This window comes from Cynocephalus volans, chromosome Y (genome assembly GCF_027409185.1).
Source record: "Cynocephalus volans isolate mCynVol1 chromosome Y, mCynVol1.pri, whole genome shotgun sequence".
NCBI lineage: Eukaryota > Metazoa > Chordata > Mammalia > Dermoptera > Cynocephalidae > Cynocephalus > Cynocephalus volans.
The window spans coordinates 9088406-9160494 of record NC_084479.1 but is presented as its reverse complement, the minus strand read 5'-3'; the positions used below and the strand labels follow the sequence as shown (position 1 = coordinate 9160494).

Genomic DNA, 72089 nt, shown 5'->3' with positions numbered 1-72089 from the left:
GATTGCTAAGATCTGTGGAAGAAGAAAATGGAAAACTGTGCTAGTTTTGCTGTTGCACCTCAGACTTTATCACAGGTATGAATGTATGTATGTATAGGAAAAAACATAGTATATGTAGGATTTGGTACAATATGAAGCTTTAGGCATCCACTAAGGATAAGGGGGAACCACTTACTATACTTTGTTCTTGTGCACATCATAATAATCAGCCATAGTGAAAGCCTAGGGTTTTCTCAGTTTTTTTCTGAGCATACATCCTGGCCCAGGCATGCATGTTACCATCTTGATTCTCTGACAAATGTGGGGCCCTTCCAGAGTCCCTGTTCTTCTATGTATCTTTTCTCTAGCCTCTTTTTTCCCCTTGCTTTTTAGTCTATCTGCTGCTTGCCTGTGTCATTTCTTCCCCCAGAGGTTGAGGCTGTTACTTAAGCAAATACCACCAACAGTCACTAGAGAAAGTTTTGAGGCCTTCTCTCAGGGAGTCTCTAGACAGGTCAAACCCCACCACCACAGCTCTTTAAGAGCAAGGTTTGTATTACCCACTCTGGCACTAGCAGGCCACATCAGGATTGAGAGCTGCTTTCCAAAGGGTTGTCTTCAAGTTGGGTATTAAGAGATGGTAGGCAGATAAAGTAAAATGCCACAACTCTCTGTTACTGAAATATAGCAGCTTGTTTCCAAATTTCTAAGTTTAGTTAGATTTCAGAGTTCCAGGAAAGTTGATTTTTGGGGACAGTTCTTGCTAGCTTTATCATTACTGTAGTGGAAGAATAAATTTTTGGAAGTTCATATCTCACCATTTTCCGTGATATCCTTCCTTTTAGTCTGATCTCTTCCGCTGAGCTCTTGTGGCCCCAGCTTGGCTGTAAGGAAAACCTTGTCTTATAGGAAAACCTTTCTTAGGCTTCCGGTCAAGATGGTGGAATAGACGGTCACCGGCATCACTCTCTCCTAAAAATCAATCAATTTACAGCTATAAAAAACAACAGCCATGCTGGGGCCACTAGAGCTCAGAGGAAGAGGAGGAGAGACCTATGGAGTGCATGAAGGCGGGAGAAGCCACAATGAGAGAGAGAGAACTGCTGCCACCAACCTTAATCCTGGCTACTTCAAGGCTGAGGAGCTGAGGAGCTCACAGAGCAAGAGCTGGCAGAAGCCACAGCTGTGCCCTTCTAATGAAGTTGCTTGGAGGTGACAGGGGAGAAGAGGGTCTTGGTGGTCCTTAGGTCTGTACCACTAACAGGGTTCCTGTGGACTCACATAGGAATGTGGAGCCACAGCAACTGAGGAAGGGCAACTCAGAGGCTATTGAGTCATTGCAAGGGACTAGTGTGCACGGCCCATCATATGGGAAATGTTTGGAGTGCAGGTGTTGGGGTAGAAAGGCCACTGGGGGAACATTGGGTCATAGTATGGACAGATGATCTGGCTTCCAATCAGCACAGGCCCACTCTGTGTAGACTGGTCAGGAATATAGAAGTGGAGGCGGTACAGTTTGCTGAAAAGACTCAGGTCCAGACCTGAGTTTCTACACAATCCAAGTGTACCAGATCTCGCAAGACTTAGAAGTGCCTACAGGGGCCGACCCCGTGGCTCACTCGGGAGAGTGCAGCGCTGGGAGTGCAGCAGCGCTCCAACCACGGGTTCGGATCCAAAAAGGGATGGCCGGTTCGCTCACTGGCTGAGCGCAGTCACAAAAAAGGACAAAAAAAAAAAAAAAAAAATGAAGTGCCTACAGAGTCAACCATTAAAACCTGAGCTGAACAAAGAGCCTTCCCCATGGATTCAGCAGCAAAGCAATAATTTAGCTCAACCACAGGGCTCAAGTGCTGGTCCCCACAGGAAGTTCCCCTTCTCTAGAAGTAAACAAAGGACAACAAATTAGTTCCAGTGCAGTGGTTAAGTAGTGAAAACAGCATATAATCCAACACAGAACTGAAAAAAAACAAAACACTCACAGACAAGAGAGAAAGTTTGATATTAACTAGTAAAGGTCTCACTTCACCAAAGAACACCTGTAAAACCTAGAAGGACCAGGCGACCCCTGGACCCCTGTAGTGCTCTATCCTGTGAGTGACGCCAATTATCTAGCTCCACGACCACACCAGTTGTCGGGCTCTTTTACCTACGGGTAATCCTGCCAACTGGGCCGATTGTTGAGCTAGGGCTGGGTCTGGAGTTCCCAGATCCCTTAAGCCCATTCACAGACTGGGTCACAAGCCCTTCATATGCCAGGTGGGGTCACCAGACCCCTACATGAAGGTCTATGAGCTAGGTAACCGGCCAAAAGGTCCTTGGAAGCCAAAGGTTGGAAAGCATGGCTGTGCCAGGTGGACGCCTGAGGCAGATGCCCCGCCTGCCTGCTTCACTAAAACTCCTCTTCTCTCTCCCTCCCTCCCTCCCTCCCTCCATTCCTCTCTCTCTCTCTCTCTCTCAAGAACACAAGAATAGCAACAAAACTAAAAAGATACATTGGTGCGCATGCGCACTAACTGTGCACACATGCACACACACAGTTTCCTTTCAATGGATGTGCTAAACCACACCCAACTGGAGTCGAGGTGAGGGCCCTGACCAAACTATTCTATTTTCCCAACACCTCCCAAGCCAGGGGTGGGAGAGGGCCAGGGCCCTCAGCCATGCCCCCAGACACCTACAACCAGCCCAGTGACCACCACCAAGCAGCTGTGGGAAGTGCCCAAGGCCCCCAAACCAGGATGGTGGGGGACTGAGTGCCTCGACCACAACCCCAACACCCATGAGTAGCCCAGTGACAGCCGCTGAATTGCTGCAGAAAGCATCCTGGGCTCCAGAGCTGGGTGGCAGGGGGCTGTGGGCCTCAGCCGTGCCCCCGCTGACATCTGCAACCAGCCTAGTGATGACCACCAATCCACCACTGGAAGCCCCCTTGTCTCCTGAGCCAGGGTGGTGGGGGACCGAGGGCTTCAGCCATACCCTTCTTACATCTGCATTCAACCCAGCAATGACCAAACCACCACTAGCAGCACCCTAGTTTCCCCTGCAGGAATGAGTGGTTGCCACAGGCCTCAACCACACCTCCCCCTTACTTCTTCTCCCCATCCCATGCAACTGCTCCACAACAACATATTAGAATGTAAAAACAGGTAGAGCCAGGGACTGAATTCTTCTCCCACAACCAGGCTTGCCATCACGGCCATGGGGTCATGAGGTGTGGTGCCAGGTACTGACCCCTCCTCCTACAACCAGTCAAGGAACACACCAAAAGCACCACTTCCATCTTTTAGCCATTGCAATAGCTATGGCTGCCGCAAAAGCAGCTGGACATCACAGCCACTGTGTCGATGGCCCAACAACCACTTAAGCACATTGAGACAAGGAGAGTCACCAACAGAGACCAAACAAAAGAAGAGGATGTTTCTCTTCATAAAGCACATTGCAGAGTGATAGAAGAAGCATCTACTCTATGATAATAGTAGGGGACCTTAACACACCTGTCTCAGCACTAGACAGATCCTCTAGGCAACACATCAAGTACCATTACTCTTTCAGAAGGAGAGGAGAAATTTAGGGTTAGCAGAAGTGGAAAGTGGGAGGGAGAGGTGGAGAGGTAGATGGGGAGAGAGTGGATAAGGGGCATAAAGAATAAGTACAATTTGTAGTAGTATATATGCTAATAATATTGATTTGATCAACATATGTCAATGTTGAACCCCCAAAATATGTATAATAAATTTTGATTCAATAAAAAAGTTTTTTAAAACGTAATGCAATTACCAAAAAAGAAAAAGAAAAGAAAAACCTTGCTTAAATGACATAGTTCCTAGTCAGTGAAGTTTGTCTTTCATTTAATATATGATTGTGTTATTGACAGTACAACTGACAGACTGTAGTTAATGGACAGTATTTTCTTATGTAAAGTAAGTTTTAACCTAATGTCCCAAATAAACATTCTTGTGCCCTTTCTCTGCCCCTTCCCAGTTCCTTTTTCCTTGGTCCTAATATGTTTATAAGGTAACTTTCAGATAATATAATGGATGCAACATGATTTAAAACATGAAGTATTATACAAATTTAACATATTGTTCAAAGCATTGAGCATAAACTATGTTAAATTTTTCCCTAATGGAACACTTACAGAGATAAAAAATGTAAGTTGGCCTTTAAGATTCAGACACTGAGTTTATATTTTTATCAGTCTATATTTCCTAGGTGAATTTATGTTGGTACTTTATAAACTATGTAAACTATGTACTTTTTAAACTATTTAAACTTTATGGCTAATGGAAAATACTTATCAAGTGACCAGTCCATCTCCCTATGCTACCAAAATAATTTTACTAATATTTATTTCCTTGAACCTTGATTTGAATCCTATGTAACAATTCCATATGTCCTGAGAGGATCCCCCTCTAGTATACTTCTCCCCCTTTAATTTGCCATGAGTAATATTTACTTGCTAAGATGACACTATTCAGGGTTTTAGATGTGGTAGAATGTAGAATTTGTGGAGAATCTAGGAGTTGTGCCATTAGTTTCAAAGAGATTCTATTTTTTAAGAATTGGAGTATGAACCACATTAAGTGTGTTAGTGTATTTATTGTGGAAAGAATAATGTGCCCCCCCCGTATATGTCTTGATATCTGAAAACTTTGACTATATTATCCTTCATAGCAAAAAAGTTACTTTGCAGATGTCATTGAGTAAGATCTTAAGTTTGGGAGGTTATCCTGAATTATTCCGTGGTACTGTGCAATCAAAAATGTCTTTTTAAGAGGAAAGCAGGAAGATCAGAATCAGAAAAGGAGATGTCCTTGGATGTATTCAGTTTTTATTTGTCAATTAAGTATTGTAAAATTTAAAAAAATAAGTAAAAAGAAATCATAGCAAAAAGAAAAAAAAAAGGGAAAGGAAATAGGGTGAAAATGAGATTTGGAGATGCTGAGCTGCTGACTTGGAAGATGGAGGAAAGAAAAGTAAACCAAGGAATGCAGGCAAAGAAAACAGATTGTTTAGCCTTCAGAAGGCATAGGTCCTGCTGACTCATCTTGAACTTCTGACCTCCAGAACTGTAAAATAATAAATTTGTATTTTTAATCTACTGGATTTGTGGTAATTTGTTGCAATAGTAGGAGACTAATATGGTGCACGTTAGTAAAATGTCCTTATTCACATATTATAACTTTTGTTGTGGGTCAGCAGTTTATATTCATTATATCTAAAATTATTACAACTCTGGAAAGTAGGTACTTTCCATCTGAGTTTGCAAATAAGGAAACTGAGAGGCTGACTTTCTCTTGATGACACAGGAGGTGGTAGTGGTATATTCAAAGGTTGGACTCTCTGCTCCAAAGCCATTATTCATTCCATGTATCTGCTCACTCAACACATTTATTAAGGACAGAAAAAATTGTTGGTAAGTAAATGAGTAATAGTTTTGGGTAAATAAAAATAAATTATTAAGAGTAGCGTTGGGGGATTAGGAGGTGTTAGAAATCTCTTGTAATCTAGAGACTAGATGAGTTTTGAGCCTTTATTTGTTTAGTTTCCTTCATTTAGGCCCCAAATTAACTTTTAAGAATATTTAGGAGGTGTGCTGCATTGTAACTCCTTGAAAGGTACCTACGAGTGTAATTTGGATAAATTAAGAGTAATTTGGATAAGTTGAATAAAATAAACTGCCAACTGTTTAAAGTGTCAAGTCTAGAGAGACCCATTTTAACTTATGTTAAATAAAGTCCGCACAGCATGGTTGTGATAATCTTTTAACTGTTAACGATCCTTTTCTCATAAGGGATCTGTCGTCAGAGACTTGGGGGTGGGCTGTGAAATTATGAATATATATTTGATCTTTTCCCCCTTTTCTAACATAGAGGTCCTAAAACCCTTCTAGATAAGAGGTGCTAGGAGAATCATTTGTTTTGTTTAGTTAACTTTTTTTTTTTTTTGGTGACTGCTGGTAAGGATTTTCAAACCTTTAACCTTGGTGTCATGCTCTAACCAACTGAGCTAACTGGCCAATCCCTGTTTTATTCTATATTTGGTCTTTGACCCCAGTTCCTAACATAGAACTCCCTATACTTTTGTGATTTCCTGAGTGATAACATCTGACAGAGAGCACCTAAGTTCCTTTGAATTTCCTAGGTTATAGGAGCGTCTCTTAGTTTAGTGATGTGCCTCATAGTAGACTCCTGGATAGTCTTAGGAAGAAGGAGGTTGGTGGTCGGTGTAACCAGCCTTGTAGTTAGAGGTTTGAAACTTTCAGTCTCATCCTATGACCTCTGTGAAGGGGAGAAGGACTGAAATCTGAGTAGATCATCAGTGGCTAATGATTTAATCCATCATACCTATGTTAGGAAGCCTCCATAAAAAACAAAAGGGTGGGGGTTTAGAGAGCTTCCTTATAGCTGAACATGTGGAAATCCCTGGAAGTTCCTAGAGCATGAAACCTCTGTGCCCCTTCCCTTGTATACCTTGCCCTATGTAGGTTTTCCATCTGGCTGTTCACTAGTATCCTTTATAACATCCTTTTTTTTTTTTTTTCTTTTCTTTCTTTTGGCAGCTGGCTGTTAGAGGGATTGAACCCTTGGTCTTGGTGTTATCAGCACCACACTCTCCCAAGTGAACTAACTGGCCAGTCCTTATAATACCTTTCATAATAAACCAGAAAGTGTACGTAAATGTTTCCCTGAGTTTTGTAAGCTGCTTTGGTAAATTAATTGAATGCATGGAGGGAGTTGTGGGCACTTCAGTTATAACCAGTTGTTCAGACACACAGGCTATATATAACCTGTGCTTGCAATTGGCATCTGAATTCAGAGCAGTCTTGTGGGACTGAGACCTTCACTTGTGGGATATTTTCCTATCTCTAGTTAAATAGTGGCCTGAATTGAATTGATGTCTGCTGATTTGTTTGTTGGGGAGAAATTCCCACACATTTTGATGACCAGAGATAAAGTATTCTATATTAATATTTAGAGTAGTAGAAAACATTTTGTTTTTTCTGTTTCTTACAATAATGTTGATATATGTGAAAGTGTCCTGGGTAAGTAGCACAAGTAAACAGAGAATGTTCAATGTTTCAAAGGCTCATCTTGATGGTTATACTTGGAGATGGGGAAATAAGGCCTCATAAAATTGAAACAGAGATATTCCATTTAGGTATTTCAAAAAAGTAGAGGACTATTGTATATCTACGAATCTGTGGCTTGAAGATGCTAATTGTGTTACCCAGCCCTTGCTACATGCAAAATAGATCAGGCCCAAGCGTGTTTCAATGGGTTTGGGTATTAATATCTTTGGATTTCTTGATTCTTTTGTTGCCAAGATTGCTGTTCAGATTCATACAGGTATCTCTCCATTCACAAATAATAACTGAATTAGAGTTTTAGAGCTAGATACAATTTTTTACCTCTTCCAGTTTTATTAATAAAATAGTAACGGGGGTTAAATGTGAAATATAAAGTAGTTGTGTTTGTTTTAAAATACAAATAATGTATGTGGTCTAATATGGATGTTAACTGTTTCAGAACCTACTAGCAGTAAAAAACTATGAAGGTAAATAAGACTGTATTATAATTTGCCTTTTTCCATTCTGTTTTGTTCATTCCTAGCTTCTTTACATTTCTTTGTTCCTAAGTTTAGCACTGGTTACTGCTCTTCTCTTCTTATTTACGTATTAGTGCCTCTGTGTATGCTTTTGTGTATCACAGCAATCACTCTAGGTCCTCTGCTGCCAACAAGTAGTATTTGCAATAACTCCTAGAATATCTTGCCTGTGTTTTATGCCCTGTTATTGCTCTGTTCTGGGAAGAACACACTCTTTGGAATATTATAGATATTGATGATAATTCATTCTCATTTTCTCATGAATTTAGTTTCTCTCTGTTCGTGCTACTTGAAATTAGCTTGCCACTAAGGCTGTTTGTTTATCATACTTATCTATAAGATATTTTTTGGTATTAAGTGAGGAAGTAGATCAAATGTTGTTGCAGATGGCTTCATCTGGGTAAGGGTGATAAAGGCCAAGAAAAATGCTTTCTATCAGTTCTCTCTTACCACCCATTGGAGTGTAGTAATTGATATACCAATTACTTAACCAAATTTGACGAAGGAAATGGAACTTCTCTCAGTTCTCTTACCCAAGAAGGGCATTTTCCCCGAAAGATGGATCTGCCTGATCATAGACGTGGACCTCTCTTAGCAGATCATGTCTTTACTTCTACTCATTCTATATGTCTATTCTTATTATACTCAGGGCAGCAGTTCTCAAGCTTCAGGTACTTTAAACTTACTCCGGACTCCAATGTGGAATCTGAAGCCCTGTCAGCGAGCTTTTTCTAATGTGTGACATTAAAATCCAGTGGTCTGTTTTATGCTGTAAGTAGATTTTATAGCTTTTAATCATTTTGTAATACATTGATTATTTGGAAAGTATTGGTTCACTCAGTTGTGTAGATCTTCCAAATGTTGTACTATATTAGAAAATCACATTGTAACATAATCTACCAATCTCATCAGAAAAGTCTTTAAGTTTGGGGAAGCTGCCAGGTCTGGTGCAGATTGAAATTTTCCAAAATTCTACTTTTCATTTGAAAGCTTGAATTTTCTAATTGTTACAAACACTGTCTTTGTTTATCCTATCAGACTTTTCTTTTCTTTCTTTTTTCTTTTTTTTTTTTTTTTTTTTTGGTGGCTGGCTGTAAGAGGGTCTCAACCCTTGACCATGGTGTTATCAACACTGCCCTCTAACCAACTGAGGCAACTTTTATTCACTTCTTACAAAATGTCTGCCAGATACCCTAATTGGAATACCATAGTAACAAGAACTATGGAGGGTCAGAGTTAATATTTGCAAACTAATAAATTTGCCATAGTTTGTGGATGTTGACAGAGAGTAAATAGATGGTTTTTTAGAATAATCTACCAGAATGTCCACACTTGCAGCTCTTTCTTGAGCCTGAATTCCTACAGGGTGATGTGAAGAGAACCAGATGATAGCTGTGTAACAGAAGACAGAATCATAAACCTAGAGAACCTGAGGCTTTTATATTGGGCAGTGTGATAGGCTGAATAGTGGCTGACCAATGACGACCATGCTTTAAGCCCTGGGATTTGTGAATTATCATATTGACAAAAGGGACTTGCTTAGCTGTAATTAAGTTAAGGGTTTTGAGAAAAGAATATCCTGAGTTATCTGGATGGGCCTAATGAAATACCAGGGATCCTTATAAATGAAAGAGGAAGGATTTAGAATCTGAAAGATGCATAAGACTCTGTTTAGTATTACTGGCTTGAAGAGGGAGGAAGCAGGGAGCTAAGAGAATTCAAGTAACCTCTAAAAGTTGGAGAAGGACAGGGAACAGATTGTCCCAAAGATCTTATAGAAGGAATGTAAGGTAAACTACTAAACCTGTGATAATTTGTTGCAGCAGCAATAGGAAATTTAACATGCAGTAGACAAAGCTGCTACTTGCTTTTGAGTTAGATACTAATTTTCTAATTCTAATAGAATTTTAATTCCATTTTCTGCTGTACAGGCATTCTTGAAATGGAACAAATCCTAGAGGTGATTATAGCAGTTAAAGCCTCTGCTCATAAGAGAAGCAGATGCACTGTCTTGGCTTTTGGTCAATTTTTCATTGAGTATACAACTGTGTTGACCATAGTGTTAATCTTACTTGCTGAGGCTGGGACCAAATCTGTTCAGTTTATCTCTAGGGTATGTCATCCTAAGAAAGGGAATTAGAGAGACATGTCCCCTAATATGATGTTTGTTCAGGAGTAATCTAGTATGTACAGCTATGGCAAGCCACAGATGCACCTGAAGAGGGGAGAGTAAAGGGAAGCTTTTACTGACAAAAAAGAGAAATTCACATGAGCTGCTTGGAAACAATTCAGTGATTCTGGAGGCTCAGAGTCTAAGTTGGTGTCAGTTCATTGGTGATGTTGTTATTGGGCAAACACTCTTTCCTGAGCATATCTAAATTCCTGCAGTCCTAAAAAAGGAATTCCTTGTGCAGTTATTTTAGAAAGTCCTTGAGTTACTTCTTATCTTATACATGCAAGTGTGAGCTCTCCTCCTTCATGCCTTCCCAGCCCCAGTTTGTTTCACCAAAGTGATTTCTTCCTGATGTCTGCAACTTTCACAGTTACTATCTATAGGACATCAAATCTGAGTAAGAGCCCAGCCTGCAGGATTGACCTCTAACTGGCTGAACAAGTCTTGTAAACCATATGAGTCTACCTCAGAGAGCCAGGCAGCTTTTATTCTTAAACTCTGTATTGACCTTTCCACTTGGTCTGATGCATTAATCCAGGTACAACAAAATGTATTAGTAAATGGCCCACAAAAGGAAAGTCTAGGACAATTTTATCATCAGTAACAATTCTGGCTAGAGTTGAAGCTTATCTTAATGCCATTCATTGATTATTTCAGCTAACATCTCAGATGGATTTCATACTACCTTTTGTAAGTGAATGACTGCTATTGCAGGGTTAATCCCCTGTAATATTAGTATAAATGAGGGGTCACATGTCCCTCTGTTGGGGGCTCCACCAACTAACCAAAGATAGGAGAGCAAAATGAGAACATATGGTTGTTGGAGTTGTATAATAATTTACTAGTTTTTTTTTTTTTTTTTTTTAAATACATTTCAAGATCTGTGATAAAGTTCTGTAAGACAGAATTCACAAGGTTTTCCAGAGTGAGTCATGTTCATGTCTGGCTTCGATCCAGGAGGCACATGTGGTGCCTCTGGAAAATAAGTCTTTATGAGTGTTGGGATGTCCCAACTTTGATCTGCAGTAGTGTTCTCAAGTGGGCTTAAGATTACACAGTGCTTATAACATGGCTGCCTGGCTGGCTGGTAGGCCTTAGAGTTTCCTGTTAAATAATTGAACCTAGTCCTTTGAGAAGGGCTTGCCTGAGATCACTCATTCCAGTTTGTCCTGTCTGTGATAGCACCTGCATGACATTCATCTATTCTGGAATATAGACTACTAAGTGGTGATATAGGGAGAAACATTCAGTGATGTTGATACAGGTTTTATTCGGGAGGTTCAGGACCTGGGACAAACCTTGTTGATTCCATTTGAATGGCAAATCATTTGAACTGCCTGGCTAAGGAGAAGGATTTACCAGTCTTGAATTGAAGAGGCTTGCAACAATTTGGGAAGACGTACCATGGCATAATTTTGTGTGTGTGTGTGAGGAAGAGTACAGGGGCAGTTTTGAAAGACACAGGATCATTAATGTTTCTCTCTCTCTCTCTCCCTCCCTCCCTTTCATACCTTATAGTATTATCATTTTGCGTCCCCAGTGCCTAGGCTCTTGTACAACCACAAAATCTGTATTTCTTTAAGTTACAACCGTGCCTTTTATCTAATTATCCCCTACACACAGCAAACATTTTGTCCAGAAAGGTGAAATGCTAGAGTGATGGAGAAGTATTTAGAATTCTTACAGCTATCCATTATGTCCTCTTCTATTCTTGTTCATGGGCCGCCATAAGGAGATTCTGTGGGCAATGTAGTCAAGTGCGTCAGCATTGTCCTTGTGATTTAGTGCTATGTTGGTCCTACAAGAGCATCCAGGTAGCTGAACCAAAGTTTCAGTCTCCTAAGCCCCATTTTGCATCTAGATAGTGTGCTAACTGGACTGGCCTGGGTTTCCTGTTGGGAGAAACTACGAAGCATCATGCCTAAGAATAGTCAGGTTTTATATTTGTGCATTTCTGTTGCTTATAACAAAATAAATGGAACTGGGTGATTTATAAAGAAAACAAAATTTATTGCTTACAGTTTCTGAGGCTAGGAAATCCAAGTCCAAGGAACACAGCTGGTGAAGGTCTTGGTGGTGGTGGTAGTGATGGCTGGGTATCACATTGGGAAGACGTTGGAGCAGAGAGAGCAGGAGAGAGACAGATTCTACTCCCTATTCTTTTAAAGCCCTCAGAACCACGCCCCTGACCATCATTATTGATGTATCCTATAATCTGATCACCTCTTCAAGGCTCTACCTTTTAATTACCAAAATAGGATTTCCCACCCTCTTAACAGTCAGAGTGGGGCTAAGTTTCTAATGCATAAAACTTGGGAGACACAATTCAATAATTCCACAGCAAGGCAGAATGCTGAATTTCCAAAATGGGCTCATATAATCCTGCACCTTTTTGTCCTGGCCATTACCCAGGGAGAGACTGGGTAGTGTTCTCTTCTCTGGGGATAATTGCATTCAGTGGTCCAACTCTTCTTTTTAAGGTGGTAGATATGAGTCCAGAGACTTAGGAAGGCTGCATGGATCTTGTCAGTTTTGACAAGAGCCCTGAAGCAAGCAAATTGCAACATTTCACAAGGGTATGTTTTGATACATCAGGAGACTGCTCTCCTTTGCTTCCAGTTATCACAGAGACTTGTCACAAAGGGATCATTTTGATTGTGGGTCCCTAGAATGCTTCATTTATGGTTCTTCCCTGTAGGGAGAACCGTACTGTCACTTACAGAATGTGTAAGCAAAAGGTCATTACGCTTTGATTACTACTATACATTCAGATAAAGAAGCAACAGTGATAGTATCTGAGTCTGCCAAAAGGGCTTCACCCTTATTGTCACATTAGTTTCTTTGCTCTGTTATGAACCCTATCCAAACCCCATCAGCTGTATTCAGAAACCCCTTTGTCTAACAGAACTAGATGGGACAGTGACTTGGGGATCTAATTCTAACAGAGCTGAGAAAGTTTGAGGCCCTGCATTCTCCACGTTCCCCTGGATGCCAGGACAGTTATGTATGGCCTTTTGGTTTCACCTGCGGACAGGGAGATCTTGGCCCTAAGCTTAATTATCCTTCTTAAAGTGGCTGAAGTCAGGGAATGGAGGGAGAAATCAGTGGATATGAAAGGAGAGAGTGAGTCTACATCAGTAAACAAGACATTATTTCTTTTTTGCTTTTTAGTAGCATGGACACTTAGCCAGGCTATTTACAACATTGCCTTAGCTTTCACTTCTGCTTGAAGACCAGATCTGAAGGCCAGGCAAAAAGAAAAGCTGAGTCCTGTGTGGGAGCTTTTAATAGCCCATATTTCCCTACGTGTCTCCTTTCCCACTCTTCTTCTCCAGCTTTTCTGTATGTCTTTGGTTCTTCCCCTTTTGTTGTGTCTTACCTGACATTCCAGCTGTCAGTATACATGTATCTTTAATGCTTTTATGTGACACTTTCCTGAAAGCTGCCCCAGCCCTGGGACAGTTCTGCATATAGCAAAAAAACAACCCCGAAAACCCGTGCATAAGCCCCCAGGCAGATTGAAACCCTAGTACTACAGTTCTTTGAGAATTAGGTCCTTGTTACTCCCTCTTAACTAGAAACCTGCATCAGTAAAGTGGGTTGCTATGCTCATGGCCACTGTTGTCCTAGGGTGTGGGAGTATGGTACATGGGCAGTTTAAAATCTCATTGTGCTTTCTTACCAAAAATCAATTCCTTTTTATTCACTAATCATTCCCTGTGTTGTAAGTTTTTAGAAGATTCTAGAAGTTTGCAGAAGTTGATTCTGACAGATTTCCCTGCTTGGAGTTTACTACCATACTGTTATGTGGTGGTGTCTCATAATGATTAATCTTCATTTTAATATCGGTATACTCTGCTATTAGGTCACCACCTTGTGAAACTTATAAGTTTGTGACACAACCATATTTATTCTGGGTTCTAAAAAGCAATGCTATTTTTAACATTTAACAAACCACTATGAAAAGAAAAAAAAAGCTGTCAAACCATGGTGTGCCTTGATTGTAAGATATAGAAGTATGAAAGTGAATTTATGTTTTAGCACAGTGTGATGAAAAACTGTATTTTTTTGTACTATATGGTTTTCTTCATTTGATTACATTTAATTTATCCCCCCTCCCTTTTTTCCTTCCCTTTCTCTCTAGTTTATGTTTGAAAATGGAAGAAGCTGGAATTAGTGGGCTAGAGCTGAAAGCAGATATGTTATCTGACTCTCAGTCAAATGATATCCATCAACATCAGTACTCAAATTGTAGTGGCACAAGTAACAAGCATTCATTGGAAGACGATGAAGGCAGTGACTTTATAACAAAGAACAGGAATTTGTTGAGCCCAGCATACTGCACACAAGAATCAAAAGAGGAAATTCCTGAGCGAGAAGCCCGAACAGATCCCCCTCATGGTAACCAAGATTCAGAGTCCAACAGGAACAAAGAAAAAATCTTAGGAAATAATCTCCCCTCAGTAGTTACATGTTTCACATACTGCTCATTTTACTTATATTTCCTGTAGCACAGGTGTTTATAGAACATGGCTGGTTTTGTGGTAGACATTGCTTGGCTAATACACTTATTTCTTTGGTTGAGTCAGACTGCTAGTCTGCTTTTATATGTAAAGGGTGAAAATAGCAGAGTAGGAAGCTTAGTTGTAGGAAACTATTACCTCTCTCTATGTAAACAAGAACTAGTTTTTCTGAGAAGATTTGGTGCCAGTTTGACAGAAGTAGTGTTTGATTTGCCTTGTTAGTTATCTTTGAAAGTAGTCTGGCCAATAATTATTGCAAAAATTATGTATTAGCTCAGTTTATTTGAATATTGTTTACTAAAATTTGGAGAACATATAATGATACCTGTAGTTTAGAAAGAGTTAATAAGACTGGTATTCAGGAAATGTTTTCTACTTTCTGACCTGTTAGTTTGACAAGTAAACTAAGTATGTGATATGTTAAATGTTCTTAGTGAAATCCCAAATCCCTTTTATTTTCCCTTACTGGTTGCCCCTTAGTTTTTTTTATCCTGGTTATAACCTAACATCTACATTGTTTATGGGTGATTTCTATATATGACCATAACTTGGAATTCTCCTTCTTAAGCCCATATTCTACTACCCTGGAAGACTTAAAAAATGTATTGGAATATGAAAAGTAATTATAATTCCTTGCAAGTGAGGCAAATATCTTCAAAATCAGTAACCCTAATTGTATGTGTAAAGTATAGATTGACTTTTAAATAGTAAAAATATGGGTTCTAGTCAAGATGGCAGAATAGATGGTCCCCAGCCTCACTCTCTCCCACAAATCAACCAATTTACAACTATAAAAATGTATCAACAGCCAAGCTGGAGCTGCTGGAGATCAGAGGAAGAGGAGAAGAGACCTATGGAGTTCATGAAGGTGGAGAAGCCGTGATGAGAGAAAGAAAAAACTCCTCGGAGCATTTCGGGCCGTGACTCCTTTAAGGCTGGAACAGCTGAGCACATGGAGCAGGAGCCGGCAGAAGCTGCAACTGTGCCCTTTGGATGGAGCTGCTTGGAGGCGACGGGGGAGAAGACAGTCTTGGTGGCCCCTAGGACAGCAAGACCACTAAGAGGGTTCCCATGGACCAACGCAGGAGCAATGAGCCAGAACAGCTGAAAAAGGGGAGCCATTCAGAGCCCGGTGAGTCATCACAGGAGACTGGTGCAGGGCCCATACCATTGGAAGTGTTTGGAGCACAGGTGGTGGGAGAGATGGGCCCAACCGGGAGAACACTGGGACACAGCAAGGACAGCCGATCTGCCCCCCAATCAGCACAGGACCAGTCAGAGGAGAATGGTCAGGAATGCAGAATTTCATGGGGTACAGTTTGATGAAAAAATTCAGGCCCAGATCAGAGTTTCTACTCAACCAGGTGCACCCAGTCTCTGAGAGCCGGAAGTAGCTGTAAGATCAATTATTAAACCTTGAGCTGCACAAAAAGTCTTCCCTAGAGAAACAGGAGCAAAGCAGCAATTTAGCTCAACAGCACAGCTCAAGTACTGGTTCCCACAGGAAATTCCCCATTTTAGAACTAAGCAAAGGACAAAAAATTAGTTCTAGCTCATGCACACCACCTTGGGGCCCGCCAGGGGACCTGAAACATGGAGCCAGGGACCAGACACCCTGTCCACAATCAGACACAGTGCCAGCACCTTGGGGCCTACCTGGGGTCCTGAGGCTTGGAGCCAGGGACTGGACCCCCTGCCCACAACCACACACACTGCCAGTGCCACAGAACATTCCCAAAACATCACCTCCATGCAGGAGGCCCACCACAGCCACCACAGTAAACACAGCTGCTGCAATAGCGGCTAGACATTACAACCACCACACAAATGGGACTCTAGCCACTGGAATGCATTGACACAGGAGAGTCACCAGCAGAGACCAAAGAAGAGAAGAGGATGTCTCTCTCCACAAAGCCCATTCCAGAGTGACAGAAGAAGCATCTGCTCTATGATGATATTGGGGGACCTGAACACACCTTTCAGCAGTGGTCAGATCATCTAGGCAACAAATCAACAGAGTAACCATTACTTTTCCAGGGGGAGAGAAGAAATCTAGGGTTATCAGTGGTGGGAGGGGGAAGGAAGAGGGGGATAAAGAGTGATTGGACAAGGGGCATAAAGAGTAAGTACAATTTGTAACAATACACATACTAGTAATATTGATTTGATCAACATGTCAACAGTTGAATCCCCAAAATATGTATAATCAATTATGATTCAGTAAAATTAAAATAAAAAAATAAAAAACAAGATCTTCAAGGGCAAAATAAATAAATAATAATAAATAAAATAGTAAAAATATGTACTTTAAACGGTTTGATTAAAAATTTTTATGAAATTTCAGGTTACATGTCTGTTGTTTCTTATACATCAGTAACAACATTTCATCTTTTTATTTGGCTTTGAAATGAAAGAGAAAAGATTTTAATACTATGCATAGAAAAGTATTATTGAAAGTCAATTTGCTTCCCCTTACCCCAAAATGCTGTAAAGTATACCAAATATTAGAGTTTTCTAAAGATTATTTTTTATAAACCATTTTATATACAAGAGTGAACATCTTAAAAAATCAAAATTTACCTAACCTCAGTTAACAAATAGAACATTATGTTTTGAAGAACCATTTGCCCCCTCTTGTCACAGTCACTTGCTACTTCCTGTCAGAGTTATTAAAGTTCTCTTTTAAAACACCTTTCACCAAGAGAAGAGCTTTTTTGATTCCTTTTCTTTTTATTAAACATGGTTAGTATCCAGAATATGCACAGCAGATTATCAGAAAACTATCATAACTGGCTTAAATTGCTCATAGGAAAAGTTAATGTCACAGTTGTTTGTATCTTAGACAGTGAGTAACAGCTAAACATCTGAACTTCTTGTATATTTGCACTTAACTATGAGGAAGCTTTTAAAAATATTCCCTACATTTGGTAAAATATCTCATTTGAAATGTTATTGTTTTAATAGTTGTTAGGCAAGAGAAGTTCTTAAACTTTCAGTGAGTCTTTCATTAAATTTAAGTGCCAGGGGGCTGTCCGGTTAGCTCAGTTGGTTAGAGAATGGCCTTAGAATACTAAGGTCAAGGATCGGGATCCACATACTGGCCAGCTGTCAAAAAAAGTTTAAGTGTCAAATAGCAAGCACTGTTAGTTGGTAAGTGAAGAAATATGGGGGGATGCAGAAACAGAAAAACAATCCTAACATTTGTCTGGAACAACAAAAGACCTGAACAGCCAAAGCAATCCTGAACAAGAGAAATAAAGCCAGAGGCATAACACAACCTGACTTCAAATTATACTACAAAGCTGTAGTAACCACAACAGCATGGTACTGGCATAAAAACAGACACTCGGAGCAAAGGAACAGAATAGAGAACCCAGAAATTAACCGATGTACTCACAGCCAACTTATATTTGAATAGGGCAATAGGAGCATATATTAGCGAAAGGACTGCCTCTTCAATTAGTGGTACTGGCAAAACTGGACATCTGTAAGTAGAAGAATAAAACTAGACCTATACCTCTTGTCATAACCAAAATCAACTCAAAATGGATTAAAGGCTTCAGTATAAGACTTGAAACTATAAAACTACTGATGGAAGATATAGGAGAAACACTTCAGGAAGTAGTGAGCCAAGACTGATTAAGAGCCCAAAAGCACAAGCTACAAAAGAAAAAATAAATAAATGGGATTATATCAAATGAAAAAGCTGCACAGCAAAACAATCAACAGAGCGAAACCACAGCCTGTAGAATGAGAGAAAATATCTGCAAACTATATGTATCTGAAAAAGAGTTAATATCCAGAATATTCAGGGAACTCAAGCAACTACCTGGTAAAAAACCAAATAACTCAATTGTAAAATGGGCAAAGGAACTGAAGTAGACATTTTTCAAAGGAACACATACAAATGGCCATCATGTACTTAATAAAATGCTCAACCATGGAAATGCAAATTAAAACTACATTGAGATATCAGCCACTTAGACTGGCTATAATCAAAAACTGAGATTTACATGTGCTGACCAAGATGCAGAGAAAGGAAATCACTCACTGTGTTGTTGGGTCTGGAAGTTAGTACAGCTGCTATGGAAAACATATGGAGGTTTCTCAAACAACTACAGATAGGTCTTCCATATGATCCAGCAATCCCTCTTCTGGGTAGATACCCAGAGGAATGGAAATGAACATATTGACGGGATACCCATGATCATTGCAGCTCTGTTTACCGTAGTCAAGATATAGAAGCAACCTAAATGTCCATCGACAGATGACTGGATAAGGAAAATATGGTATATATACACCATGGAATACTACTCTGCTGTAAAACGAATGAAACTTTGCCATTCACAGCGATGTGAAGGAGCTTAGAGAAAAATATGTTAGTTGAAAAAAGCCAGACATAGAGGGAAAAATACTGCATGTCCTTACTCATAAGTGGGAGCTGAGAGGAATAAGGAAGGAAAGAAAGACCACAGTGGTGCATTGGACTTGCAGAGGGAGAGAGCATAACAAGGGCTGCCAGGATTGGAGTAGGGGAGGGAAAAGGAGGTCGCGGGTGATTGGGCAAGAAACATGGGAATAATTGCAATGTGTGGTGAGGGGGGCATGCTGACAGTATTGATCTGATCACATCTTGGGCACAGGTGGTGAGAGTCAGCTTTATACCTCATTAATATGGGATAATAAAAAAAAAAAAAAAGCAACCAAAAAAGAAATATGGAGGGCTGGGAAAAGTGCTTGCTAAATCAAAATTTAAAGATAGAGTCCCTAATTTAGTAGGTAAATCTGTTTCTAATTATAGCCTTGACTTATTTTTCTCTGATGCCTGGACATGTGAAGTTTTATGTGGAATTTACATATTGAATTAATTTCAACCTTCTGGTACATTCCCACTCTCTTTTTTTTCCTATTAATCATCAGGAAAAGAAGTTCTATTATTGATGCAAGCCCTAAATACTCTTTCAACTCCAGAGGAGAAGCTGGCAGCTCTTTGTAAGAAGTATGCTGATCTTGTAAGTATTTAATCAAGAAAGCAAGGCTCATATAAAATATAGCAAATGTGTGTGTGCTTGATAAGATTTTTAAATGTAATTTGTACATAGCTTTCAATGTAAAATTATATTCTAAAGTTGAAGAAAAGAATCTGATTTCTTGGTACTTAACGACTGTTTGTGTGACTTCATTTTATACAATATATAAAATATTGTAATACTTTTGTGATGTGGGGTAGATTGCCTAAAACTCAATCAACATTAGGATTTCTAGGTTAGCATTTTCATTCCTATGTTTAGATGCTTACCAGGTGGGACGTAGTGGTTTCTGTATAAAAGTTTTCTCAAAGGAATTCTAGGCAGGAAAGCATTCACCATGGTAATTGAAATGTGAGTTAGGTAAAATTGTCTCGTAAACAATACTGTGTCTCAGGAAATATTTAATTAGCATCTACTGTATGCCTGGCATTGTTTCTATCTTTCAATCAAATTCATCTTATACAGGAGTTTGTTGTGGCCTGTGTTATTTCAAGTAGCTTCATTGTTTCTCTGGGAATATAGAAACACTTAAACTCAACACTGAACATGGAAACCCTGCCAGCCTTTTTAAAGTGAAGAATGGGACAATTCTTGAAATTTGTGAAGAATGATTGTGTGAAATTTTTAGAACAGGTTCTAAAGTAATTTTTAAAATTCTTGTGTTTTGTGAAATATTTGTGCGAATTATCACTGACAGTTTTTGTAACATTCCAAATCATGTTAAAGCAGCTATTCCAGGGCCGAGCCCGTGGCACACTAGGGAGAGTGCGGCACTGGGAGCTCAGCAGCGCTCCCGCTGCGGGTTCGGATCCTATATAGGAATGGCCCTTGCGCTGAGTACCGGTCACGAAAAAGACGAAAAAAAAAAAAAGCAGCTATTCCATATCATGAACACTACTATGTTTTGTTAATGATTATAAGAATACAGTCGTAACAGTTACAGTTACTATTCCCTCAAGTGGGTTCATGTACCCCTTTTAGCTGGCATGAGCAGCCTGGCTCATTTTCATACTGTGAGAAACAGGAATATCTGAACATCACTGCAAATGTCTATGGAAGGGTTAGAGATGAAAGAGCAAATTTACTAGAATAGTGTAGTGTAGTGGTCTAGGGCAGTCCTCAAATCTCATACATATTATCTGAGGATCTTGTCAAGTGGCAGATTCTGATTTAGTAAATCTGAAAAGACAGCTTAAAGTTGGCTGGTGGTAGGGATGGGGAGATGACTAAAATACTGTTTTTAACAAGTTTCTAAGTGGTACCAAGGCTGTTGGTCCAGGCCTCCAGTAAGACTTTGAGAAACACAAATCTAGTGGTAATTATTTACTTAAAATTTTGTTGTAGGAGAGGATGGTATGGTTGTAAGAATTGCTGCATTCATTTTATGAAGTGATACATTAAAAACTTGCCTAGTCTAAGTGGCCTATCTTTGAGTTATATGTATTCTTATGGATATTTGTAGTTCCTGTAAATACTTGGGTTTAAAAAACAAGTTTAAACCTTTGTTTCTTGAAAAAAAAATCTCATTTCCTAAAAAGGAGAGTATGTAGCAGTGAGATCTCCTTGATAACATCACTGTCAAAGAAACTTTTTGCAAGGAGTTCAGAAAATTTCCCTGTTGCTATCATCATCTTTAGCCATTTTTGGTAATATGGTATTCAACATTGTCTTACATTAACAGTTTATTTGGGTATAAATGTTAGTTCTATAGATCATGGAATATTCTGCACTGTAGTATTGTATTTTTGGTAGTTCATTTTAGAAAGACTGTGTAATTGTTATCCCTGATCATTACTTTTATCAGGTAACATAGATTTATTAAAAGACTATTGAGTTTCTAAGCAACAAGTTTTTACCAAATGTTGTAGATACATATGACATTATATCCTTAGATGACCTTTAAATAGTATGTGTAGAGTGTACAATATATAAGTGGAAAGTGTCTTGTTGTTTGCTCTTTTACTTTAATATTTTCTCATGTGTTTCTGCACCTACCAGTTATCTTAATTTCTTTTGTCCTTTTTCACTTTGGGATTCTCCTTTGCATTTTTTAGTAAAGCAAAGAGAAAATGATTGTATTTCTTTAACTCAAAATCTGTGTTTCAAAAACTCAGTTTTCTCGACTTATGGTTTTCCAAAAGAGAAAAAATAAGAATAGACAGTCCCTTTAGTTTCCACAACCCATTTTCTCCCAGTTGCCTAGTGCCTCTTCTTCCAGGGCAGATGGTTGAATAGTAGTGTGTCCCTTGTAGTATTATAACCTTCTATGAAGCACATTCAGGAGCAGCACTGTGAGGTCCCTTCCCTGTTGGGAACACTGTTTTATGTTCCAGATGAGCTTAAATCTTGCAGAATCCCTGGTGGACTTGACTGGAATCCCTCACAGTCTACTCCAGTGGAGGAACATGTGACCTGTCTTTGATTATTATCGACTCCTACTCTTAATCACAGCTGCCAGTACCAGTTGTCTATAAGAAATATATTTCTAATGCTCAGCCTCTGAAACTCTGTACTAAGGCACAGCAGATTTGTACGCTCTCATTTTCCCCATTCTTCCTCAGCATCATCATCATCAACCATTCCTCTGTCACAGTAGTACCTGATACGTAGCACTAGGGGATTAGGATTTGGGAAATGGAAGCTGTCTGAGTGGTTGTCAGTGTCTTTCCCCTAATCACATTCTTCCCAACCCCCCAAAAAACACAGACAATTTATGGTTGTCTTTGATACTGCTACCCCACAAGGTGCAAGTTCCAAAATTCTCTTCCATGATTAATACCTCAGCTTCTTGTATTTGCTGAACACTGGCTCTCATCTGAGGACCTCACTTTCAATTTTTTCCCCTTCCTATATCTCAAGGCTAGGAGGTGAGCCTTTCTGTTATCCTCTCTTCTTTCCTTAAATCTGTTTCATAGTGTTTAAGGCATGTTTAGTAACGCTGCCTTTTTCTTTTCATAAATGTCATGGACTATCTTTCCAGTTCATTACTGGAACACTGCGCTGAATGTCTCTGTCCCAGCTTTTGCTCTTAATGAAGATGATTCTTCACTATGAACAGCCCATACAAAATTACGATATGGCTTCTTGTTTCTTTCTTTTTTTAAAAAATTGTGGTAAAATATGTAAAACATAAATTTACCATTTTAACTTTTTTATTGCTGTTTAATGTTTTTTTTTTTTAGGAATTATCGTACAGCAACTATACCATTGTTCATTCTCAGAGCAGTTCACATAGGATATTAGAACCTATCTCTGCATTCTCACCAGCACGCGTTTTCTGTTTTTCGGGTAATAGCCATCCTAATAGGTATGAAGTGGTATCTCTTGTGGTTTTGTTTATATTTCCCTATTGATTAGTGATAATAAACATCTTCTATATACTTATTGGCCATTTCTATATCTTCTTTGGAGAAATGACTAATCAAAGTTGTTTGCTATTTTTGAATTGGATTTTTCATTGTTGAGTTTTAAGAATTTTTTATATATTCTCAATATTAATTCCTTATCAGATGTTATTTATAAATATTTTCTCTCATTCTGTGAGTTGCCTTTTCATGTTCTTAACAGTATTCTTTTTTTTGTCTTTTTCTTTACTGGCACTCATCCAGTGAGTGTACCGGCCATTCCTATATAGGATCCAAACCCACAGTGGGACCGTCGCCGCGCTCCCAGCGCCACACTCTCCCGAGTGTGCCACAGGCTTGGCCCTTAACAGTATTCTTTATGCACAAAAGTTTCTGATTTTCATTAAGTCTGATTTATGTAGGTTTTTTTTTTTTTTGCTGCTTACGCTTTTTATGTTACATCCAAGGAGTCATTGTCCAATTCAATGTCATAAAATTTTCCCCGTAAGTATTCTTTTAAGAGTTTGTAGTTTTAGCTATTATGTTTAGGCCTTTGATTCATTTTAGTTAATTTTTGTGTATGGTAATAGATAACGGTCCAACTCTTTTTGTTTTGGTGGCAGTTGGCCAGTATGGGGATCTGAACCCTTGACTTCAGTGTTATAACATCAGTCTCTAACAAGCTGAGCTAACTGGCCATCCCCAGTATCTAACTGGATTTAAATTGAAAGTGTATTGCAAGATCTGAACTTTATTTTTTACATGTGTTAACCTAGTTTTGCTGACATCATTTGTTGAAGACTCTTCTTTCCCATGGAATGGTGTTGGCATCCTTGTTGAAAATCATCTGAACTCATACATGAGAGTTTGTTTCTATGCTATATTTTAGAACATTTTTATATCTATCTGTCTTTATTCAGGTACCACAGTGTTTTGATTACTGTAGCCTTGTAGTAAGTTTTGAAATCAGGAAGTGTGAGACCTCTACCTTGGTAAACCTTTTTCAAGATTGTTTGGCTAGTTGGTCTCTTGAGATTCCATGTGATTTTAGGATGGATTTTTCTACTTCTGCAAAAAATGCCTTTGGGATTTTGATGGGGATTGCATTGAGTACTCTGTAGATTGCTTTGGGTAGTATTACAATCTGAGCAATATTTTTGACAGCTGTCTTTAATTTTTACATGGGTTGTCTCATAAATCATTTAGAAAACATAAGTAGAGTTGCAAAGCATAGTTAATACAGTACCAGCTTTTATAATTGCCCATGTACAAGGGGTCTTCAAAAAGTTCATGAAGGGATTCATATTGTCTTTAAATTCTATTTTTCCATGAACTATTTGAAATATCCTCATATTTATCCTTAATGGAGATACTCATTTCTTCATCTGGCTTTGAGTTACTGTCTAGTATTCTTTCAACATGAGGGATTCTCTTTAGCATTTCTTTCATGGCATGTCTTTTGATAATGACTTACCTCAGATTTTATTTGGGAATGTCTTAATTTTTTCCTTATTTTTGAAGGAGAGTTTTGCCACATGCAAGATTCTCAGTTGAGGTTTTGTTTTGTTTTGTTTTTCCTCTCAGCACTTTGAATGCTACTGACTTCTGATCTCCAAGATTTCTGCTGAGAAATTAGCTGATAATTTTATTGAGGATCCTTTATTGAGTTGTTTCCCTTTTGCTGCTTTTAACATTTTCTTCATTTTTGGCATTTTCCAGTTTGATTACAATATATCTCAGTGCAGGTCTCTGAGTATATTCTACTTTGTGTTTGTTGAACTTCTTGGACTTGTGTATTTAGATCATGCATCAAATTTGGGAAGCTTTTGGCCATTATTTGTTCAAATAATCTGTGTCCCTTTCTCTGTTTTTTATTCTAGGACCCCAGAATGCCTCTGTGTCCACTTAATGGTTTCACACAGATCCTTTGGGCTCTATTCATTTTGTTTTTCAATCTTTTTTCATTCTGTTCCTTACACTTGGTAATTTCAATTGTTTTGTCTTCAAGGTTGCTGATTGTTTCTTTTGCCTTCTTGAATCCCTGTAGTGAATTTTTCATTTCAGTTTTTTTTTTTTTTATTGTTTATGAATATTCGTGGGATACAAAGTCGATGTTACTACTTGTGCCCAAGATGTAATGGCCAGATCCATACTGGCAGCATGTCCATTACCATGAATTGCAATTATACCCCATGTTTTCCTCCCTGTTATCACCAACCTACAACCCCATCCTCCTTTGCCTGACTCCACTTTGCATCCCTCGGTGTGCTGTCTTCCTCTGCAAATCCAACACACCACTGTGGTCTTTCTTTCCTTCCCTCTTTCTCTCTTAGCTCACACTTATGAACGAGTACATGTGGTATTTATAAGTCCCTGTGTGCTTTGCTTCTTTTGCTCAACGTAAGTTTCTCTAAGCTCATCCATGTTGTTGCAATGGGATAATTTCATTCTTCTTTATGGCAGAGTTGTATTCCATGGTATATATATATAAACCACAGATCCCTTATCCAGTCATCCATCAATGGATATTTTGGTTGGTTCCATACCTTGGCTATTGTGGACTGAGCTGTGATCAACATGGGAGTGCAGGTATCCCTTCAACATGATTTCCTTTCCTCTGGGTATATACACAGAAGTGGGATTGCTGGATAGTATGAAAGATCTATCTGTACTTGTTTGAGAAATCTCCATACTGTTTTCCATAGTGGATGTACTAATTTACAGTCCCACCAACAGTGTGGGAGTGATCCCTTCTTTCCACACCCTCACTAGCAATTGTTATTGTCTGTCTTTTTGATTATAGCCAGTCTAACTGGTGTTTTAATTTGAATTTCTGTGATGACTAGTGATGTCGAGGATTTTTTCATGTACCTGTTGGCTACTTGTATGTCTTCCTTTGAAAAATGCCTATTCCGGGCTGAGCCTGTGGCGCACTCGGGTGAGTGCAGCGCTGGGAGCGCAGCGACGCTCCCGCCTTGGGTTTGGGTTCGGATCCTATATAGGAATGGCCGGTGCACTCACTGGCTGAGTACTGGTCATGAAAAAGGCCAAAAAAAAAGAAAAAAGAAAAATGTCTATTCAGCTCCTTTGCTCCTTTTTTAATTGGGTTATTTGATTTTTTTTACTGTGTAATTGCTTGAGTTCCTTGTACATTATGTATATTAACTCCTTGACAGATGCATGGTTAGCAAAAATTTTCTCCCATTCTGTAGGTTGTCTTTTTACTCTGTTGTTTCCTTTGCTGTGCAGAAACTTTTTAGTTTGATATAATCCCATTTGTTTGTATTTTTCTTTTGTTGCTTGTGCTTGCAGGCTCTCATCTCAGTTTTGTATGTTTTAGCTGCAGAATACTTTTTTGGTTTCTTTTTGTTTTCTGCCTCTTTATTGATATTTTCATTTTGTTCATACATTGTTTTGCTGACTTTGTTAATGTCTTCTTATAGCTCCTGGAGCATTATTAGTACAGTTGTTTTGAAAACTGTCTAGTAGGTCTACCATCTGTTTTTCCTCACAGACAGTTTCTGGTGACTTTTTTTTTTCCTTTGAACAGAACATACTTTCCTGTTTCTCCCTTCACTCCATGATTTTTTAACCGAAAACTGGACATTTGAATCTGCTTTTTCTTTTCTTTTTTCTTTCTTTCTTTTTTTTTTTTTTTTTGTAGCTGGCTAGTATGGTGATCCTGACCTCAGCGTTATTAACATCATGCTCTAACCAACTGAGCTAACTAGCCAGCCCTGAATGTTTTGATATGGTAACTGACAATCTGATTCTTCACCTCCCTCCTTTTCTTTTAACTTTTGTAAGATATTTGTCTCTTTGTTGGGATTCAGCTTGATGTGTAAACTGAGGTGAGGTCTTTTGTCTTTTGTGGGCCCCTGTGCTTTTCCCTGGGTGCACATCGTGACTTTCTAACTTCCCTGTATAAGTAGCTATTTTTGAATATCCTTGTCCTTAAAAGTATGGCTACCCAAAGGGGAAAAAGGGAAAAAATGAAGGGGAAAAATAATAATAAAATAGGTTTAGTTTCTTTAAATGTCTAGATGCTACTTCCGCCCTGAGGGAGTTGCAGCAGTACTGGTCCACCTCTGTATCCACACCGTTTTGATCATATGTAGCCATCATTTATCATCACAGATTCCTGATATTCTGAAATCTAAGTTCTTGTTGCCCAGCTGGAGCCTATAAGCTGCTCCAGGAATGTGCATATAGATGGCTGCCATTGGGTTGTGGGTTGGGTTGGGGGTATCTCCTGCAATACTATTAACTTAAATGAACTGAAATTAACTAAAACTTATAGCTAAGTCTTCCCTAGTAAGTGCAAACCTTCAGAGTTCCAAAAATAATTCCATTAGACAAATTCTGCTAGTGCAATTATTGCCTAGGTAGGGAGATGAATTCCTGATTCGTTTTACTCTGCCATCTTCCTTGATGTTACTTTGATCTCTTGTTTCCCAACTGCCTTGCCATTGTACCACTGACTGCCACTCAGTGCACTATATGATCTCCACAGTCAAAATTGAGTGTTATAACCCATGAGTACTCCAGTGTTCGTGGTGGAGAATTCTCACTGCATTTTGTTTTCTTCATGTATTGTAATAATGAATACATGGAGTCTACGTTCTCCCTGCCTGTACCACCTTTTCTTCTTTCTTTATGTCTATTTTTTAAATTTAGATTTCATACATTATCATAATCAGTCTCTGGAAATAGTCCTTTTTCCTATTCTTTATTCACTCCACTTGCCTGGCCAAATTAACTCCAGGTATCCAAAAATACAGCATAGCAGATGAAAATGTAACCAAGTCTTCAGAGCTGTTTGGTTATCTTAATATCTTCTCCACAGTTATTTATATCATTGTAAAACCACCACACCGTATCACCTCTTTCATGTGAGTGACCATGCCTCTTATTTCTTAGAGGAAAGAGAAGCCATCAGCTTGTTAGCATCTTGCCATAAAGTGTAATTGGATCTGCACCCATCTCCCGGTATCCTTTTGTTTGCGTTTTTATCATTAATGTTAATTAGCCCAATATGTAGTGTTTAGCAAAGTTTTGTGTAATTAATATATCACCATTAGTGCAAGACAGTAATCACTTATTAGCTGCTGCACTAGTAATTTGTCATTACTACTGCTGTTAAAGAGTACAGTTAAAATAGCCATGATACTGTTTTTAGTTGTGTTCCTTTGGAGTGACAGGAAAGACGTGGAGTTAATAGAGAATTTGTGCAGTATGTGTTGTCAGTTTAAATGTGCTGCCCTTCATAGTCATTATCATAAAAGTAAAATTACCAAAGTAAATTATTTTTTCCTGAAGGAATTTTTTAAAAGGTGTTTATTTAATAGCTATAAGTGTATTGCCTGTAAGCATACTTGATAGGGTGCTTGAGATGTCACTGTTGCTCTTGAAATGTTTAACTGAAAAATATTTTATTGTTCATTAATCTTCATAAATTCTATACTCAAGTATCAACTAGACTGCCATTTTATATGTTAGTGTAAAATAGAATTCTGTCTTCTAAATCTAAAGCTGACTTAACTTGCAAAGAATCCCAAATGCTGCTTGTTATATTCTAATTTTGATGGCTGTTTTAATGAAATAGTTTTTGTGTGTTCTTGTAGAAAAGAAAAACTGGATGGTATTTATTCCTAAGAAGTTTTTGAGTCAGAGTTTTGATTTAAAGATCAGTTTTTTATTTCAACAGGAAAATTAAGATTAAAATTATCTTTCTGGGCTGGCCCCCTGGCTTGCTCAGGAGAGGGCGGCGCTTGTAGCGCCAAGGCTGCGGGTTCGGATCCTATCTAGGGATGGCCAGTGCACTCACTGGCTGAGCGTGGTGCAGACTACACCGTGCTGAGAGTTGCGATCCCCTTACCAGTCAAAAAAAAAAAAAAGATTATTTTTCTTTCTACACTAAATTATTGTATACTTTCCTGTTACATCTGGAAAAGAGAGGAGTACAAAAGTTTCCATGGTTGTAATTGCAGTTCTTCTGGCTATAATATCAGTTCTTACATCTGTAATTCAAAGGTTCTTAACTGCATTTCCTAAAACTAAAGTGCTTGTTAATTTTAGCTGGAGGACAGCAGGAATGTTCAGAAGCAAACAAAGATTCTGCAGAAGAAGCAAGCCCAGATTGTGAAAGAGAAAGTTCTCTTGCAGAATGAACACAGCAAGGCTATTTTGGCAAGAAGCAAACTAGAATCTATTTGCAGGGAGCTTCAGCATCTCAATAAGACATTAAAGGTTAGTTGGCTCTGTTTTTTATATTTCGGGAAGTACTTAAACATTGATTTTATGGATTACCTTGTACCTATTTGGAATAAGTACTTGTCTGTACTTGCTTAAATAGGAATTGCATGTAATGGCTGGTGGTTGATGACTCCTCAGTACACTTGTGCGGATAGAAAAGGATCCTAAGCAAAGGACTTTATGGGGTTCTTGGAGACAAAGATACTATTTTGTTTTTTATTTTGCTTGAGCTAATGCTATGTGGAAAGTCATTGTAAATTTAAGGCTCACTCTTTCTGTGTTTTAGTTTCCTACTCAAGGACGAGCTCCTTCCTTAATGTACCTTATGCTTGATAACAGACAATCTAGATGTTGTTAATATTTATGTCCTCAGCTCTTCTGCTTAGGAAGCTCAGATTGCCAGATTTTCTGCTGACCACTGATGTAGTTGATTACCGTGTCCTGCTCTGGTAAGAAATGAAAAGCTTAGCTGAAACGAAGAAAGTTGTAGCAATAGACTTGAGTCATCATGAGATTAAGAGGGAAAAATGGACTGCAAGCTCTTCTATGGATGTTAATTGTCTGGACTGCTGCTCATCCTAAGCTGTTCAGTTGCTAAATACTTATTAAAAAGTTCTTACAGTTAGGCTAATTATAAAGGCAGAGGGAGCAGGTAACAAAATTTGTGATCAATACGGGAAGAAGGAAAAGGAGCAGAGACTCTAAAATAATCTGCCATGTATTGGGAAAATTGTTTTCCCTTGTGGTGGTAATTTTAGGAAGGTATGTAGTTGCAGGATGATTTTGATTGTGTAGGATCTCCAATGATTACCTCATTATAGCAAACTCTCCAGGACCTAGAATGTAAGAATATAGGACTGTTCATGAAGTGAATTCTTACCTGATGTTAGGCTTTTCTTTTTCTTTCTTTTTTTCTTTTGAAACCTTGATTTAGATATAGTAAAAGTGGATGATATTGTTTTTCATAGCAAGTCTTTTGACACTTGTATCCTAGTAAGAGTTCAAAAGTAACCTTTGTAACTCCATTTGTCCCTTGTCTCTTAGGAAATGGAAGATCTGGCTGAGAAAGTAAACTGTGAGGTCTTCAGGCCAATCTAGCATGATACCTGCCAGTGAGGAAGATATTTGGGAAGAAACTGTGTACCTTACTTATATTTAGTATAGGGAATATCTAGATGGTCAGATAACACTTATTTTATAAAGAGCAGTTGGCATTTCTCTGATTATCTACTTAGGAATAGCTACTTGCTTTTAAATGAGTGTTCTCTGGTCATTAATAAGAGGGAAAAAATATAGTTAAGAAGAAACCCTTTAGGGCAGCAAAAGTAAACTCATAGTAGCAGCTCTTTTTTTGAGAGTTTTATCTTCAGGTCTGTACTATTAACATAAATTATTTTGGATACTAAGGAAGAAAACATGCAACAGTCAAGGAAGGAGGAAGAAACTCATAAAGAAGCAACTGAACATTTCCAAATTACTTTAAATGAAATTCAAGCACAGCTGGAACAACATGACATACACAACACCAAACTCCGACAAGAAAACATTGAATTGGGAGAGAAACTGAAGAAGCTCATTGAACAGTATGCACTGAGGGAGGAGGTAACAATGTTTGGTTTTCTTAGACAGCTTGTCAGTGTTAGCAAAATCCTGTCAACATTCACTAAGGAAGTAGTTATTGTCCCGGACAATAACTAACTTTTGTATATGCCAAGTGAAAGGCATTTGTTAGGAAAGGAGCAGGAACCGCATGAAAAAAACTAATTGGGGTCATCACTTTGCCCCAGGAGTTAGTGGATTTGATTAACTAAAGTAATTTCTAGGAGACATGTTAAGCACTACTTGTCTGTCATGTAATACTGGAAAATTACCATTTTAGCATATTTTCTTTTATCCAGACAAATACTCTATATCTCAGATTTACGTACCATTGCATTATATCTGCTATGGGCATTATGATAATTGAGAGAAAAAAAGAACCTACATATAACCCATCACCTACTTGTATTGGTGGCCTCACACCCAGTGAAGTAAAAGGTTTACCAGAAGGATCCAGAACTGCTAAACCTGGGTTATTTTACAAGGTAGTCTGGTACTTAGGTAGTGCCTGGATTAAAAGCTAATAGGAATAACCTGCTTAAGTTTTACTTTTAAGGTCAAATGCATAGGGGTAATAGGCTTTGTATTTTCAAAGGGTATATTCCCTGTCTTTGTTATGCTTTAAGCTAGTAAAATGTGCTTTTAATGTGTGTTGAACCCCTTACAAAAGTATAGTGAAATTGCTAATTCAAAAAGATTATGGCCTACTTAAAATGATTAAAACAGTAGATTTTATGTTATGTATAGTTTACCACCCCAACAAAAAAAACCCATTTATATACTATTCAATACAAATGTCAGATTATTCTGATTTATGGTTTTCTATATTAACTTTGGAAACTTTTTTTGTTTTCTTAAAGATTTTGAGCATCTTTTTTAGCATTCCCTTCTTTTAGTAGTTTTCTTTTCTTTATTATTTTTTGGGGGGTTTTGGTCCACTGACTAGTATAGGTATTGAACCCTGGACTTTGGCACTACACTGTAACCAACTGTGTTAACTAGCCAGTTCTCCTTTAGCAGTTTTCTCATTTGTTTTGGTTAAGTTGCAACCTTAAAGCTGATTCTTCTATCAGGTAACTTCAGCAGTTATCCATTTGTACCTAGTAATTCTTATTTCAACTATTTGGAAGCAAATCCAAGATAGCATATTATTTCACTGATCACTGTTTGAATGTCTTGTAATAAGACTCTTTAAAGAATAACCAAAGTACCATTTTTATACCTATTTAAGTTACAACTTATTTACATATCTTGTCACTATGTAGATTTCTCTATCCTCCCCTCCTTGTTTAAATCTAGTTCTAAATAAGGTGTTTCATTGATTGATAAGTCTGAAGTCTTTTTAATACATGCATTTTCTCTTTTTTCCCCCACTCCTTGCAGCATATTTATTGAGAACATTTTTTAGGCCTAAAGTGCATTTTCTTTTAATTAGTTTTGTTTCATAGAGTTCTCAAAGTTCTTAGAAGGATTTAACAATTTTTATTTTTTTTAATAATGATGTACTTCCTTACGACAAATGTAGCAAATATGGAAAGTATATATGTTCCAGTTATATTACTTTTAAGCCTTGTTTGCTTGGGTATTACAGAGTTTCCTTCTTTTCCCTTATTTTTTGGTTAGGATATAGTTGAGTAATGATCAAATTATTTGCAGTTAAAGACAGATTATCTCTTGCACTCTCCTCCAAACTTAACTAGGATTCCTCTCACAAAGGATGTTGTAACTGAAAGAGGTACTATTTTTCTACATGAGAGAGTATGTTCTGATAAGTCTATTGTATACAATAACCACTTAACAATTTAACTTAGAAGTAGTAACAAGCACTTATCAAATGTCTAATATGTGCCAGGCATCAATCACCTGACATAGTTTAATCACTGCATTGATTTGTACAACCTACGTTCTGCAGGGTAGGTGTAGTTATCCACCTTTGCAAATAAGAAAACCGAGTTATAAAGGGCCATATGATAGGCTAGGATTTGTCCCAGCCATTCTTACCATTGTGTCATGTTGTCTACAGCTAAAAAATTTGGGAAGTTTTAATGAGAAAAAATGTCCAGGAATTATGTGTATGATGAGTGAAATTAATAGTTTGATCTTCTTATTCAGTTTTTTCCTGGTAACAGTTTCAACCTTATTGTCCATGTAGGGCAGAAAAGGAAATACAAAACTGGTGATGACAACAACCCACCTCTGACAAGGCTGGGCACAGGACAGTAATCAGGGGGCAGTGGTACTGCATATGTGGGAGTGTTGTGAGGTGCTGATAGGTAGGGGTTTTATGCAAGTGCAGAGACAGAGTTCTTAGCTATAGTGGTATTAGCAGGAAAGCAGGAAAGCAGGGTAAGCAGGGTGTCATAACTTGTGTTATGTTTCCTTCCCACTGTGTTTCCTTTGTTTGTTAAGTGATGGAAGAAATTTTGCTTTTCCTGTAGCATATTGATAAAGTGTTCAAACACAAGAAACTGCAGCAACAGCTTGTGGATGCCAAGTTTCAGCAAACAACACAGCTGATAAAAGAAGCTGACGGAAAACATCAGAAAGAGAGAGAGTTTGTAAGTGCTACTTCCTTAAAAAGAAATTACTGCCAAATTATAACTAAAACCATTTAAAACATTTAACTTTATTTTTCATTTAACATAGGTCCAGGGCATGCATAGGTTTTTGTTGTTGTTGTTTGTTTGTTTTACCATTTAGATTGACAAGGGAGTATGTGTGTGTGTGTTATAATACATTCAGCCTGTTATTTCTGATGAAATTTTTATGTAAAAATATATTGGAGATATTAGGTCAAGTTACTGGGAAAAGGTGCACATTTGATTTTTCCATGCTTAGATTATGATATTCCTTACCTTACCAGCTTCAAGAAACTGTGCTAGTAATTTGTCAAGTTAGACTTGAGAGCTGGGGGTAGTTAAATTTCGTAGTGAGTTTTCTAAATAAATGTTTCCTGTGTACTGCTATATTTTGTTTTTAAACAAGTAACTTGAAAATAGGTAAGCTATTTGTTTACTTAGTCTGGTTTAATTTTCTGTTACAATTTAACAGAATCCTCTGTTCCCTAATCCCTCAAATTTGTTGCCAGAGTATGTGCTCAGATTATTTTGCCTGAACACAGTGAAATCTCATTGCATATGTACAGATACCATATGCAAGTCCAGTTATATATACTGTGGATGAGTGAATGAATGTGAGGAATAATTATAATATAGTCTCTCCAGCATTTCATTCAACTAGTGTAGTCCCTGAGTTAAGCATAGTTTGAAGATTCAGTTACTGAGTGTTCCTCGTGATGTGAACATGAGATTAGGGTTTAGAGAAATGCATTTCTCAAGCAGTATGGATCTTCAGTGCAAACAAACAATGGTATCAGTGCACGATTGAAAACAATCATTACTTTCAACTTGGAGTATAAATTATGAGTGTACATGTACATGCATATGGATACATACCACATATGCATGTATATTACATGTGTGCAGTTTCTGGTTGGTTTAAAGACCTTTTAAGGCTTATTTATATAATATGACATTTTACTTGAGAAATTCAAACTGAATTTCATATCTGCCTGCTGTGCAATTTTGTTATTTTTTCTGAAAACCCCATGTATAACCTAGCTTATTCCCTTCCCCAAGCCTGTTCTCATAGTTTTTAAAATGTGATCAGAAACTTGGTCTCTCTTTTTACTGTTTTGCTGTATATTGTTTCAACTTGCCTCTTATAGAGTATATTAAGATTTCTAGACATGTTTTCTGTTTATAAGTGTATATATGTAGTTATTTTCATCTAAAACACAATTCAACTCTGAATTAAAAAAAATTTAGTTGACATAATGGTTGTACATACATGTGGGGTACAATATGATATTTGTGTTTTGTTTCTTTTCTTTTCCCCACTCATTTCTGTAAAGGTTTATTTCAACTTATCTTTCTTTTTATTTTTTTTGCGGCTGGCTGGTACAGGGATCTGATGCTTGACCTGGGTGTTATAACGCCATGCTGTAACTAACTGACCTAACTGGCCAGCCCTCAGTGTAATATTTTGGATACATGTACATACTGTGCAATGATCAAATCAAGATAATTAGCATAACCATAACCTTAAACATTTGTTATGTCTTTGTGCTGAGAACATAAAAAACCTCTGTTCTAGCTATTTGAAGGTAAGCAATAAATTGTTACTTATAGTCACCCTACAGTGTTATAGAACACTATAACTTATTCCCATTATCTTGCTGTAGTTTTGTATTCATTAATCAATCTCTTCCTACCTCCTCCTACCCCTGAATCTTCCTTTCCACCCTTTACTTCAATAGCTACTGTTCTGTTCTCTACTTCTGTGAAATCAACTTTTTTTAGATTCCACATACCAGTGAGATCATTTAGTATTTGTCTTTCCGTGCTTGGCTTATTCACATAACATAATGTCCTCCAGATCCATTCACGTTGCCGCAGATGACAGGATTTCACTTTTTTTATGGCTATATGGTATTTCATCATGTAAGTACACTGTATTTTCTTTATCCCTTTGACTGTTGATGGACAGTTCAGTGGATTCTGTATTTTGGCTAGTGTGAGTAGTGCTGCAGTAAAAATGTGGCTGCATAAATCTCTTTGGTATACTGATTTTCTTTCTTTCTGGATTTCTGGATCTTGTGGTATTTCTGTCTGTAGTTTGAAAAACTTCCATACTGTTTTACATAATGGCTGTACTTATTTAATTCCCACTAACAGTGTGTAAGACTTCCCTTTTCTTCACATCCTCTCCAACATTTGTTATTTTCAGTCTTCTTGGTAACAGCTAGTCTAACTGGTGTGAGATAATATCTGTGTGGTTTTGATTTGCATTTCTACAATGACAAGTAATGTTGATGGGTTAAAGACTTAACTGTAAGATCTGAAACTATGAAATTTAAAAGAAGAGAACCTAAGAGGAAAGCTTTAGTATACTGGTCTGGGCAAAGATTTCGTGAACAAGAACAAGACCTCAAAAGCAAAAGTAACAACTGGAATTCAATCAAACTAAAAAGCTTCTGCACAACAAAGGGAACACTCAACAGAAAGAGAGCACCTGTAGAATGGTAGAAAATGTTCACAAAGTATTCATCTGACAATGAGTTAGTATTCAGAATATGCAAGAAACTCATCAACAATAAAAAACTGATTAAAAAATGGGTGAATAACATGAATAGATACTTATGCAGAGAAGGCATACAAATGGCCAACTACATGAAACAATTCTCAAACTTGAGTTTTGTGAACCTTATTATGCCTTTTTTCTCCTTAAGTAGTTAAAGATTACTTCTACATTCCTAAATATGAATAAATGTAACATTAAAGATAGAGTAGTTGGCAGTTGACATAACAGGATGTTTCATTCCTTGACCTGTGATCCTTGTTAAAATAATGAGTGGAAGGCTAAACCTAACTATCAGATCATTTGACATTTTAGCAATATGTGTAATTGCTATTAGTATTTTACCAGAATGTTTCTATTTTCTAGTTATTAAAAGAAGCAACAGAATCAAGGCACAAATATGAAGAAATGAAACAACAAGAAATACAACTAAAACAGCAGGTAATTTGACAACAGAGGATGTTAGAATTTGTGTCTCATTGTTCCCAGTCAGAGACATCTAGAACAAAGGAATTGATCACATATCCTCCCGGAATTTTCCTTTATTTATGTGACCAATTCATACCAATTTGCCCATGATTCTTCTTGATATTAATACTGTTATTAAACCCCTCTATTATTTCAATATCCCCTTTTTACTTTGCTAGATATTCTTTCTAATAACTTTAGAATTTTTTTCTATGAGCAAATACATGTAGTTTAAAAAATCTGCACGTGCTCAGACAGTCATACTCCCAGGTACGGTTGTGTGTGTGTGTTTGCTTTTTAAAAATATTGAAGGTCTCCCTATTTTTCAATCCACATCACTAATGGAGTTCTAGTGTTTGTGGTTGCTTTGTGCAAAATGGAGGAAACAGATGGTGTATCCTTACTGAAAGGAAGGGCAAAGGAAAGATTGTGCTTCTCATCTTTGAAAGTTTAGTTATACTGACCTGGTCTTTATCAGCACCCTTTTAAAGTTACCTAGATTACATTGTTGAAAGAGTATTACATATCTTAAATCTTTACTGTAGAGTAAGTTTAATGTAAGGACTCTTAATTAGTTCTGAAATACACATTTATATATTGACTGGCATGCATCTTTATGAAGACCAGTTTTGAGTCCTGCTTACCTTTGGGAACATTTATAATGTAGTGGTATTATATAAAGCTAACCTAACTTAGAGTAAAAATTCAAGAGGCATAAGGTATCAGAAATCTTTGGAACTTCCCGTTGTAAATTATGACCATGTTGGAATGCTTCCAGTAGATTTGAACTACTTCGTTATTAGCACTGTCTTATTCAGTTGTCCATATAAATGGAGATAACATCGATGAGAAAGTATAAAGTCTCCAGATAGCTTCAGAAGATGTTCTTGAATGTGAGAATCATCGATAATGCTACATTGGAAGTCACCAGAGGTCTTTTACCAAGACCATAGGCCAGCTCCCATTCTATATATTGTCACCAATTTATTTTCTGTTGCCTGTGATCTGTGACACCCTGAGTTCTCTTAACCAATTTTTACTCTATTTCCTTTGCTATCACTTCTTTTCCTAGTACCTAAATGTGGCTGTTCTTCCCAAGAGTCTTTCTCAGTCTCTGCTCTTACCATGTCATTTGTCAGTATTTGCTGATGGTATTCAGTTGCTGTGTCTTGAACATTGCTTTGTAATCCAGGTCTAGTTGTGATGGTAGTTACCACTTACTGACTACCCACTGTGGGCCAGCATTGAACTCTGAGATGGGACAATTTTTACCTGCATGTTCCATCTTCAATAGAAAAGAGCTATGCCAAAACTGTCCTAACTTCTAATGTCCCTCAGGTGCTAGAAATGCTCCCTTATTCTGCCTGAGCCACCAACATTGTCCCTGACTCCCACCCAGTAACCTCAGAAGTATTGTCATTGTGTGCTTCCTCTACCATTTATTACTGTCCACTAATCAATCCTGTGCATTCTTCTCCAGCTCACGCCTACATTTCTATTCCTAGCCCATGCCCTCACCTTTCAATAGGCATGGTTTGGCTGTCTTCTGATAATCTTCGCTACCTTAATGTTGCTACTAACATACCTTTTGGTCTGTCTCTACCACCCTCTGCACACACACAAAACAGAGCTTGCTTCTAAGTGCCTCCCTTATGCCCTGTATTACCTGACAGCTGTAGGTAGACTTGGTTTGGTCATTCTTTGCTGTCTTATTCAGGTGTCTCTTTAATATTTTTAATACAGCATTCCTGAAAACTGAAAGGCATTGTTTGTGCCGTTTCTTGGCCCCTTATGATCTTTTATTCCTTTCTGCTTTTCTTGGCCAAAGTAATATATAGTCTAGGCCTGTTTCCTGAAGATAATGTGATTACTTTAGGCTGTCCCTATAGGATTTTCTCCTGGTCTAAAGTGAAATCATTTAGCCTCCACTTCAGGCCTAACTGAGGCCTTACCTACATGAAGCTTTCTGTAACTGTTCTGACTCTTTATTTTATTTATTTATTTTTTTTAAATTTTATTTTGTCGATATACATTGTGGCTGATTATTGCTCCCCATCACCAAAACCTCCCTCCCTCCCCCCCTCCCCCCCAACAATGTCCTTTCTGTTTGCTTGTTGTATCAACTTCAAATAATTGTGGTTGTTATATCTTCTCCCCCCCGCCCGGTTTTGTGTGTGTGTGTGTGTGTGTGTGTGTGTGTGTGTGTGAATTTATATATTAATTTTTAGCTCCCACCAATAAGTGAGAAAATGTGGTATTTCTCTTTCTGTGCCTGACTTGTTTGACTTAATATAATTCTCTCAAGGTCCATCCATGTTGTTGCAAATGGCAGTATTTCATTCGTTTTTATAGCTGAGTAGTATTCCATTGTGTAGATGTACCACATTTCTGACCCTTTTAATGTGCTTTTCTCCCCTGCTTTTCTGAACTGTGGTTCTAAGGGAGAGAAAAAAATAATTCTGAATTTTATGTTTGCTTCCGTTGCTGGTTAGCATTATTTTCCAAGCCAGAATAAAAATTCCTTGATGGTGGGAGATTAAAAGAAAATTGATGTTTCTTCACCTTTTAGCTTTTCTTTTTCTCAACTGTAGTTTAAATTGTTTTCTGCACACTAAATTCTTTCTCCCTCAACCACATCATTTGTCTTCTGCATATTTTCCTGCCACATTAAAGAAAACGGCAGCTTTGAAAAAGGCAGTCTGTCGAGCAGGTAGTACCTAAAAGAATGATGTTTTTTCCAAGGACAGCTTGTCAAATATATGGAGAGTGAGTAATACTTAAAGTATTATGATTATATGAAATTTATTGCCATACCGCTATACTTCAGTTTTTATTATAATTTATGGAATGAAGCTAATAAGTGTTTATACATTTTAAACATTCACCTTTAAAGATGACACAGCTAACGAATACATTTTAATACATTTCAGTGGGTTGCACAAATTTCAGCTGACTGTTCTTGCTGTTTAAGGATTAGGTGTGTGCATTTGTTGATATTTTAGTTACATATAACAAGTAGCTAATGTTCAGTTGAAAGTCTTCGGGATTTTAAAATGCTTAGCTGGAACTCAGAGTATTTGATAATTTTTTCTGTAGCTTTCTCTTTATATGGATAAGTTTGAAGAATTCTGGACTACCATGGCAAAAAGCAATGGACTCTTTACGAGCTTCAGGCAGGAGATGGAAAAGGTATTTACATGTATTTTAGTAGAATGTCATATAAAAAGGAATGTATACGAGGATATATTAAGCATAATTACTACTTAGATTAATTTATATACTTGGATAAGTGTTTAACTTTATCGTTTTAGATCTTTTATCAGCTCAGTTTAGGTATTTTGCCTTGAAATTACCCCAGGTTGTTAATCATCTTAATACTCTAAAAATTTTCTCATAATTGGAGATAGTTTACACAACTCCTCTGTTAAAGACAGTTTATTAGTAGAGTTATTTATTACTTATTTTCAGTTACTTTAGGTAAACACTCTTCAGTTCTATCAGAAAGGCTTATGTAAATTATTATTTTTTTAATGGCTGGCTGATTAACTTGGTTAGAGCATGTTGGTAATATCAGTGCCAAAGGTTCAGATCTCCATACACACGCCACCCCCAAAAAAGAAAGAAAAAATAAAATTTCAGGCAAAAGAAATGAATAATATATTTTGGTTGGAATAGATTTATTTGTGAAGTCCTAATACATGAAATATTTTTACTCTTTCAAATTTGAACTTTACACATAATATATATAGGGGCATCCTTAATTAGTATAAAATTTAAAAAGCAGTTGTTAAAATTACTTGTAGAAAAACAACTAATTGTGTGTTATTCCAGTTTAGAATAAAGGATAAAAAGCAATTTTAAAGGGCAGAATTATGAGAATACTTTAAGAAGTTTCTGGAGAAATGGAATTAAGATTGAGCTGGTCAGTTAGCTCAGTTGGTTAATGGTCAGGGCAGGGTCTGATGCCTGTACCAGCCAGGCCACAAAAAAAAAAAATAAATAAATAAAGAAGGCAATACAAATCTTTTAATGAATTTTTTTGAAGTACCCTCATGTCTGCCTCTTTCCCCAGATAGCATGGTGGCTTAACAGAGCATAGACTCTGGAACTGAAATCTATTATTTGCCACTGTATGACTTCCTTAGGACAAGTTATTTAGGTTGGCATTTCCCTCTTAAAGTTGGGATTTTTAGAAATGATTACTAATTGGGGATACTACAGAAGTGCCTAGGGATTTTGTAGATGTTAGTCATGATTTTTATTAGATCTTACATAATGGTTGAATTTAGTTAAATTTCCTTAGTTAATAGCCTTACAGTGTATAATATGTGACTGTGACAAGTTGTTTGACTTTTCATGCCTTTCTATTCCTTCATTGTTAAAAATAATAACAAAAATATCTGTTGTGTTTTAAATAGTGCTTTTTCAAGTGATGACATTACCACTTTCTGTTATTTTTAGTCTCAGTAATCTGGAGAATTCATTGAGCAGCAGATTAGTTCTGCCTGCCAATCCTTTCATTTTAGACTCCAGTGAAGGATGAAATTTTTAGGCCCAGTGTGTTATCTAAACTGTAAAACATGCTCATTGTTGAACAGTTAAAACAAGAACTCCCAAATTCTCTGTCTTTCTGGAGGATAGTGGACTGGAACATGTTCTTTTCTGCTAGTGTTTACAGATGTCACTGTAGTGTCCCAGTTTGCCTTGTAACAGTTTTGTGTGTAATTTCTCAAAGCATGGGTATTGGTTCTGTCTCATTCTTGTTGTCTTCAACATCACCTGGCTCCTTTTCTGTACCTGCAACAGAGCTGATTGGAAGTTATAGCTAAATCTTACTCCTAGTTTCTAAAAATTGGATTCTTGTAGATTATTCCTCCCCTTATTTTTGGACCCATCTTATTGTTAGCAAAATTTGAAGTACAGTAGTCTTGTCAATTGAGAAAATTGAGTAAAGGTAAGGATTCAACAATTTTGGTACCTTTTTCATGGTCACGTACTTAAATTATGCCACCTCTAGTTGTAATACTGATGTGGCTTCAAATTCTTAATCTACCTTGGAGTTGAGACTTTTATCTTTCTAAGAATCTAATGGATTCATTTAATGTACTGTCTCTTTCTAGAAAACTGTTGAACATGGACATTTTTTCATATAGCTTTGGAGTAAAGGTCTTGGCTCTTAACTACCTGTAGCTGGAATGATCTGCAAGCCAGCCTTAACTGAGAGTTCAGAGTGTGCACCCATGTACTACTTCCTCTGAAGCTGAGATCAAATTTGTTCTTCTGTTAATGAGAAACCTCTACTTTGGTTCCTGTTGCTGCCACAGTAGGAGTTTGTGAGATAAGCTCTGCTAACAAAAGACGTGTACAGTTACTGTTCTAAAGAAACACAGAGCTGTGTCAGCTGGTTGAAGCTAGTGCAGTGATGTGGAAGAGAAGAACATTATAAAATGATTTTTGTGGTGGGTCAGGGAATCAAACTTAGAATTTAAACTTGTGATTGTGATGATTCACAGATGACAAAGAAAATTAAAAAACTGGAAAAAGAAACAATAATATGGCGTACCAAATGGGAAAATAATAATAAAATACTTCTGCAAATGACTGAAGAGGTGAGAGGTTTTACATGACTAAATAATGAGTACTCATTATTTCAGCATAAGGAAGTTTGGAGCTTCTGGAGTTTTCCTAAGTACCTGCAGATTTCATTATATGGTCTTTTTACAGCAGTAAGTTAGGTTGTCTTGGGTGAGATATTTAAACTTCTTTCCCCCAGCTAATTAGCTTAGACTTGTGTTATAGACAGCTGTAAAGTACAGTTTTGTCTCTGTCTTTTGCAGGTTGGTTCCAGGACCTCACACAGATACAGATCCACAGATGCACAGGTCCCTCCCTGATATAAACAGACATAGTATTTGTATATAACCTTAGCACATTGTCCCAAATACTTTAAATCATCTCTAGATTACTCATAATACCTAGTGCAATGTAAATGCTATGTAAACTGTTGTTACGCTGTTTTTTTGAGAACAGTGACAAGGGGGGCGGGAAGAAACTCTGCACACGTTTAGTACTGGTGCAATTTGGGGAGGATATTTTTGGTCTGCTTTTGGCTGAATCTGGGAATATGGTACCCACAGATTTGAAGGACCCACCCGTGTCTAGATTTTGCTTTCTTCCATAGCAGAGTTGAGCTTGCATAGACTGAATCTTGTTAAATCTAGTAAGCTCCTTCCATTGTTTTTAACTCATTAGATCCTGAGGTGGTCCAGTCATTTGCAATTCTAGCAAGTATCCGGGTAATGCTGGTTCAGGTACCATAACTTTTATAATCACTGCTCTCTATAGAAGAGAGAGCTTTATTCAGATTTCCCATGGGGAGAATAGAAGCTAGTAGCTCACTTACTTTCCTTCTTGACATATTCTTTTCCAGAAGTTAGTGAAGTCCTTTTTCCCAGGTTTTCTGTAAATAGATCTGAGATGTGTTCCATTTGTAATCACTAAACTTTGTACATACATACCCTTGATAAACACTAGTTCATCACATTTCACAAGAGAAAATGTTGGGGCACATGTATTATTCTCATCTCAGAAAATGGAAAACCCATGTAAAAACAAGAGCTTTAATTAACTCTTATTGCTGCATTTTTTCCTTAACATTTTCTCAAATTACTTTCATTATGTCAATAGTAATTTAGACAGCAATAATTATTTAATAATATTATAGTTTAAAGTGGACTGATTGAGTTAGATGTTTATAATTAGCAACCTCCTCAATTATCCTCAGAGTTGAGTACATCAGTTAGAATGGCTAAAATTATTTATACCTTGTTTGAAAAACTGCCAGCAGATGAAAATGGCAGCTGCCCTTAATAATTGGATATGATTATGGTTTATGTATTTTAAATACAATCTTACATCTTTACTTCAAGAGCTTATTAGATAAGAAGAAATAACCAACTTAGTGTGGTTCATGTTATTATCTTAATTAAAATTGACAGGGTTCTGGATTCAAAATTGTTTTTCAGAAAGCAGAGATGTGCAGTCTGTGTATGAACTGTATTTTATATAAAATAGACTTGAGTTACAACATTATCTGTGCTTTTATAGGAAAATGATTGCTATCGTGTTTTATTAAGATCCTCAGTTTCCTTAATATTTGACTTAAACTCAAGAATTGAGTTTTGGTTACAGAAATATGACAAACAGAATTTAATTTTTATTGCAGTGCACTAGAATAATTTAAAATGTTTAAAGTAGCAGTTGGTATGTAGTGAGGTTCAGGATGTAATAAAAAGTAGTTTTTATTATGGCTGACATGCCCCATATCCTTGGTTCTCCATCTGCAGATTCACCTAACCTTGGATCAGATATATTCGGAAAAAAGAATTCCATAGTTTCCAAAAGCAAAACCTCAGTTTGCTGCACACCAAGCGCTACCTTTCATCCACATGAATAAAGTGATGTGTAGGCATCCTATTAGGTATTATAAGTAATCTAGAGAGGATTTAAAATATGTGGGAGGATGTGTGTATGTTATTTGCAAATATTATGCCATTTTATAGGAGGGGCTTGAGCATCAGTGGGTTTTGGTATGTGGGTGGGCTAGAATTAATCCCCCAAGGGCTGTACTTAGCTTTATATACTGATTTGTATTGTAAGCTGATTTGTATTTAATGAGGTTACATAAATAATCTTTTTTTTTTTTCAATAGAAAACTGTTCGTGATAAAGAGTACAAAACCTTTCAAAAAAAACTGGAACGGTTAGAGAAGCTGTGCAGGGCTCTTCAAATGGAACGAAATGAGCTCAGTGAGAAGGTGGAAGTCTTGAAAGAGCAGGGCTCTGTAAAAGCAGCAGGTATAGATTTAGCAGTGCCTGTGAAACAGCCCCGTGTTGCCCTGGATTCTCAAGAGGAGCTGAATACTTCCTGTAAAAGAGCTCCAGGAGTTCCCCTAGAGGATGAGCTCAAGGAAGTGAATGAAACAAAATGCCTGTCAAAAGATCATGTCTTCACAGGATCTCTTCAAGGCATTAATTCAGTTGACTAAGATGAAGTGTGATCAATGTATTAAGAGAGGTGTATTTTGTATACACCCTTCTCTGTTAGAAGTAACTATTGTTTATTGGTTTTGCAGTGAAAATTTCCATACTTTTTCTACCATGTCTGAATTTTTTTAGAATTACTGGATGATGGAGTACAGAAGGCTACCTAGAAGTTTTGCGTTGTTTTAATCTATACATTACCACAGCCGGGTTGTACATTAGCCATATTTTTCCACCTTAAAATCTGTGTGTTCTTTGCCTTATCTCTACCCCTTGCACACAATTATCTTAATTAAATTGAGACTTGTTTTGATAATGGTTTCTTGATGTGAAAACAAATACTAATTTAAACTCTCTAGCCCATAATATTAAAAGAAACTATAAAGTTGATTAGTTTTGCCCAGTACATTTATATGCCAAGTGAGAATAAAACTCGAGTTTCCAGCATGACTTATTTGATTCAGATTAGTCTTTTTGATATTTATGTAACTTGACAAATTGAGATTACCATAGGCCTTTAACCTCTGAAGAGCTGGCAGAATATGTAAATAAAGATGTGAATTGTAAAGAAAGTGGTATATGCAGATAAGTCATTAGACATGCAGGCAAGTCATTAGACACACAGGCTTAATGTTTATGTGACTACAAATAGTCCTGTTTTAGTTTCAGGTTAGAACAGATATTAAAAGAACAAAAATCAGTATGTAATTATCCGCAGTTAGAATGAGAAGTTTCGTTTTGAATTTGTTCCTCAATTTTACTTTTTTATTTCAATGTATAATGTAACTAAATAGTTTTATGTTCATATCATATTCATGATCTAAAATGGGTAGAAAATAGAAAATTTCCCAGTAGATAGGAAAAAGTGTGGAATGTGAAATTACTTACAAACTTACACTACTGACCATGATAATCACTGCCAGATAGTGGAGGAAAAGTCTTGGCCTGAAAGCAGTGTGATTAAGAGTACTTGGTCTGCTCTTTTGGGCACACTACGTATGTTAGGAACTCTGTGAAATAGATGAATGTATTACTGGAATCTGTTTGAGAAGTCTTTGGTTAATTTTTTTGGGGGGGGTTACCAAGTGGAAAAACAAAAACAAAAAGCAAATGGGACCCTTTGAAATGGGCATCCTTCTAAATGTCTCTGCAGTATGACCAATGTCTAGTATATTCTGGAACAGCGTTTGGCAAAATCTCTCTTTTTGTTGGCTAGAAGTTGGATAAGTTTAAATTAATTACAGTCTGGCTCTGTTGGCAGGAAAAGTTCTTAAATGTTGAGATCACCTTAAGCTGTGTTTGTTGCACCATTTTGTGGAATCTTTTGGAGTTATGAATAATGGCAGTGGATTCTACCATAAAGAAAAACTTGGATCCGAATCTGATTTTATTTTGCTCAACTGTTTAGCTTAAGTAAAGACGTAATTATTATTATAACAGCTCCTGTGTCTTATTTGTAATTAATGTGATCTTAATAGTGTGATAATGAATTAAGATTATTGCTAGAGATGGCTGATATTTGTCAGACCTTAAAACATATTTAATTATTGCACAACTTAAATAAACTGAGTGGTGGAGAGACAACCGTCTGATAATTGGCAAAAAAGGATTTTATTCAGCCAGAACTCTTTCAGTCCTTTTTTTCCCCCTTAAAGTTGATGATTATAAGATTCTTATAGGGTAACTTCTGGGAAGGCTTAAAAAAAACACAAGGACTAAGAGTTTCTCTAGTATCTGTTGACCTTAGCATATCCAAATTTATTGGGAATGGTGTAGTTTTCAATAGAAGAGTGTGCTTGTATAAAAAAGTATTTCAATGTCTCTATTGAATTAGTTGTTTATGAACAAAAGTTAATTGAATCCTATACAAGTAAGAAAGCTTTTATTTTCTAGCCAACAGTTAGGGAGAAAGCTAGTGTTTGTTTAAAAGTGCTTTATTAAGACACTTGTAAAAGTGTTTTAGTCCGTTTTGTGTTGCTATAACAGAATTACCTGAGACTGGGTAATTTATAAAGAAGAGAGGTTTATTTGGCTCTGGATTCTGGGACAGCTGCATCTGGAATGGGCCTCAGGCTGCTTCTACTCATGGCAGAAAGTGTCAGCAGGTGGCAGGTACAAGCAGATCACATGGCGAGAGGAAGCAAGAGAGAGAAGCAAGAGAGAGAGAAAAAGTGCCAGGTTCTTTTTAAGCAATGAGCTCTCGCAGGAACTAATAGAGGAAGAACTCACTCATTAATGCCCCCCTCCCCCAGGGAGAGCATTAATCCATTCATGAGGCATGTGCTCCCATGACTCAATCAGTTTCCAACACTGCCACATTGGAAATTTCCACATGAGTTTTGGAGGGGACAACACATCCAAACTCCATCAAAAAGGTAGAGACAAATAGTAAAAAAATGGAAAATAGCAATTGCCAAGAATCTCTTTCTTTATTGAAACAACCAAAAGTTGGCAAAGACTGATAGAATCAAATCTTTTAGAACTCTGGAATCTACTAAGAAGTTAGAGAAATCAGGAAGTCTTCATTTACAGGAAGGGACAGTTAAATGTCTGTAAGTGTTGTGGCATTTTCCTTACTTGTCTACTATTCCATATATTCTCCAGCTTTGTGGCAGTGCGGGGACAGCAGCTCATGTTGCTGGCTTCAGTGGTACAAGTGAAATCAGAAAATAAGATTAATAACAAAAACATAAGTTATAAAAAGAGTACAGTAAGGAATTATCAGGAGGGAAAATAATATCTATAAATGCTACATTAAAAGATAAAAAAGACTTCAAATCAATACGATATTTATACCTTAAGGAACTGTAAAAAGAAAACTAAACTCAATAACTGAAGAAAGAAATAGTAAAGATTAGGACAGAGTTAAATAGAATAGAGAACAGAAAAACAGAACACTCAATAAACCAGAAGTTGGTTCTTGGAAAAAAATGAAAATTGTCAATTAGTGAAAAATGAGAAAAGATGCAAATAACTAAAATCAGAAATTAAGAGGCTTCCAGTCAAGATGGCAGAATAGACAGTCCCCAGCATCACTCCCTCCCACAAATCAACCAATTTACAACTATTAAAAACCAATGACATCCAAGCTGGGGCTGCTAGAGCTCAGAGGAAGAAGAGAGACCTATGGAGAGCGTGAAGGCAGGAGAAGCCATGATGGGAGAACACCATCTCACACCATCTCAAATCCCAGCCTCTTCAAGTCTTCACAGAGCAAAAGTTGGCAAAAGCTGTAGCTGTGCCCTTCATATGAAGTTGCTTGGAGGCAGCAGGGGAGAAAAGGGCTTTGCTGGCCCCAGGCCAGCAAGACCATTAACAGTTTCCATGGACCCACATATGAGCAAGGAGCAACAACAAATGAAAAAAGGAACCACTCAGAGGCCAGTAAGTCATTGCAAAGTACCGGCACATGGCCCACCCCATGGGAAGTGTTTGAAATGCAGGCGGTGGGGTAGGTGGGCCCACCAGGGATACACTGGACAGCTGATCTGCCCCCAGGTGGCTCAAGACCACTCAGTAGAGACTGGTCAGGAATGCAGAACAGCAGGGGAGTAGTTTGCTGAAGGGACTCAGGCCAGACTGGAGTTTTCATGCAACCCAGGTATCCCAAATCTCATGAGACCTGGAAGTACATACAAGGTAAGCCATTAAAACCTGAGCTGCACGAAAACCCTTCCCAGGGGAATCATCAGCAAAGCAGCAATTTAGCTCAACCACAGGGCTCAAGTGCTGGTCCCCACAGGAAGTTCCCCCATTTTAGAAGTAACTAAAGGAAAACAAATTTAGTTCCAGTGTAGACTTCAGGTGGCGGAAACAGTGAATAATCCAACACAGAACTGAAAGAAAAAACAAAATACCCACAAATCAGAGACAAAATCTGATATTAACTAGTCAAGTTCTAACCACCAAAGAACACCTATAAAGCCTAAAAGGACTGGAAACTGCCTGGGCTCACAAGCCAGGGAAAAGGGAGGGCCATGAGGGTTTCAGCCACAGCCTCCCAAATACCACACCCAGCCCAGCGATGTCCACCCAGCTGCCCCAGGAGACTCTTCAGGCTCCTGAACCAGAGTGATGTGGGGCTGAGGGCCTCCACCATGCTCCCCTGACACCCACAACCAGTGACAACCACCAAACCACCACTGAAACTCCTTGGTCTCCCCTGTGGTCTCCCATGAGGGGGGTGACATGGGCCTCAACTAAGCCCCCCCTTTTTACTTCTCCCACCCTATTTCTTTTCCCCTGCCTCTCCTCCCCCAACTAGTCTGCAGTATCTTAGAATTTAAAAAAATAATAAATTAAAAATAAAAATCAGAATGAAACTGGGGACATTACTGCTGTGCAATATAAAGGATTATAAGAATATGTGAGCAATTATATGCTAACAAATTTGGATAACCAGATAGAATAGACAATTTCTTAGAAACACATAAAACCAAAACTTAAGAAAAATAGAAAATCTAGCAGAGCTGCCGCAAGTAGACTGAATCAGCACAAAGAAAAGAGCAAGACCAGAGAGCTCAACTGGCGATTTCTACCATTTAATGAATTAATGCCAAATCTTCAAACTCCAAAAAATGGAAGAGGATGAACACTTCCAAACTCCTTCTATAAAATCCCTATTACCCTGATACGAAAGACAGGTGACACTACAAGAAAACTGTAGAACAATATGTTGTAAATACAAATGCCAAAATCTTCAAATTATACTAGCCAACAATCCATCAAGAATTATATGCCATACCAAGTGGGATTTCCTTCACAGATGTAAGAATGGTTCAACATATAAAAATATGTTATACCACCTTAACAGAGCACAGGGAAAAGAACCCAAATGGCCATATAGATTGATACAGAAAAAGCATGTGATACCCTTTCTTGGTAAAAACACTCAGAAACTAGGAAGAAAGAACACAAGGGAACATGTTTAACATGATAAAGAACATTTATAGTTAACATACTCAAACAATTTCCCTTAAGGTTAGGAGCAAGACAAGGGTACCCACTTTCACTACTTATAATCATTTTTCTGCACATTCTAGCTAGAACAGTTAGGCAAAAAGAAATTGCATCCAAATTGGAAAGGAAGAGCTACAACTATTTCTTTGCAAATTAATTATCGTATATATCTTATCCAAGTTAGCAAATTTACAAGTTATGAGATAAACATAAAATGCCTTTGTGTTTTTATTATCACCAATGAAAGTTCTGAAATTTTCTTAAATTAAAACAATTTCAGGCAAAAGAATATACCTATGAATAAATTTATTCACAGAAGCCAAAGGCTTGTACACTGAAAACTAAAAAACATTGCTGAAAGAAAGAAAAACTAAATAAATAGATATCCCATGTTCATGATTTGGAAGAATATTGTTAGAATGTCAATACTACCTCAAGAAATCTACAGATTCAATGCAATTCCTATCAAAAGTCCAATGGTGTTTTATGCAAAAATGGAAAAGCAACACTAAAACAATACTGAAAAAGAACAAAGTTGGAGGACTCACACTTTCTAATTTTAACACATAGTATAAAACCACAGTAATTGAAATAGTGTGGCACTGTATAAAGATTGCCATATAAATCAATGGAATTTAATTGACAATACAGAAAAAAACATCTCTTTCTGATTGGTTTTCAACAAAGCATAAGATGCTAAGACCATTTGGGCAATAAATGCGTTTTCTCTGCTGCTGGGTCATCTGGATATCCACATGTAAAAAAATGATCATAGCCACCCTTATTCCATTAAAAAATTAATCAAATTGGGTCAAAGATCTAAGTGTAAGAGCTAAAAGTATAAAAGTTAGTATTAAACATAGAATACATGAAGAATGAAATATTAATATCCTTAAATATGGCAATAAATTTTTAGATATGACATTAAAAGCATGAGCAACAAATGAAAAAATAGAGCAAAATAAAAAACTTTTCCTAATTAGAATATTATCTGGAAAGTGAAAAGGTAATCTGTGAAGCAGGAAAAATATTTCCAAATCATGTATTTGATAAGGATACAATATGGAGAGTATATAAGGAACTTTGACAACTCAATGGCAAAAAGAAAAGTTAAAAACTGGAAAAAAGACTTGAAACATTTCTCTAAAGATAATATGAAATAGTTTAACAAACATTTGAAGAAATGGTCAGCTTGAGTAATCATTAGGGAAGTGCAAATCAAAATCACAGGATAGCACTTCACACCCATGAGGCCATAATAAATGGTACAACTAAATAAACACTAGGAAAATAACAAGTATTGGAGAGGATGTGAAGCAACTCTTGAAAATTGCTTAGGGGAATGTAAAATGGCACAGCTGCTGTGGAAAACAATTTGTTCCTAAAAAAGTTAAACAGAATTGTCACATTTTATACACTTCAGAGAATTGGAAAATATACACAAATATATGTATATGCATGTTTGTAGCTGCAGTATTCACAATAGCCAAAACCTTCAAGTACAGACAACTTACTTCTTCATCTTTGGATTAGAAGACTCAACTTTCCGTAAATGGTTTAATGGATAAACACATTTTGTTATAGCCATACAATGGTATATTATTCAGCCATAAGAAGAATCAAGTACTATTATATGCTAAAACATAGTCAAATCTTAAAACATGCTAAGTGAAAGAAGCTGCATACAAAAGGTCACATATGATTCCATTTATAATGTATTCAGCTTTTTATTTTTTGTACTTCGATGCTTCACATCTGGGGCCTTACAATAGAGGAACTGCTCCTACTTGTTTTGTTAGCAAACCAAGCAATCCAGAGCTTACACAGCCAACCACCTCTGATATTGGGCTCTCAAATGCAAGGCCATTATCCATTACCCCCTGCCCCACCAGACAACTAAAGACAATATCTATGCCTCAAGCCCACTGAAATTATTATCTTGTTGGTTGTCATTTAAGGCTTGTCTGCTGTGTAAGGACTTCAATGTTTATGATTACTCCTTGATACCAAGAGAGAAAACAAGGAAAGCTGAAAGCTGTTTATAACAGTTGAAGACAGTATGATTTCTTCTGTTTAATAAAAGCTGATAAACAAGATCTTCTGTGGTGGTAAAGATCTGCCTCTTGGCTTACGCACAACCAAGAGGGCAATGTCCTAACCAATCACAAGTCAGCTAGAGCCAAGTGTCTGTTCCACATAACCAGTGTGTGCTTTTTGGGGTGACCCAATAAATACCAGGGCATTAGGACCAATCAGTAACAAATCAGTCACAGGCTTGAAGCTGAAAAGTATAATTGCATAATTTGAGGGGCAACCAATCCAGGTTATGAGTATTATTTAGTTGGTTGTCCCTAGTGTGATTTGATTGTTCTCATCGTAAAGGGGCTTTGTTATTGAGATGCCAAATTGATAGTGCCAACCACATAAAACCATCCCAAATCTGGGTAAACCCACATGATTTTCTCATAGTTTTGTCAGGTGGGTTACTTGCTATGAGGATGAGATGGCAGAAGCACTTGCTGTATTTTGAGAGAAAAGGAAGCCATGCCCTTTGCTTTGTAAGGTTTTATTTATATTTCATTGATATATACTGTTTTTAGTTATGTCAGAAGTATCTAATGTACCCTGGCCTTTTGTCTTTTTGAGTAGCCATAGTGCTAAATATATCCAGTCAGTACCCTGTAGTGTTGACACTATGATGGCAAATCTAAAAAACTAGATAGTGGTATTTGTCGATATATCCAAGAAGGGAATAAGTTGCATTCTTGGGAGAAAAGGGCGTGCCCATTGTAGAAATACGTTGCCTGTAATAGTGTTAATGAGTTGGATGGTGACAAACAGCAAAAGAAAAAACTAAGAAAACTTACAACTTAAAGTAGTAGGCATAAGTCTTTGAAATGTGAACCAAGTTGTAAGACCCAGTCTGACAAAGGCCTAAACCTAGAAGAATTCCCCAGAGTAAAACTAAAAAGTCAAAATGTTTTAGCGATGTTGATTATGAAGTTGTCATCAGGTCAGTTCTGTACTCTTGAGAAAGTGCTATCTAGCCAGATGCTGTTTTCTCATTTTGACTGGAAGATTGAGATGAGTGATTGATGTCCAGTGATGGATGAGGTCCACTAGTGGATTTGCCTTTTTTCAAATTAGAAACATGAATTCATGAGTCAATGCCTTTAAGCTTAGCTGCACAGAGATTGGTTAACAATACCTGATATGGTCCCTCCCAGCATGGCTGGAGGGAGTTCTTTATTTAATGATGTTTCCAGTAAACAAAAGTCTCCAGGCTGAAGATAATGGTCTTTGATTTCTTTGTCTCTCAGGAGTTCACTGTGGAAGGAATCCTTGATTAATTTAGAATTTTTGATGAGGAGCTTTTTAAGGCCTTTGCAGTAATGAAAAATATCACCTTTTAGAAAAGCTGGTTTAAAAAGCTCTTTATCTAGGTGCACAGGTTTACCTGTTATTATTTCAAAGGAAGAAAACTGATGCTTTCCAGATGGGATAGAGTGCAATTTGAGAAACATCAGTGGAAGAGGCTTTGGCCATATATTACAAATGGATCGAGTTATTTGACCAGTGAAACATTTCTCTCAATTATAGTGGAGGTCAGAAAGAACTCACCAGGAAGAAGTATTTGTTAAAATTCAGGATTCAGTCAAGGTAATAAAAACTCAAAAACAATAAGCAGGACCAGTGTATTATTAATATTAACGGTTCTTTTTATATACTCTAATAAATTTATCCAATCTCAATAAGCTTCTACCACATAATATATTTTTATAAACTCTTTATAATTTCTTAACAAACTTTTTTCTTTTGTCAATTATCCATATTTATTTAGTATTATTTATAATATTCCTCTCATTTCTCATTCCTCATTTTAAAACAGGTTTTAAGTACCCTTTAAACATAGACAAAGTTACCTTTTTAACCAGAAAAAATATCCTTATACCTATTAAATACTTTTATTTATTTATTTATTTTAACCAAGAACACATTCTATTTTCTGAAAGAAAGTGAGCCAAGATGCTGGTTACTGATCTGATGGATCTTGGACGTGACTGGTGCCATTATGCATGCAATAAGCACAAAATAGCCACCAGCCTTGTCTTCCACTCCAGCACCAAACCCCTCCCCCCTTCCCTTTATGAGAAGCCTCATGACTTCTGCAAAACAGAAACCCTTTTGCTGCTACAAGGGTGCAGTTCTCCACCCTGATCACATAGCTTCGGTATTAGCATAATGCCCCTCCTGGATTGTATCAGCCAGCCTTTGGTGCTTTATGTAAGCTCTCTCACCCCTATACCTGATGCTGTGCTGCATTTTGAGGGCAGTGCTGGGCTGCCCTCCACTTTGAGCACAGATTCTTTTCCTTTAATAAAGCTTGATCGGTACCTGGAATCTTGGCTCAAATTCTTTCATTATGGTGCCAAAATCTGGGAAGGGTCCTGGCCGACATTGGATGATCCACTCTCGTGGGATGATTGACCCTCAGCCACACTTCCTGGACAGCCAAACTGGGTAGCTCTGGGACTCTCTCCTTTTGCCATTTCAGGCCAATGCATCCAACATCAGCCTCAACTCAGGGTGAGTCAGTTGGTCTGTCCTTCTTCTACAAGTCCCCCTGACTACTCTCTACAAAGCCCAGGTGCCTGGCCAGGGGAACTCCTCTCATGCCCTCCAGCTATTGGAGGACGTTTCATTAACTGGTAATGGCTTTTCTCTTGAAAAGAAGGTGCACAGCAAAGAAGACACTCTTCGTTGGCACCTTTCTTTTACCACGACTGCCCATTTCCTATCTCACTCTCTAAATGGGATCCTCACAATCCAAACCGTCATGCTCTATGCCTCCGGGCTGTCTCCTGGCCAACTTACCCCCTGGCCTCCAGGGAGACATTAAACCTAAATGTCTCATTTTCTAATGTAATCCATGTTCTAGGCCTCTGGGCTGTCTCCTGGACAATCTCTTGGCCTCCAGGGAGACATTAAAACTTGACTGCCTCATTACAATAGATCCCAGTGGCCACAAGATGGCACTCTTGATTTAGATACTCACCAAAACAGCAAAAGGTGGAGAGATTTCTTATGTTCAAGCCTTTTTTCTATCTCCAACTATAGGCCTCTCTGTCAACACTATCCTAAGTCTCAAATTCTCCTAGCTCATGCCTGATCTCCCTTTCCGGACACAGATCAATCTTTTGATCTGTCAGACGACTCTGCTCCCTGTACAGACCACCTTGACTACCTCCTTATGCTTCAGATCCCTCACCAGCCCCTCCACCTCTTTCCTCTCTTTGTCCTCAGCCACCCAAACCCCTCTCCTTCTCCCCCTTCATCAGGTGACAACCCTGCCTCAGCTCCAGCTCCTTTATATCCCCTCTTCGAAGTGGCTGGGATTGAGGGAAATATCTGGGTACATATCCCCTTTTCTCCTTCCAATATTACCCAAATGAAAAAATGACTGGGATCCTTCAAGGCTAATCTAGACACATATCCATCCCCTGAAGACAGTGAGCAGATCTGGATAGCAGCCCAACAACAGGCAGAAGAGGTACAAGTCCAAAATAACAGCCAGTGGAAGCCATTGCACTCTCTTGCATGACCCTAATTGAGACAACCAGGCCAGAGATCCGGACCTCCAGGATAACATGGTCACACACTTGATTTACAGCCTCCAAAAGGCTACTCACAAGTCGGTCAATTATGATTAGCTAGGGAAATCACACAGAGATGCACTGAAAATCTTAGTGAGTTCCTAACCCACTTCTCTGAGGCTTCACATGAATACCCACACATAGACCCAAACTCCCCTGCAGGCATGGCCCTTTTACACTACCTTCTCAATGCAGCTCTCAAGTTTTTTAACAATGGGCGGGGGGGATCATTACAAAAGAGATCAGGCCAAATACCAACTCCTGGCTAATGCCATCTGTGGTTCACATACTCTAAAGCCAGCTGCCTTTAGGGGCAAGCCACCTGAAAACTGCTTCAAATGTGGTCAACTGGGTCACTGGGCATGGGCCTGCTCTAAGCCCAAGCAGCATCCCGGGCCCTGTCCTCACTGCAAACAGCCAGGACACTGGGGGTTGACCATTCCACTCACCAGAGAGGAAGTGGCCCAGTCCCCAACCCAAAGCCTTTGGCTTCAAAGCCATCCCTACCAGAGCTGCTTGGCTTTGCCCAGGAGGAGGACTGATGATGCCCAGGGCCCAAGACACCCACAGAGATCACCACACGTGAGAACAGGATAACTCACGTCGAAGCAAGTAAGCCAATCTCTTTTGTCATTGAGACAGAGGCCACATACTCTACCATTCCTGAATGTGCAGGACCAACAACCCCATCCTCTATCACAATAGTAGGGGTCACAGAATCAGAACCACCTACAGATTACTCAGCCCCTTTCCTGCACACTACAATACACCCAATTCAAAAACAAATTTTTAATAATGCCTCAATGTGCAAAAGCCTTACTGGGATGGGACATTCTTTTCAAATTCAAAGCTACTCTTACCCTAAACACTTTAACTCCAGCTACAATACTACCATTTTGGCCACCCCAGACCTAACCCATGTGGCTTCAACCTTCCCCTCCACCTCAGATAAGGATAATCCCATAGTATGGGACGCTTCTTCTCCCTCCATGCTGTGTACCATTCCCCTATCATTGTTAAGTTGCAGAACCCCTCTTTGTTCCCTAATGTCCCACAATACCCCATCACTAACAAACACCTAATAGGCTTAAAACGCATCATATACAAACTCCTTCTCATCTCTTATGGCCTACCCACTCTCCTTTTATTACACCAGTCCTTCCAATTTTAAGGTCTAATGGCTCATACCATTTTGATCAAGACCTCAGAGCCATTAAGACAGGCATTTTACCCATAACCTCAATCATTTCTTGACCTAAAAGATGCTTTTTCCCCCTATCCCCTTGCACCTTTTCTGTCAAAACCTGTTTGCTTTCACTTGGACTGATACTGATATGCATCATTCCAGACAAGTCACCTGGACAGTTCTGCCCCTGGGGTTCGGGATAGCCCCCACTTCTTCAGCCAGGCCTTAGATCAAGACTTATCTGAACTTCTTCCAACTTCTAGCAATTTAATACAATATATGGATGACTTTCTCCTTTGTAGCCCCTACTATGAGGACTCACAGTCTCACACTGTTGCTCCCTTAATTTCCTGGCCTCCAGGAGATATCAAGTATCCCCCAGCAGGCCCAAATTACTTCTTGAGTCATTTATTTGGGATCCCACCTCACCTCCAACACCAGAGAAATAACGGTGGACTGCAAAAGTTTAATTTCTGAACTCCCTAGTCCTACCACAAAGGGTGAAATCCTCTCTTTCCTGGGGCTTGCAGGGTATCTTCGCCTATGGATTCCTAACTTTGGCATGCTAGCAAAGCCACTTTGTGGAGCAGCCAAAGGGCATCCTGCCATTCCCTTAGGTCCCACAAAGCCCAATTATTTTCCCTTCCAGCAATTAAAAGCCGCTCTCCTTGCAGCCGCAGCTCTATCCCTCCCAAACCTACTTCATCCTTTTATCCTACATGTCAACAAAACCCAAGGATTGGCATTCTGGGTTTTGGGACAAGAGGCAGGAGATATTTTCTCCCCAGTTGCATACCTCTCTAAACCTAGGCACCACAGCCCAGGAATGGGCCTCCTGTTCACGGGCCTTAGTGGCAGCTGCCTTTTAACACAAGAAAGCTTTAAACTAACTTTTGGACAACAAACAGCCAAGGCTTTCTCAGCCATAAGGCCATGTCAATTCTCTCCCTTTCCCACCTACAACTTATCCACCTTAACTTCATTGAGGATTCCCAGTTCTCCTTTAAACCTTGCCCTCCCTTAAATCCACCGACTCTCATCCCAAAACACTCACGAACCTTAGAACATAATTGCATGGAGGCTTTAGACCTCTTTCTCCCTTTCCACAGATCTCCCCACATCCCATTCTGCAGCCCCAACATACATGGTTCATAGATGGGAGCCTGCTCCCCAGGCAGGTTATGCCATAGTAAATCTAACACAAGGTATTCAGGCTGCCCCCCTCCCCCCTGACGCCACTTTCCAACAGACAGAAGAACTCATTGCCCTGACCCATGCTCTCACTCTGGCAAGTAACAAACGAGTCAATATATACACTGATTCTAAGCATGCTTACCACATCCTATACTCCTGCACAGCCATATGGAAGGAGAGAGGATACATGATCACTCAATGAGGGTCCATAAAAAATGTACATCTTATCAACATACTTCTCAAGGCTGCACAACTCCCAAAGGAGGTTGGAGTTATACACTGCAGAGGACATCATACCTCCAATGACCCCATAGCCCAGGGAAATAAACTGGTGGATCTAACTGCAAAACAGTCTGTGCAGTTACCAGGCCCCCACTCTTCCTCTCCTGCTCAGGTCTTTGTCATGATCCCTACACCCTTACCCCAATATACACCCAAGAAATACAGCACCTCCAACAGTTGGGGGCACAGAGAAAGGACAACTGGTATTCTCTCTCCAGTCACTATGTCATATGCTGAGCAAGTGCTTTTAGATTTCCATAATTCAGTTCATATAGGCTATGAGCCCCTACTATGCCTTCTTCAGGCATAGTTACTCTCCCCACATGGCCAAAAATCACTCAAAATTGTCCTTTTTTTTTTCGTCCTTTTCGTGACCGGCACTCAGCCAGTGAGTGCACTAGTCAGTCCTATATAGGATCCGAACCCACGGCGGGAGCGTCGCAGCGCTCCCAGCGCCGCAGTCTACCAAGTGCGCCACGGGCTCGGCCCTCAAAATTGTCCTTTGTGTACTTGTTGCTCCAGTCAAGGTGGCTTCCAAGTTTGGTCTTTTCCCACCCACCAGGTCAGAGGATATACTCCTGGCCAGGATTGGCAAATTGACTTTACTCACATGCCTCCCCAGAAAAGGACATGCTATCTTCTAACCTTCATAGATACCTTTTCAGGTTGGGTTGAGACTTTTCCCTGCACTTCAGAAGATGCTGCAGCAGTAGCACATGCCCTCACCTCAGAAATCATCCCTTCTTTTGGCCTCCCCGACAGTTACTCACTCACCTATGGGCTGCCCCCCACAAGCCCACTGGCCTCAGCCCCTTTGAGCTTACGTATTTGAGCCCCCTTCACTCTCACATCACTCCCTTCCAGCTCACTGCCTTTAGGCCAGTATCTCCCTACTCTTTTGCTCATTAGGGCTCTTCTTCAGGAACAGGCCAACCTTCCATTACCTCATCCTTTCCCCACCAGCCCCTCAGACTTTAAACTGAGCCTGGGATAGCAAGTGTATTTTAAAACCCGAATCCCAAAGCCCCTCTCACCATGTTGGGAAGAGCCTTGTACAGCAATTCTCACCACCCCCATGGCAGTAAAGGTGATAGGAAAGGCCCCTTGGTATCACTTATCCTTGGTAAAACTAGCACCTGAGACTACCCAAAGAATCTGTTAAAACCAAGCCACAGGGGTCCCTCTGCTCAACCCCCAACCCAACATCTCCTTACACTTCATCCATTTTAGGATCCACAAAACTTAAAATCTCCAAGACTTCCACTCTTCCTGAATCCCAAAAAAGGGTGATCTTCCCCCAGTGATTATCCTGTCACTCTTGCAGGCCCACTTCATGTCCTTCACACAGCAGCTGCTCCAAGACTGGTCCCAACCTGCTGTCGTGGGTTTGCCATTGTAAGACATGATAACTACATGCCACCCCATGTCCCTAACCTTTTTTATACTACCTGTTCTAGTACTTGCTACAAGATTAGCCAGTGCTGCCCCCAAAAGAGTGTAACTTTATAGGAAGGTTTCTCCTGGTGCCCTTTTACCTCCTATCAGTAGGATGCTTCTTAGCAATTTCATTGTGACAACGTGCCCTTTAAGTTTTTTTGGCCCCCTAACCCTTTGTTTGTATCCTGCTCATGTGTTTCCTCCTATCTCAATGCTCCCCCTCATCTGGAATGTGGAGGTTCCAGGTCCACAGGGACAATGCAGTCCTCAATGAATCAGACTGGTCCCCGAGGAACTCATCTGTCTCCCACATTGTGAGAAAACTTTTGTGGTCACCCCTCTCCCTATTGATGCAGCCTGCAACATTTCTACAAACATCTCTTCACTGTCCTCTAATCTCACCTCAGTGGGGACTGTCACCGTGGTGTGGAGCCTGCCCACACTCTGCCTCACTAACACCAAACGCTACCACTCACTTACCCACTCCTCATCCATTCCCTAAAATCAGAATATATTTCTTTTGTAAAACTATGTTATCCCGTTGCCTGCCCCCTAACGCAATTTCTTGCATATTTGTTTGGCTAGTCCCTGACATCAACATCCAGACAGTGGGAGGGATGGAGATGGGACTGGGACTAACTTTGGCACCCCCATCAGGAAGAGCCCCATGCTCCCATAGGGCACTAATTGTAACTTTTTTAGTTGGGGCAGAGATCCTTCCTGCAACCAGGACTGGAATAGTGGGCCTTGCTCCTGCCTCTTAATTCTATCAAAAACTCAGAACTAAGTATAAGTAGCATCTCATCTCCCCAGCAACAGGTCACCTCACTTGCAATAGTCATTTTACAGTACCATTGGTCCCCTGACCTCCTTATAGCCGAGAAGGAAGGCACCAGCCTCTACTTGGGGGAGGACTGCTGCTACTATGTAAATGAGTTCAGCGTGATCCAAAACAACTTAAATCATTTAAAGGCAAACATTGATTGCTGACACAAAGGGTTACAAAACACAAACACACGTTGGGGGTGGCCCCAGTCACTGAACCTGTGGACACCTTGTCTTATGCCCCTACTAGGACCCCTAACTGTGCTGGGACTCAGCCTACTTTTGGTCCCTGTATCTTTTGCTGTTTGTAGTTTCTTGCAGGAATGTATGCAGGCTTTCATCAACCAAAGGTTGCTGAATTGTTCCTGTGAGGAGGATATCAGCCCCTCACAATCAGAGACCATTCCCCGGAAGAGTACAGACTCCCTACATGTAAACCAATACCCCACCACATAATTGTTTTACTTGCCAACATAAATATTTTATTTTTTCCAAATCTTCACCCATCTCCAGTAGGAAGAAGCTTTAGAAGAATGAGACCTTCACCCCTTATTCTTAAAGGTGAGAATGATGGATCTTGGAAGTGACCAATGTCATTGTGCACATAATAAGCACAAAATAACCGCTGGCCTTGTCTCCCACTCCAGCACCAAACCCTTCCCCTCTTCCCTTTATTAGAAGCCTCGTGACTTCGGCAAAACAGAAACCCTTTTGCTGCTGCAAAGGCACAATTCTCCACACTGGTCACATAGCTTCTGTATAAGCATAATGCCTCTCCTGGATTGTATCAGCCAGCCCTTGGTGGCCTATATAAGCTCTCTCAGTCCCACGCCTGGTGCTGTCCTCCATTTCGAGGACAGAGCCCGGCAGATTCTTTTCCTTTAATGAAGCTTGATCAGTGAGTGGCATCTCAGCTCACTTTCTTTCATGATGAAGCTTCATTAAAGGAAAAGAATCTACTAGACTGCACTCAAAGTGGAGGGCAGCCTGGGGCTGTCCTCAAGATGGAGGACAGCCCCAGATGTGGGGGTGAGAGAGCTTATATAGGGTGCCAAAGGCTGGCTGATACAATCAAAGCAGGGCATTATGTTAATGCAGAAGCTATGTGACCAGGGTGGAGATTATGCCCTTGCAGCAACAAAAGGGTTTCTGTTTTGCAGTGTTCACAAGGCTTCTCATAAAGGGAACAGGAGAGGGCTTTGGTGCTGGAGTGGAAGACAAGGCTGGTGGCTATTTTGTGCTTATTGTGTGCACAATGGCACCAGTCACGTCCAGGATCCATCACCTTCCTTATACATTCCGTATACAGAATATATTTTTATATCCAGTAGATTTAATTATATATGAACTACAATTTTAGTTCTTGATTTCCACTGAAATAAGCAATTTTAAACTATTTTATATTAGTACTTGTAGATGAAAACCATTCTATAATACCTAGAAAGATGTTTTTAAAAATTTTAATGAACAGATCTAAATATATTGTTTTCAATACCTTATAAACAATATATTAATGCATATAAACTTAATATTGTTTAATAATTCGATGTTTTAGTATTTTAACTCATTTTTACCTACACAGACATTTTATGATTATTTCTTAATTTACCGTAGTATGAATTTAAGATTTTAAATTATGAAAAGATTTTTGAACCTATAAGTCTGTTTATAAATGTATATCCCAATCACATTTACTTAATTTACTTGTTTTAAATAGTCATATTCGAGCTGCCTGTGGAAAACAAAGCTAATCATTTAAGCCTTTTGGGAAAAAAAGAAAAGTAAAAAACAGGCTTTTTTTGTATTAGTCATTCTTGTCTTAACCAAAGCCTTTGAGATACCCTTTCTAGTAATGACTTTCCTAGCCACCTTGGGTCCACATGGTACCTGGAGCTGCTATAAAGGGCAGGACCTGTTTGGACCCTTGATTTACATACCCAGGGCAGAGCCCAGAACACAAAACAAAGCTACAAAGGTAACAGCCAGAGAATATGATCTCTTTCAGAATGGCTCAAGAGTCAATCTTTACAGGTTAAGCTTACAAGTTAATCAATTCAGAATCAAAAATATCACAAAAGCTATGCTTTTATAATCTTAAAACATCTAGCAGAGACAGAATAAACTTTTTCTGACCAATAGACTTAGGCAACAGTGTCTAACTTAAATTTTGAAAACATTTCTATTTTATTTTACCCACAATTAAAATTGGCATTATGTGCTGTCTGGTTAGCTCAGTTGTTTAGAGTGTGGTATTATAACATCGAGATCAAGAGTTCAGAACGCTGTACTGGCTAGCTGCCCCCCCCCACAAAAAAAAAGGAGTAAAATTGGTTTGGCTTTATTTACCAAAGTTTACTAAAGTCACATAAACTTGAAGAGTATTTGGGCTTAATTTATGTGTATATTATTTTTAAGTCAATCTGGTACCATGTGGACAATATACAAATGTAAATACGGACATATACATGTAGACACAACACACCACATATGTATGTATATATATATATATATATACACATAAATAGAGAAACAAAGATTTTATAACTTTTAGTAAGATTTTTCATTCTTTTGTTCTTAAAGAGTTTTTCTTTTTTTCTGAATGCCAATCTGATTTATATCCAAAGTAATTGTTAGCTAGGAAGCCCTAAAGTTGTACTCCCAAAGAGATGTCTAGGTGAAAAAAGGCAGGAGATATATATCTCAAGACACAGAAAGGAAATGTAATTATTTTCACAAAAAAGTTGAAGGCATCTTGCCTACTAGGTCTGAATATCTCCAGGACTCTTTGGGGTAGATAAAAAAAATCCATTTCTGCTAAAATTGAATTTGCTGCATTTTTCGCCCCCTATTTGACATGGAGGATTCTCTCTGGAAAGTGTCTACAAACTCTAGTTTTGGCCTGACAGCTTCATCAGGTCAGACATTCTCTAGGAGTGGAAATAGATGTCCAGCCAACATGAAACCATAGGAATCAGTACAGGATTTTAGAAGGAAATGCATTGAAAATTAAAAAGTCTGTTCAGAATTACCAGTTGAATGCCAGAGAGAACTATTTTTGGAGACCCACCTGATTAGATGACTTGTATGACTTAGTTTCTCTTCCTTAACTAGGTAATTGAGATAAGAGTAAAGCCCTTAACAAGTAGGGCCAAAGGAAAAGAGTTAAAAAAAAAAAAAAAAGGATTCAGTTGACTGACAAGTTCCTATGGGGGAAGGAAAAATTCAACAAAGAGAAATAGAGAGTCTTAATCACTATGGCTTGAAGTAGCAGGGTTTTTTTCAAGTAATGTCCACACTTTAATAAATTGAACTGTAATAAAAATATATATTCCTACAATATTAAAATAATATAAATTAACAACAACATTTGATTCTTTTTAAAAATAATTATTTATTATTAATTTTTTTACATTCTAAGATGCTGTGGAACAGTTGTGGGGAGGAGGCAAGAGGAAAGTGGAGGAAGATAAAGTAGGAGGAGGAAGGAGTAGGGCATGGTTGAGGCCCATGGCACCCCTTCATTCTGGCAGGGGAGTTCAGAGAGCTTCCGGCCGCAGCTCAGTCATGTCTGGACTGGATACAGACTTTGTGGGGGTGGGGCAGGGTTGTGTGTGGCTGAGGTCCTCAGCCGACCCCCAGTTTGGGAGCCCAAGGCACTTCCACCCTTGGTTCTGTGGTCATTACTGGGCTAAGTATAAATGTTGGGGGATGTAGTTGAGGCCCTTGGCCTTCCCAAAACCCCAACTTGGGAGCCCCAGGGGCTTCTGGTCCTCTGAGGTTTTATATGTGTTCTTTGGTGGTGGTAGACCTATACTGGTTAATAACATCAAAACTTTGTCTCTGATCTGTGGGTATTTTGTTTTTTCTTTCAGTTCTGTGTTGGATTATTCACTATTCCCACCACTTAAACTCTGCACTGAAACTAATTTGTTGTCCTTTGGTTACTTCTAAAATGGGGGAACTTCTTGTAGGGACCATCAGTTGAGCCCTATGGTCAAGATAAATTGCTGCTTTGCTGGTATTTTCTGGGGAATGTTTTTTGTGCAGCTCAGGTCTTAAATGTTGACCTGTAAGCACTTCCAGGTCTTGTGAGTTCTGGTACACCTGAGCTATGTGGATATTCTGGTCTGGGCCTGAGTCTTTTCTGTGAACCACACCCCTGGAAGATCTGTACTCCTGACCTGTCTTCACTGAGTGGGCCTGTGCTTACTGGAGGGAAGATCAACTGTCCATGCTGTGTCCCAATGTTCCCCCAGTAGCCTGTCTGCCCTACTGCCTACACTCCAAAATTACTCTACATGGGATGGACCATGCACCAGTCCCTTTCGATGACTCATTGGCTTCTGAGTAGCTCTTTTTTTTTAGTTGTCTGTGGCTTTTCCCTACTTTGTGGGTCCATGGGAAACTTCTTGGTGGTCTTGCTGACTTAAAAGCTACCAAGGCCCTCTTCTCCCCTGCAGTCTCCAAACAATTTCATAAAAAAGGCACTACAGAGTCTTTTGCCAGCTCTTGATCCTTTTGCTCACTAGGGCCAGGCTTGAAGTGGTTGCAGCTTGAGATGATCAGAGAGGTCCTTTCTTTGTCTTATTGTGGCTTCTGCCTTCATGAACCTTTAGGTCTTTCTTCTCTTCTCTTGAGCTCGAACAGCCCCAGTTTGGCAGCCATTGCTTTTTAATAGTTGTAAGTTGGCTCTAACATTTGATTCTATTGGTTCAAAGCTAAAGCAGTTTTGCTGCATAGTATGCACCAGTATCACTTAAAAGGTTATACCTAACATCCAAACCATTAATATATGGATGATTCTTTAAAATTCTAGAAAGAACCCGAAAATCTTCACCTGTTATTCTTTCCACTGGCATTAAGTGATTGTTACCAGTCATGGTTAATGTGATTCCTTTCTCCAGTCACCCTTGCCCTCCCAGGCCAAGGCCGGAGTTGTGGCTAGAGTGGAGGTATGAGTGGGGGACAGGCCTGGGAGAGGGCTGCCTCTGAGCTCTTCCACATGCTCCTCTCAGACTGTGGGCCCTGTCAGCAGTGCTGAATTATCAGTTTTTAATAAGACAAATTTTGATGATAGAGCCCTTTTTTTTGCTACAAATCTATTATCAGATTTTTGCCAGAACAAATTGTCAACATTTCTGGCTTTTAAACTTTTAAGATAGCTGATAAACTACTCAAACAAAAACAGTGGAGTGCAAATAAGCACTGTCAGGATCCAGTGCCACCCACAAAGACAATGCCTTGAGAGTTGGCAACTGTCAGTGCACTAGCCACAAATGAGCCAGTTTGTTTAACTCAGGAGAGAAGTTAAACAAACAAAAGTTTATCATATATTATAAACCAAAATTTTAAGATACATCTAAACAAATGAAAAATATCCAATAATTCTTACATACAAAAACAAATAAGAATTTTATACCTTTCCACAATTTAAAATTTTTCAATGACAACTTAAAGAGGAAAGATTTGAAGTTTTGCTGCCCACAAATGGTATGTAACCAAATTTTTGTCCAGCTATATTTTCTAAGGTGTCAGCATCTTAGTTGACCATCTGTATTTGTGTTCCTATAATTGTAAAATCAAAACTGTTGGTAAGATAAGCAGGAAATCAAAAGCTGTCTATGGTAGAAGGATATAAAATGTGTAACCTAAAAACTTGAGAGTCATAATTTTAAGCAATTTTGACTGATTTTTATAAGTGTGTCTTACCTGAGTTAAGGGAATTCTGTGGCAGCTCTAAAGAACTTTAATTCTGTTTCGAATTCAATACAGCTTCAAGGGCTGTTTAAATAATTACTTGGATGTTAATATTCCAAAAGGTTTTATATCTCTAAAGTACCAATTCCTTAACCAGGAATAGAATGTGGGCTGCTTGAGTAGCCATCCCTAGCTAGTTGACCTTTGCTATGCAGAAGCTTTTTAGTTGATTTAATCCCATTCATTTACTTTTGCTTTTGTTGTCTTTGCTTTTGATCTCATGTCCATAAAGTCCAGAGTTTCTTATTTGCAAGACTTGCAGGGGATCTAAAGTAGGCAGTCTGAGCAAACATAGGATTTTTTAACTTTATTATAAACCTAATTTTCATTTTTAATGTTGTGAAGGGAGTTTTTAAAGACTAATTGTTATATTAATTTTTTAAGAAGATACTTTTAAACTACTTAAGACAAGAGCTCTCTAAAAAGCTTTCTTTCAACATAATGAATTTAATTAAAAGGATCCATGTCTAGCAATTGTAACTTTGAGGTCACCTCAAGTTATATGTGCCAATTTTCCAAGGTACCTGCAAGATGAAATTCCACAGATGTTATACATAAAACTTGCTGGTGTAAAGGGGGTTGTCCCCCAAGTGAAGGCTCCATTTTTAATAAGCAATTTTCTATCATTTAAAACCTCCTTTAGATGTGACCAAGTCAGGATAATGTGCCAGGTCAAGAAATATGCTGCTTGTGGTGCCCCTTTTCAGGGTATCACCAGTGAGGTAGGAGACCCTCTCATGTGCTGTGGTATCTCTCTGTAAAGTGGTGACAGAGTGCAACCCAAACCCCTGTGGGTGGAATTTTCTGTGATCTGATGTGTCCTGCCAACCATGCTTGAATCTTCTCACAATGTAGTTGGAGAAAAAAGGCAGAATTCCATTTGTACCCAGAGTCATAAAGAAAAGCAGAGCTGTGAAACAGTAACCTGAATCTCCCACCATGCAAAGGGAGTGGAAATGGCAGTTACCATGATCTGAATCTCCCATGGACAGAGAAGCAAACTCTCATTCTTGAAGGGAAAAATAAGGGTCAGAAGAAAAACAGCTAGTAAGTTCTATTAGGATCTCAAACACACACAAGGAGGTCATAGTTCCAGGAGTAACTCACCCTTTTGCACTCAACAAAGACCCTTAAGGTAGAGGGCGCAATGTGCTTTCTTTTCTTTTCTTTTCTTTTTTTTTTTTTGCCTGTACTGTACCTTGAACTCAAAATAAATGCTATTTAGATAATTTGCGCTGGGCCCCATTCTTATCACCAGGAATGTTGATCTGAAAGAAAGAGAGTCTGAACATATACAGCATAGGATTTATTGAGCCAATGTAATGATTTAACAGGGGAAAAGCATAGGTCAAGTTGCTTTGGGAAATATGCTCTGAAGAGGGCCAGCAGAGCTTAGCATTTTATGATCACTAGAAGTGAGGAGAATTGATAGAGAGAAGACAGTCCTGCCCCATCATTACATCAGTTTTTATGTTGGTTGTACGTGGCATATAGGTTTGGGATTGTTACTAGGATACATCCTACATCTAGGGATCTATATTAAGAGTTACAAGAAGCATCCTAGGTTATTCTATGAGTTTCTTTGGCCATCTATTTCTAAGAAAAAAATGGTCTTATGATTAGATTTTCCAGAATATGTGGATGTTACTGGTGACTTAGATCTCCCAAGGCAGTGCAATTTTAATGACATGGTCAAAGCAGATTTTTTTAAAAAAATTATCATATTGAACAATTAGGTTGATTTTACATCTTGGCTATTGTAAAAAGTGTTGTAATAAACATGGGAGTAGAGATAACTCTTTAACGCCTCATCCTACGGTCACTTGCTAGAACTACACATTAGTGGGTCTGGGGCTAAAGACATCTCACATTTTGTGAGATGACAAACAGGGTTTGCACAAACACTATATGTAGAAGTTGTGACAACAAAGGTGTTTGCTCTCTTAGGCTATCTTTGGGAATACATTTTATGGATGGTGGGGCTGTATCTTCTTTACTTGCCTTACAGACACCTCTTGCATCCATGATAAAGATTTATTCTAAACCTGAAAATTTACCAATGGGTCTTTCTATTAAAAGGCTTATTGGCTTGAGTTGTTACAGAAATAAACACCCCCTTGGAGAGTCTTCTTAACAGCAGATAGACTATGGATCTTTGATTTGGAAAAACTTCTATTTTTGAAAAAAATTTTTAAAAAACTATCATTTTAAATAGCTGTCCTCTTTACTCCTATGAACTGTCAAAAAGACACAGAATGGTATAATAGCTAGCCTTAGGAACTCCATTACCAAGATTAGAAAATAAAATCAAAATCAAAAGTTAAAATTCACACCCCCCCAAATCCTTTCTCTATCTACCGATATTTCTTTTTAACTTCAAATTTATGTTTCTAACCCCCCCACCCCCAATCTTTTATATCTCTAGTTCATTGACTTTATTCTCCCTTCTCAAAATCTGGCCCTGTTTTGTCAACATTGAATATCAGTACCTCTGTGCAATATGTGATGCTCAAATCAAGATAATTAGTACACTCAACATTACACAGTGTAATCATTTTTTGTGGCCCTTTAACCAATTTCTCTCTTGGGTAGTATGGACATTTTCACAATGTTAACTCTTTCAGTCTGAGAGCATGGATTGTCTTTCCATCTTTTTGTGTCCTCTTAGATCTCTTTTAGTAGTGATTTGTAGTTCTTTTTGCAGAAATCCTTCAGCTCCTTGGTTAAATTAATTCCTAGGTATTTTATTTTTTAGGAGACTATTGCAAATGGGCATACTTTCTTGATTTCTTTTTGTGTTAGTTCATCATGGGAGTGTTAAAATGCTACTGATTTGGAGTTATTGATTTTGTATCTTGAAAGTTTACTGAAATTTGTCAGCTCAAATAGTTTTATTTTGCAGAGTCTTTAGGTATTTCTATTTATAGGATTATTTCATCTGCAAGCAGGGACAGTTTGACACTGTCTTTTCCGATACAAATTCCTTTATTTCTTTCACTAGATTCCTTTATTTCTTTTTCTTGATTGTTCTGGCTACTTTGAGTACTGTGTTACATAGGAGAGGTGAGAGTGGGTATTCTTACCTTCTTTCTGTTTGGATGGGAAAAAGCTTTCAGATTTTCCCAATTCAGGATGATATTGGCAGTGGGTTTGTCATATATAGCTTTTATTCTGTTGATATACTTCACTTCTATACCTAATTTGCTGAAAGTCTTTATTATGAAGGGATATTGAATTTTGTCAAATGCTTTTTGTGTATCTATTGAGTTAATCATATAGATTTTGTCCTTGATTTTGTTGATGTGGTGTATAACATTTACTGACTTGCATATGTTGAACAATCCTTGCATCCCATTTGATCATGGTGTATGATTTTTTTTGATATGTTGCTGTATTCTGTTTCCTAATAGTTCATTGAGGATTTTTATGTCTATGTTCATCAAAGATATTGGCCTGTAGTTTTCTGGGGTTTTTGTTATTTGGGTTCGGTATCAGGGTGATACTGGCTTCATAAGAATGGGTGTGGCAGAATGGCCTCCTTTTCAATTTTTTGGAATCGTTTGAAAAGAACTGGTAGTTCATCTTTAACAATTTGGTAGAATTCAGGAATAAAGCCACCCAATCCTGGGCTTTTCTTTGCTGGAAGACTGCTGATTACTGCTTCAATCTTCTTAGTTGTTACTAGTCTCTTTCAGGTTTTCTATTTCTTCTAGATTCAGTCTTGATAGTTTGTATGTGGGCATAAATGTATCCATTTCCTCCAGGTTTTTAAACACTTGGTATGTAGTTGTTTATAATAGTCTAATGATAATTTTTATTTCTTTGTTATTGATTGTAATATCTCCTTTTTCATTTCTTTGTTGTTGTTTTTATTATTTGGATCTTCTTTCTTTTTTTTTTTTATTATTTAACCTAGTGAATGGTTTGTTAATTTTGTTTATCTTCTCAAAAAACAACTTTGGGCTGGCCCCGTGGCGCACTTGGGAGAGTGCAGCGCTTGGGAGCGCAGCGGCACTCCCGCCGCAGGTTCGGATCCTATATAGGAATGGCCAGTGTGCTCAATGGCTGAGCGCGGTGCAGGCGACACCAAGCCAAGGGTTGCGATCCCCTTACTGGTCACAAAAAGACAAAAAAAAAAAAAAAAAACCTTAAAAAAAATTGATCGGTTGTATCATTTTGTGAATCTCAAGTTCATTTAGTTCTGCTCTGATCTTATTTCTTTCTACCTACTAATTTGGTATTGGATTGTTCTTCTTTATCTAGTTCTTTGAGGTGTAGCATTAGGTTGTTTATTTTAAATATTTCAGTCCTATTGATGTAAGCATTTATTGCAATAACCTTTTCTTTCATGATTGTTTTGCAGTATACCACTGGTTTTGGTATGATATATATACATATTCATTAGTTTCAATTTTTTTTTCTTTTCTGTTTAATTTCTTCTTTGAATGATAGATCATTCAGGAGCATGTTATTTAATTTCCATGTGTTTGTATAGTTGCCAGAGTTTTCGTTGTTATTGATTTCTAGTTTTAATGCTTTGTTGTCTGAAAAGATACCTGTAATGATTTTAATTTTTGAAAAATTGTTGAGACTTTACTTGTGACTGAACTTTTGGTTTATCCTGGAGAATGTTCCCTGTGCTGATGAGAAGAATGCATATTCTGTAGTTGTTGGATGAAATGTTTTGTAATATCCGCCAGATCCAACTGGTGTACAGAATAGTTTAAATCCTGTGTTGCCTAGATGATCAATGCTGAGAGAGGGGTATTCAGGTCCTCAAGGGTTATTGTTTAGTGATCTATCTCTTTCTTTAGGTCTAATACTGTTTACTTATATATCTGGGTGCTCCAGTATTGGGTGCTAATATATTTATGATTGCTATGTCTTCTGCTGTAAAGATCCCTTTATCATTATATAGTGGTGTTCTTTGTCTCTTTTTATGTTTTTTAGTTTAAAGTCTATTTTGTACAATATAAGAATACCTACTCTTGCTTGTTTTTGTTTCTATTTGCATGGTGTATCTTTTTTCCATTCCTTCACATTTGTCTGTATATGTCTTTAAGGGTGAGGTGAATGTCTTGAAGAAAGCATATCTTTGGGTCTTGCTCTTCAATATGATCAGTCTGTGTCTTTTAAGTAGAGAGTTTAATCCATTTCCATTTAAGATTTATGTTGAAAAGTATTTTTTTACTTTTGACATTTTATCTGTTTTTGTTTGGATATTTTAAATATCTTTTTTCTCTTTCTTCCCCTTTCATTGATTGTCAGTTGTTTTTTGGAATTTTCTTTGGTGGTTAGATGTAGTTTCTTTCTTGCTCATTGGTATTTTTGTTCTAAAGTAGGTTTTGTTTTTTCTTCGCTACTATGGTGGCGATGATCATTTGGGGAACCCAGATGTAGAACTCTGTTAGGCTGGATCACAAACCCATCTGACCCATCCTGTACATGTCCTGAGTCAGGTAAGTGAAAGAAAAACGGAACAGCCACCAGCAAAGTGGACACGCTTTATCCTTCAGACATGAACTCTACTGTCAGCAGTTCAGAGCTGCTGTCTTCCATACCAATAGTACACACAAACAGCAACAAGCCAAAAGGGTACCCAGGCATGCATGCACACTAACTCTACTCCCACACAACTTGTCTACAAAAGATGTGTTGAATCATATCCAGCCAGATATGAAGCGAGGGGACCTGACCAAACCAACTCCACTTTCCTCACAGACTCCCTTGAGGATTCCATGTGGGACTGGTATTGTGGTGAATTCCTGAAGTTTTAGCTTGTCTGGGAAATACGCTATTTTTCCCTCATTTCTGTAGATAGTGTTGCTGGGTATATTATTCTTGGTAGGCATTGTTTTCTTTTAATATTTTGAATATATCATCCCATTCTCTTCTGGCCTGCAGAATTTCTGTTAAAAAGTCTGCTCTTATTCTAATGGAGACTCTCTTATGGGTGACAATATTTTTCTCTTGCTATATTTAGCATTCTCTGCCTTTAACTTTTGACAATTTGTTTATAATGTGTCTCATACAGGGCCTTTTTGGACTGAATGTATTTGGAAATCTTTGAGTCTCCTGAATCTGATGCTTCTGTCTCTCTATACCTGGGGAGTTTTCCACTATTATTTCATTGAATGGATTTTCAATGCCATTTTGTTTTTTATTATCTTATGAACATACATGATTCACATGTTTGTGTGTTTAAGGTTGTCTTCTAGCTGTCTTAGATTCTCTTCATTTTTAAAATTATTTTTCCTTTTTCTGTTTTGTCCATCTGGGTTATTTCAAAAAGAGGGTCTTCAAGATCAGAAATTCTTTCTTCTTTCTTAACCTGCTGCTGGAGCTCTCATTTTTTTTTTCCTTGAATGAATCCTTCAGTTACAGAAGTTCTTCTACATTCTTTTACAAGGTATTAATCTCTTTAAAAATTTCCTCCTTCATATTCTAGATTCTTTTTCTTTTCGTGTGTTTGTGTGTGTGTGTGTGTGTGTGTGTGTGTGTGTGTGTGTTGTCTACCTGAGTCTTCTTATATCTCATTGAGTTTTTTTGTTTGTCACTCAGAATTCATTTTCAGTATTTTCATGGGTGTCCTGACCTATGTGATCTGGAATTTGAGAATTATTGTATTCCCCTGG

At 38.2% G+C, this 72089-nt stretch overlaps 1 protein-coding gene across 1 annotated transcript; it reads left to right on the top strand.

Moving 5' to 3' along the window:
- Nucleotides 1–13917: 13917 nt before the first annotated feature.
- Nucleotides 13918–44165, top strand: LOC134368986 (gamma-taxilin-like). Its single transcript, XM_063085215.1, is given in 9 exon segments — nt 13918–14233; nt 19204–19295; nt 28736–28906; nt 30320–30514; nt 32950–33069; nt 36017–36091; nt 39215–39307; nt 41632–41727; nt 43830–44165. Coding segments are annotated over 9 exon segments (1494 nt in total).
- The last annotated feature ends 27924 nt before the right edge of the window (nt 44166–72089 follow it).